The sequence below is a fragment of the Schistocerca americana genome, chromosome 6 (assembly GCF_021461395.2).
Source record: "Schistocerca americana isolate TAMUIC-IGC-003095 chromosome 6, iqSchAmer2.1, whole genome shotgun sequence".
Lineage (NCBI taxonomy): Eukaryota > Metazoa > Arthropoda > Insecta > Orthoptera > Acrididae > Schistocerca > Schistocerca americana.
Window position 1 is genome coordinate 349500745 of NC_060124.1, and position 72089 is coordinate 349572833.

Here is a 72089-nt window from a genome sequence, read left to right on the forward strand (position 1 = left end):
GTTTGTCGGTATACTGATATGATACAACTGCGTATACAGTGTGCACAACTATTGTAACAGACAGTGTTAATTTTTCTACAAATATTCATGCCTTTAAACTGATTTCCCCTATCACGGTCTCGCGAGGAAGTTGTTTTCACTATAAAACACAGAAACTACTGATTTCACGGGAAATGACGACGAGTGAATTGGAATCGGTCAACAGATACAAATATCTGGGTGTTACAGTTCGTGAGGATATGAAATGGAATGATCACACAGGCTCAGTCGTAAATAAAGCGAGCGGTAAACTTAGGTTTATTGGTAGGACACTGGGAAAATGCAGTCGAACTTACAAAACACTCATGCAACTCAACCTAAAATAATGCTCAAGTTTCTGGTGCTTATAGTCAAACAGGACTAATTGGGGACTTTGAACACAAGTTTGTTCATCCCATGAGAGAGTGTCACAGAAATAGTGAGAAACGTGATTTGGCATACAATTGAAGAAAGAATTCAACTATTGTGTGGGAGTCTATTTACAAAGTTTCACGTATCGCTACTACGCGAGAAGTCTATCAGTATACTAAAACTCCTACGTATCGTTTCCATAGTGACTTTGAAGCCAAGGTTAGACTAATTACAGCATGCCCCGAGTCATCTAAACAGCAAGAAATGCTACTACGCAGTACAGTGGCCATGCACTTTACAATGGTTTACGGAGTATGAATGCGGATTTATATCCTTTTTGTCAATACACCTTGGATTCTTAATTCGATGAGTTGCCCTTACTTGTTACCTGCAGCTACGCTCGCATGTCATTAATTTTGTGATGAGTGATGGTAAGTAAGTAATCTATTGTACATGCGGTAAAATCAGCTGCACTCAAGTGTCTGCCTGTCCGGATAAGTGTCACATGCCCCTCACCCCCCCCCCCCCCCCCCCCTCCTCTTCGACTATCCCAATGTATGGCGACGTGGCACGCATAGAGCGTTGCTGCTGAGCGGTGCTTGGGGACTAGAGATGGGCAAACTCGTTCATCCTTGGGAACTAGTTCACTGGTGATCGCTCTTTTTTGGACCCATTCATTTTCACCCGTACGCCGCTCATATGTGCATGGTATATGGTTCTTATGAAAAATTGAAAATTGATAGCATAGGTGACTGAAGATGGAAAGTGACTGAAGACGGAAAGTGCCTCTCCTCTGGAGTACAGAGTTTTATTCATTGCAGAATTCTCACACAGTTGTAGAATTAAATTTTCGTGATTATGCAAAACCTCTCGTTTAGCCAACTGTAGTGTGATGTAGCTGATCGCAGTGAAGTAATTTAAGGTGGCGTACCGAAACCCGGCCCCGAGTAAGACTGCTCGCCAATTACGCACGATTTGTTGACCGCTACGAGCAGAATAGATAAACATGTAATAATTAGGCAGTAAAGAAATAAATAAACTAATACAAACAACAACTTCGAAACAATATATGACTATTGGTGGGCCGACAATGAGCAGTCTAGTACTCGGGGCTAATTTTTCGTGCGCCACCCTGTACCACTGAAATAATATCGTAGAAGTTATCGTATTGTCTTTACAAAATGCGACACCAGACACTCGATTATGGAGCGCGGGCTTCATTCGGTTGTAAGTCTGTCTGCCTTCCATAACAATGAACATGCTGTTTTACCTTGGATCAAAAAAACACGGAAAATGGCCACTCATGTGTGACGCCCTGACTTCCTTTGCATGTGTAATAACAGAAAAACTTACCTTTTTATAAGTATGTCTTCTGCTGTTTATCGAAATAGTGAAGTAAGCTAAAATGCCCTTTTGTTACCTGAAAAGATGTATGTATTACATACCACGTAATTTTTATGTAATTTACGTAATCATAAAATACATTTTTATTACCGGCCGTGAGCGCGGAATAGAATACGAAAAGAACCAGACGTCTAGAGTTCAAAAAAGGTTTGAAACAGATCTAAAATGGGCGTCCGCAGCGAACGAAACGAACAACTCGATACTGAACTAACTATGAGCAGTCAGCAGTGGAACTGCGACGAGTGGCCACGCGAAGAAGGATGAGTCCGGCCGAGGAAGACCGAGACCGACACAGACGGGAACGGGACCGAGGCTGGGGAACGGGACCGGCCGACGTGCCGTAGCGGGAACGAGACGAACCATTTCCCGTTCCCAGGAACTACAAGTAGAAAGCCGCGACCGAAGTGAACTATGAAAGACCGTTCCTTAGAATTCGTTCCTCGCTCCTTCCGTTCATCTTGGTGAACCGTTCCTTTAGACCCGTTAGTTCGCGAACGACCCATCTCTATTGGGGACGAGCGTGGGCAGTTGTGTATATCTATGCACCGTGCTGTTTAATTAGCTATACATTATACAATGTGTACATTATGGAACAAGTTTACAATTTTTTAACGTGATTTATGTTCAGCGACGAAAAAAAATGTGTTCCATCTCCTTCTTCACACTTTTAAATTTCGACTTTTCTTGTTTTACTCTCTAAAGTAGCGTATGTTCTTCCTCAGGGCTCGAACAATCTCAATATCAAATTTAATCTAAACAGGTTCAGTGGTTTAATCGTGAAAACGTAGCAGAGTTACTTTTGCACGTTTTATATGTGGAGTGTTGAGTAAGTAATGCAACACTTTTTTTCTGAAAGCAGGTTGGTTTTACTCAGGATTCCAGCATACCATGTTGTTCCCCACTCTTTCGGCTACAAAACCCTATTTTCCAACATAATCTCCATTCAATGCGACGGCCTTATGCCACGTTACTGGGAGTACTTGTTTGACCCCGTGACCCCTCTCTACGCTCCCGCGGCCAACGTCTTTCTGCATCAGTTACCTCACCATCATCCACATACTGCGTCCCGCGGAATGCATCCTTCATTGGGCCAAACGGATGGAAGTCGGAAAATACGAGGTGAGGGCTGCAGGGTGGATGAGGAAGAACAGTCCAGTGAAGTTTTGTGATCCTCTCTCGGGTGCACAGACTTGTGAGGTCCTGTGTTGTCATGGAGAAGGAGCGTTTGGTTGTGATCCGTCGATTACCTCGAATGAGAGTGTCCGCACGTCCGAATTATGCAGGAGTCTGTAATATTATTGGGATTTCCGTCGTATGAAAGCTGTGAGTACCCTTGGAAAAGCATTCAATTATCTGTATATTAAATGATCAACTTATGAGATGAGACCTATTCTTTGAAAGACATGTGTTTTATATAATTTACGTAACTGTAAAGATGCGCATCTAGCGCGGACGCTAATACATCGATTACGCAGTCAAAGAAACATTTTAACAGAAGCTGAACTGAACGTTCCGCTTCGATCTAAATAAAAGATGACAGTAAAAACTTTTGTAGATCTTCAGATTTTATCGTACTTCTGCTTGTAATGTGAAAGCGTAAAGAAGGTCGACTTTAAACCGTAAAAGTGAGCGGTCTTGCTAGCGTGCAGACAACATTATTAATTAATAAAATTCGAGTAATTTATGTTCGATACTGTAAACCTGCGAGTTATTATTATGAAGGTGTTGAACGGTGCAAGAATTGTCTTGAAGGAAGGAGAAAAGTAATGACTAATTTGTGACAAAAACGTGAACCAAGGAGCTAGCACAGGACAGGCTGAAATCTGATCGCACCATACAGTTAGAAAAGTACTTATGTGAGTTATACTGTTTATAAATAAGCCTTAATTGCTTGTGAGAATTGTTTGAATATCCAGAATGAGATTTGGACTCTGCAGCGGAGTGTGCGCTGATAGGAAACTTCCTGGCAGATTAACTGTGTGTCGGACCGAGACTCGAACTCGAGACCTTTGCCTTTCGCGGGCAAGTCCTCTACCAACTGAGCTACCGAAACACGACTCACGCCCCGTCCTCACAGCTTTACTTCCGCCAGTACCTCGTCTCCTACCTTCCAAACTTTACAGAACCTCTCCTGCGAACCTTGCACAACTAACACTCCTGAAAGAAAGGATATTGCGGAGACATGGCTTAGCCACAGCCTGGGGGATGTTTCAAAATGAGATTTTCACTCTGCAGGGGAGTGTGCGCTGATATGAAACCTCCTGGCAGATTAAAACTGTGTTCCGGACCTAGACTCGAACTCGGGACCTTTGCACACAGTGGTACAAGACAGTTAACAACATAGTTAGCACCAATGAAAGATTGCACGCAGTCGGACTCTGTGAAACAAATTTATGTCAACAATGTCATCTAGTTGACACAGTAATTCATAGATATACTTGCAGTGGTCACATGAATAGTTGGAAGTGGATCCGGGGGGCAAATAGCTCCGATTACAAGAACATCCCCTGAGTATATATCGCTGTCATTGATACACAGGCCTGAAGCACGCTATTTCCCAGAAGCAAAAAATAACGCTGTGTACTGGTTGCTGGGAAATTTTGTTAACTACGTCCTTAACAAATTAGGATCCGATAGCATCATAGAGTTCAAGGTAAACATGCTGTGTGAGTTCCACAAAATTAGAAGGTATTCGAATCACAAGAAAAAGTTCGGTAATATGTTAAAAATTGTATTTGAAAGAATGGGCATTGGTTAATATAACAAAGAAGACTGTGTTGACAGTGATGTATTGTAATTACCTTAAGGATACTATTTAAGATTTTACAGTATATTTATGATGTGTGCTTTTTCTACTTCAGAGAGTAGTTTTTAAAATTTATAAGCTAATGTACAGAACTTATTTGACATTGAGATTGTGTATCTAATAGTGTCAAAACACAAAACATTAAAGGTGCATTGTTGGCTTATACTAGAAATTTGGAAATAGACAGTTGTTATGAAATGTCCTTATCGATTGGTTAAAACCATAAGATTCTATCTGATAAATGTAATATTCAATGGCTGGCACATTGCCCTGTTCATTTTTGCACTGTGATTTGTAAGTCTTTCGTAGTGAAAGACTGATTCTATAGATCTGATCACTTCAGATACTTAAGATTCAATTAATGTCCAGAAAGTGTAGTTCGAAGGCTAGGCAACTTTATTATATATCTCCTTTCCGCCATTCTCAAGTATTTCAGAAATTGTCTAATATGATTATTAAATTGTTTTATATTTAAAATTATCCCACCAACTTGCTGATATCCATCATAAAGAACTAATTATGCTTCTGTAAAGATTGGAGCTCATGTAATTCAAAGTGCAGATTTTACTTCTTCAGATTGAAGTTTGAATGTCTTTAAAAAAGTTTTTCTTGATGTTTAACTTAATTCTTTTTGGTAATTTAGTCAGTAACACAATCTTCTGTTATCTTTCCTTAACGTCAGCGTAATTGAAATGATCAAACCGTTTTGTTTAAATAACTTCATGTATGTATAACTTTGTATGTATTTGGAATGTGTAACATTGTTTTTTTAATACATGTTTTTATAAAAAAAAAAAGTTGGTAGAGCACTTGCCCGCGAAAGGCAAAGGTTCCGAGTTCGAGTCTCAGTCCGGCACACAGTTTTAATCTGCCAGGAAGTTTTTGTTTGAATATATTTAGTGTTTATCAGATTTCTTATTCTATTCTTTTCTTATATTTTTTTTACTTCCATATCATATTATTTTTGTAAATATCAAACAGCCTTTACTACAGCAGAGAATACTGCTGCATCCTGGTCGTAGACAGAAGGCCGCTCCTTGTCTTCTATACACCTCATAGCTGCCCCATTTATTAATGATTTCATTTGCAAATGCAATTTTTTTATTGTTCATTGTTAAAGATCCCTTAGCTGATTATAAATGTCATACTGATTACGTAAAGAAATCCGGGTTGTTCTTTTCCAAATAATAGAAGCCTTTGCGTAATCAAAAACTAGCCTCCTTCTAACAACAATCAGGAGCCGACCAGAAGACGGACGTCTTTGACCGCTTTCGTGTTTCCTGTGGCAAAGCTGTGCCAAACTGGGAACACGACATTCTAGTATGAAACACAATATATATTATCAGATTAAAATTGAAAGAATTGAAATATATTTAACTTATTTTTTTTCTTTTATCATACTAGAAGTCACAGTTGTGTGCGGCCGAACAGCAAGCTGGAGATCGGACAGGTTTGTGCGATCTTGTAGCGATGATAAGGGATCACCAGGCTTTTGTTCACTTCCAGGTCTCCATAGACATTCTGCAAGCGCCTATGAATATCCACGATGCTCTGCTTTTCAGCCGACAGAAACTTAATGACAGCTCTCTGCTTGGAACGCACCACCGTTACAGAAGTCATTTTGAGGGCTATGTATAGCGCTGCCACCTGTCGTAACTTCATGAAACTATTATGAGCTGAAGCGGGAATATTCCATGATGTTCCACAAAAATTCTGCATTTTTCAAATCGAAACTAGCCGAAAAAAAGTGTTGCATTACTTATTGAACATCCCTTGTATTATAGTATGGAAGGATGGATTAAACACGCTGAGGATTGTATAAACATTATATTCATGATGTTGAATAGTATTATGTAGAACATATCATTCAACAAAAGAATTTTCACAAAGATGATAAAAGTTCAAAAGTGAAAGAATCAACAGCATTCACAAAGAGTAAATATTTTTCCCTTATTTAATTAATAATCTCCAAATCAATAAGTATCATAAGTATCGTATACTACACACCTCGCAAAGCAGCCTATGTTCTTTCTTCACGTACGATCTATCTCTCTACCGAATTTCATCAACTGGGCTCAGCGATTTACTCGTGAAAAGGTAACAGACGAACACCCTTTCGCATTTATATAACTTTAAATTGCGATATCATTTTTTTCCGTGATCCGATTTTGATTAAATAAACTCGTATATTGCCCCAAGTTACGCTAACATCACCTGTGAAAAGTCCATGAAAATTCGGCTAGTAGTTTTAGAGATTAGCGTATTCAGGCAGACAAACAGACAGACACGACCGTTTTAGATAACACTTTAGATTAAAATATTTGTTTTTCGTGATCCAGTTTTAATGAAATAAAGCCTGTACGTTGCCCAAATCTACGCTCAACTTTCCTGTAAAAACCCGATGGAAACAGTCTAGTAGTTTTGGAGGTTAGCGTGCTCAAACAGACAGACACGACAGTTTTACAGTTTTTTAATTAGCATAGGTATAGATGGAACAGCGAAAAATCAGTACGTGTCAGTTCTGTCACACTTGTTAGCTTGCCTGACATACACGGCGAATGCTCTGATAGATCCAGGGCGAGGCGGGAAATCAGTATGCTTCGCGCTCAGGTAAATTATGTCATATCTTCACTTTTTTTAAATTACAATGTGCGCTGCAGCAAAATAGGATTAACTGAGCAAGTTAAAGCTTATCTTAGAGGTCTATAAGACAGTCCCTAAATTGTGTGTGATGCATGGGCGTACAGCACACGGCAGAAGCGAACGTTATTCTTTCTTCCTTGTTTAAAAAAAATCTCCACTCTAAACTACGTAAAGAAAAGTCGTGTACCTTTAGAACAGGAACATCTTATTGGAAACGAAAAGGATAATTGAACTTGTCGCTATGACAGATAATAACGGAATAATAAAATTAAAAACTAAAACCACAGAGTCCAATAGTGTCTCTTCTTAGGCATAGAATAAACGCGCACGTCAGCGCCCCACGCGGCAAGCGCGTGAATTTCTTTGACGCGATCAGCTGATCGCGCTGCGGAACGCGCAGTCTCCGCCGTCGCCCCAAGTCCTTTTCATAAAAGTATCGTTTTACAGCCGTCGCACGACGAGGTGGCAATTCCTCAGAGTTCTGGGAACGCTTTAGACATTAGTAAATGCCCAAGCATAAAATTGCTGGGCTTTAATACAGTAGCACCATGAAGATGAGATGCAACAAACGTCAAACTGATTTGAACAATGCTACATGCTTGGATACGCAAATGGTTAGCATTTCAGCACAACCACACAACCTAGCGAAGAGTAACGCCATCTACATTCTGTTTGTAACAAGAAATTATGTAACGGGTTTCTTATTCAGAAATCGCATCTGAATGCTGGTTGTTTGTGAAAATATCATGTTATTCTTCGTGGACGAAGAAGAAACGTCGGACATTATCATGTTGCACTTTGTCAGCGGCACGATAGTGCGGTTTATCGTCCTGTGATATTGTTGCTCGCGCTCGTGGAGTTCCACGACTGTAATGAGGATGCGGAAACGATTGGTTCATTCTCAATGCGATGCAGGACCTCAACGATCCCATACGTATAGCGCCCGATAGGGCAGACATACTGTTTGCTCTGCTGAGCTGGATCGTTCACCCACGTCACGTACCGCAAGTCATGAACTGGGCTTGATGATAGCAATATGGGTACCCACACGTGCAGTGCGAAGACGTCTGCAGAAAATACCAGAAATGGAGCGAGTACGAGTCTGATGTCGATTGTTGCATAGATTAGAAATCAAGGCGCCGGAAGCGTGAAGTCAGTGCTATTCGAGGAGGTACCCGAAAAAAGAAAACAAAAAAACGGAATAACATTGCAGTGGCCGGAACTTGCGTAGTGTGCAGACGTGTACAGCGCAACTCATTGCCAGTTCAGTGTCGCCTGTGTTGTCGACCTCACTTGTTCTGTTCACCTGCAATGATTGTTTTTGCTAGCACTATTTGTTCTTGATTCGTGTTTTAAATTTAAGTGAACAACGTGCAGCTGTGAAATTTTGTTTTCTACTCGGTAAAAATACTGCTGAAACTGTTTTAACGTTGAAAACAGTTTGCCAAGATGACGCTATGGGAAAAACACAAGTGTACGACTGTTTTGCTCGATTTAAAAATGGCGAAATGTCGATTGATGACAAACCTCGTCCTGGACGTTCATCAACTGCTCGTTTCGACGAAAATACTGAAAAAATTAGTGAGCTTGTGCTCACAGACCGTCGACAGCCGACTGATTAACTGTCAGAGATTAGTGGATTATTTTGGAGCTCGGTTCGGCGAATTTTAAGGGAAGATCTGGGAATCTAAAGGGTTGCTGCCAAGTTTGTTCCTCGGGTTCTGACTGACAATCAAAAGGAATGTCGAGTTGAAATGTGTCGTGCTTTGAAACAATAGATTGAAGCTGATCAAGATTTTCTGTCAAAGTCAGTTGGTGGTGATGAATCATGGTGCTATGGTCATGATCCAGGAACAAAGCAACTATCAAGCCAATGGAAGACGTCATCATCACTCCATCGAAAAAATGTCAAGTCAAATCAAACATCAAAAGAATGCTGATTCGCTTTTCTGATGCCAAGGGCCTAGTTCATTCAGAGTTTGTTCCCCCAGGTCAGACCGTCAATCAAGCCTTTATTTGGAAAAAGATTGCGCAACAGTGTTCGTCAAAAAAGTCCCGGTTTGTGGCAGACAGGAGACTGGTTCTTCCACCATGCCAACGCACCTGCACACACAGCCATCTGTGTTAGACAGTTGATGGCTAAAAATGGCATGGTTCCATTACCCCACGCACCTTACTCGCCTGACCTGGCTCCGTGCGATTTTTTCTTATTTCCATGCTTGAAAATGGACATGAAAGGACTCTGACTTGAAACTGAAGAAGTCAAGAGAAAAACGAAGGAGGAGCTGTGAGCCATTTCTAAAGACGGCTAGAAAACATGTTTCAAACAGTGGAACACCGGTGAGACAAAAGCACTAGTTTTAATAGAGAGTATTTTGAAGGGGATAAAGTTGTTTTGTAAGCAGTTTGAAAATATATAGCTTTTAAAAAATAATTCCGGATTTTTCGGGGCACACGTCGTACAGGCGGGGCCAAAGACATAATGCGAGTCCTGAGGCGTGCGTCGCATCACGTGGTACTACAAGTGTTACAGGCTGCAGCGACCGTCTACCACAGGGAGCGAGTTACTATTTCGCACCGATTTGTTGTTGGTCAGATTGTCCCACACCTCAACGGCGATTCGGCGTTGATCCCTCAGAGTCACGTCGTCCATAAACAGCCCTTTTCAATCTAACCCAGGCATGTTCGACAGGGTTCATATCTGGAGACCATGCTGGCACGCTAGTCGATGTCGTTATCCTGAGGGAAATCATTCACAAGATGAGCACGATGGGGGCGCGAATTGTCGTCCACGAAGACTAATGCCTCGCCAATATGCAGCTGATATGGTTACACTATCGGTCGGAGGATGGTATTCACGTATCGCACAGCCGTTACGGCGCCTTCCATGACCACCAGCGGCGTACGTCGGCCCCACATAATGCCATCTCAAAACAGCGGGGAACCTCCAGCTTGCTGCACTCGGTAGACAGTGTGTGTAAGGCGTTCAGCCTGACCGGGTCGCCTCCAAACACGTCTCCGACGATTCTCTGGTTGAAGGCATATGCGACACTCATCGGTGAAGAGAACGTGATGCCAACCCTGAGCGGTCCATTCGGCATGTTGTTGGGCCCATCTGTACCGCGCTGCATGGTGTCGTGGTGGAAAAGACGCACCTCGCCATGGACGTCAGGAGTGAAGTTGCGCATCATGCAGCCTACTGCGCACAGTTTGAGTCGTAACGCGACGTGCCGTGGCTGCACGAAAAGCATTATTCAAGATGATGGCGTTGCTGTCAGGGTTCCTCCAAGCCATAATCCGTAGGTGGTGGTCATCCACTGCAGTAGTAGCCCTTGGGCGGCCTGAGCGATGCATGTCATCGACAGTTCCTGTCTCTCTGTAATCTCCTCCATGTCTGAACAACACCGCTTTGGTTCATTCCGAGACTCCTAGACGCTCCCCTTGCTGAGAGCCCTTCCTGGCACAAAGTAACAATGTGGATGCGATCGAACTGCGGTATAGACCGTCTAGGCATGGTTGATCTATAGACAAGACGAGCCGTGTACCTCCTCCCTGTCGGACCTCTCCATTTAATAGGCGCTGCTCATGCATGGTTGTTTACGTCTTTGGGCGAGTTTAGTGACATCTCTGAACAGTCAAAAGGACTGTGTCTGTGATACAATATCCACAGTGAAAGTCTATTTTCAGGATTTCTGGGAACTGGGGCGATGCAATATTTTTTTTGACGTGTGTAAAATCTAGCTCTCGATAACACATGACGAAGTTAAGGACTTAAGGTGGCACGTTTTCATTCGCATAATGATTTCCCGCCTGGTTCTGGACGTAATCGAGCATTGGCGGTGTATGTCGGGGAAGGCATCGAGTGTGACAAGTTCGTTTTGGGGGCCTACATTTCTCGTGTTCTTCCTTCCCGCTGTAGTTCCGCGAATTTGACTAGTCTGAGAAAGGTGGCGATGCGGTTGTTTCCTACTCGTTGACTCGTTCTGTCTTACTGAAGCATACTGGAGAGCCGCGGCTTAGTACAGAAATTGGGTGCACGATCTTGCTGTTGTAAAATAGCAATGACAGGACGGAAATGACCGATTCTCGCTATAAGATGGCTTGTAACGAAGTTATTTTCTGTGAAACTGTGGAGAGTGTGAGACAAAAATTAAGTGATACAGTGTATACAACGATAGATGTGCTGCATAAAAGGAAGAGTGATATCCAGAAAAAGTTCAGTGCAGTAGCCCACACTTCCTACGAAAAACATACAAAGTTCGTCAAATGCAAACTAAACGATTGTATTTTTGTTTAGTCCACTTCCACCATGATAAAACATATGTGCTACGTCAAACGAAAGCAGGGAGCAAAGCAACTTCACTGTGATGTCCCTACGACAAAAAAATTGCGCTATTCGTGTATTCATGGACTTGGAAACTAACGGTTGTAGACTAATAGCAAGTTCGGTAGCTTATAAGTAATTTGCGTAACTGTTTGGAAGACTACTGTAAATCTATTTTAATAATTAACCATCTTCATGCTCGTGTTCTGTTTTCTTGAACTGTTGCCACAGACCCTGTAACGTGTCGAAAGTGTATGTCAACTCAATTGCTAGACATTCTCTGAATATATACTGAATATTCAAATAAATTTACAGCAGACTTCGAAACAGTTTTGTATATATACGTACAAACATGCACAGGGTGCTTAGAAACACTGTGAAAAGACTGAAAGCGTGTAGTATGAGAGGTTGTGCTGAGAAATAATTGTTAAGGTAAAGTTCTATACGTTAAATCATTTCAGAATGACTTAGTATTGAAGTTAGTCTGTCAGGTCGTCGCAGGCGCAAGTTCAAGCCAGTTGCTAGAGGCATGGATGGAAGAACGTGCTCAGCGAAATTTGAGCGTACTACATTTTCTAAACATACTTTTCGGTAGTGCGAAGAATAACATGCCTCTGTCGGCTGATAGCCGCTTCGTGTTTGTGGCTCCGTGCGCGCTGCAGTGCGCATGCACGGATCTGTGGCCACTTGCTTTTGATTGATTGGCGCTTGGAGAACTGACAACAGCGCCTCCGTTCACTAGAACCGTGCACCATCGCTCCCGAAAAGCTTACAGAATAACGTGGGGGCTCTCCTTCGGAAACAAGGCCACTACGTGGGTTCGTCTACCAATTCGATTGGCAGAGTGGGCGATAGAAACAGAATAGGGCCACTGGGAAGAGGTCCCACTCGTCCAATGTTTCAGAGAAGCACAGTGTTGTTACTCCAGGCGTAATGGTGCTGGAAGCGATCGGATATGACTTCAGGTCATAGGTGGCAGTGATTAATAGAACTGTGATAGTATTAGGGTATCATTTTTCAACAGGACTTTGCTAATCCACACGTGGCACGTTGCTCTATGAACCATCTGCATGATATTGAGGGGCTCCTTGGCCAACAAGATCACCGAATATGTCCCCAATAGAACCTGTGTGACAAAGTTGGATGTCTAATATGCTTCACTGCCAATATCCAGGATTATAAAGGACCGGTTACAACAGCTGTGGTCCAGCTTACCTCAGGAGAGAATACTGCTACTTTACGCCACTCTTCCCAAGGGAACCAGTGCACACATTCAGGCCAGAGCAGTTGCAATGTCATACTGGTAAATCGGTAAATGGGCTTATAGTACAAAGTTCTTTGTAAATTACTCGATCATGTAATAATTAGAAAAAGATCAGGTATCCTAAAAAGATCAGGTACCCTATCTATCCACGAAGTTTGATTTCGTTTCCTCCTCCTCTCCTGCGTGATTCATATTTTTGGCGAGCAGTGTATTTTCGACATAGCGTAGCGAGGAGAAAAGTAGCCGACCATTAATACATGCATATTCTAAAAACGTCCTGACTTAAATCCCAAATCTGTGTGGGATGTCTCACGTAGTGAGACCATTTGGCATTGTTGGTGGTGAAACGTCCGTTGGATGGGAATGTTTACATCGGAAACTCTATTGGTATTATTTGAGAGGAGTTAGCTAAAGTCTGGCTCCAGCTTCACCCACTCTCCTCTCCCGTTGTCACAAACAACATAAAAATAACACTAAAACTGAAACTGCTCTCGCCAAAATCACGTACACTGTACAGATATACTTTAGTCACAACACAAACCCTTCACGAAGAAAATGTACCAACGTCCACAACAAAAAAATACTCTTTGCACTTAAAGGGTCTGAAGCTACTGTTGCGGACCTGCCTGTAAAATAATGCCACGTGACCATTTTCTTTCTTAAACTGTATCCAAACTGATGTTTCTCGCCGGCCGCGGTGGTCTAGCGGTTCTAGGCGCGACTGCTACGGTCGCAGGTTCGAATCCTGCCTCGGCCATGGATGTGTGTGATGTCCTTAGGTTAGTTAGGTTTAAGTAGTTCTAAGTTCTAGGGGACTGATGACCACAGCTGTTAAGTCCCATAGTGCTCAGAGCAATTTTGATGTTTCTCCCTGCCGTGACACTCTGCTACATGTTAGTTAAAAATTAAGTAAATCAGTAATCAGTAATCAGTTTATTTGTATCGTCAAGAATGTTCAGAAAGAATTGACATTTGGGGCGCTAAGAGATTACAAAGGGTTTTTTCTGCTATGACATTAAATGGGGTGTTTTTTGCTGTTGACAAAGTTCTTCTTGTTCCAAATACTGCCACGAAGTCATTAAGTGCAGTGACAAGGCTAAGGACAACTCAATTAGGCGGCGTCTGCCCATCTGGCTCAGGCTGCTTACTTCAAGGATCGGTACTCTTTCCCTTGCTGCACTCTCTGTACACAGTGGATTTGCCTTCGTAACCATGCATCCTGCTCACGACCAGGTGCTATACAGGATGAAAACGTATACGATCAAATAGAATAGGAAATACCGTAGAACGTGTAGACACAGTGAAACCTCTGAGAGAATATTACACACTCAAAATGACCACCTCCTCCCGCCTTTCATCGTCGACAAGGACTTAGTACAGAGCGACATACCAACGGTATTGTTTGTAATGGAATAGCATCACAAGCTTGCTCAATTTGTTTTATTAGATCATTTGAGAATTTGCAGCGTACACTGTCTCCTTATCAGTAACTAGAGACAGAAATATAAAGGGGTTAAATATGATGACTGAGCTGGATCTTCACTCTATCCATGTCGAAGGAAACGTGCAACTGAAAATTTCCAAACTTCAAGTTGACAGTGAGGAGGCGCACCATCCTGCTGAAAGTATAATCTTCACTGTCGTGAAGACATGGAGTTATATGCACAACATTTCTATGTTATAGTCATCTGTAATAATATCTTCAAAGTACGGCCCAATTAATTCTCTAGACGACACACCAAGCCAAACTTATACTCCTGGTAGATTAGCATGCTTGCCTGGACTTTTTTAGCCCTGTACACGTAGTTGTGGGGGTTAAATCTTTCGTCGCACCAAAGAACTACGTCTTGGAAACGTTCATCGCCTTCACACATGTTTGAAGGACCGCTCACAAAATTCAGTTCTCTGTCGGAATCATTCCTATCGAAATGTTAGGCGCCTATCTCTAAGTAAGCAAAATTCTATGCACACTCATTTTTCTGATTAGTTTTATGCGTTTCATGAAAGCATTGTCTCACAATGTTTTTCGGGGATTGTGTGTGTGCCCGAATCACTGTATGAAATACTTTCGTTGTCTGTTGAACGTCTCTTTCTTCACCTACATCCCATCTTTGCATTAGGCCCCGTTCGATCGACTTCAAACTTGTCTCGGATTTTTGCAATGTTAAAACGGTTCAAATGGCTCTGAGCACTATGGGACTTGACATCTGAGGTCATCAGTCTCCTCGACTTAGAACTACTTAAACCTAACTAACCTAATGACATCACACACATCCATGCCCGAGGAAGGATTCAAACCTGTGACCGTAGCAGCAGCGCGAGTCCGGACTGAAGTGCCTAGAACCGCTCGGTCACAACAGCCGGCTTGCAGTGTTAAACATGAATGTGGTGGGATTTCAAATTCCGTTCTCGGACGTCATCAAACCGCGTTCACGTTCTCTGTTTGCAGTAATACTTTACCCACATTTCCTTTCTTCAAAGATATTCCCATGTTTATTTCCAGTCCTGCAACAAACGGAAGCGTTATTAAGTTTTTCGCAGTGTTTTGAGTTATTAGCCACATCTGTTTTAATTAAAGATACTTAATTTGAGGACATCTTGTACGAGAGCTATTTAGTTTTCACCCTCCGACCAGTCGCAAAATTAAAACCACAATGAAAATTCGGCGAAGTTACGTGCAGATGTGTTCTACAGTATCTCTAGTATGCCTGTCGCACTTTTCAGTTCCGAGCGCACAGTTAGCACATAGAAATGCCTAGAAAACAGTGCCTTTCGCCAAATGTGAAGTCCGTTGAGTGGTTTCGCCTGATTTCATGGAGCCCACATAGTGCAACTGTCATACCTTTTCTGCTTCACGCTAATTCTTGGCCGCACAGTTCAGGGACAACAAAGACGCTCCTACAGTGTTTTCGATAAATGTCTGCTGAGTCAGCATACACCACGGGCTTGGCTCTCCCTGAATATGAAGTGCTGGTTATGAGGACAGCATTTCGGCACAGACAACGAACTCTAGACCAGCGTAGGGAATGGGCAGAAATCAGATTTGAGCTTTCTAGCTACATTCAGTGAAACTTTTCCTAAATATGGAATCGTGCACCATTTATTGTGATGGGTAAAACAGAGAGTACACATGTTGTTCCTGCTGAATGTAGCTTGAAAGCTCAAATCCAGGAACTTAAAAATATCATTTTATGTGCATGACCCTGTTGGACAATTTTTGTCCGAGATAAAGAGCGCACTCCAAGCCTTGGAAATGAGTGGAATATATAAAACTACTTGTAGTTGTGGCCATTTCTATACAGATCAGTCTCATAGGGAAATATGCTCCCGCTTGAAGGAACACCACAGAAGCTGTAAGCTTAGAAAAGGAGACTCTACTTTTACAGACCACCTGTTTAAACAAGGGCATAGTTACGAGGTGCAGTATACGTATTACATCACATCCTTAACAGAAGGAAGATGAAATATTTTGAAATAATGGAAATTAATGAACATATATCCATCTGCCCAAGCTTAGTACTAAATGACCAGACACAGTTCCCTTGCTCGCCACTTCGAACTGCAAATACCACTCATAATCCCATACAAGCCGTGTTGTCAGTTACCCCTCTTACTCACATGCCCCGTTTTCCTTTATTTCAGTTGCTATAATTTCTTTTGTCGTGATAAAAATACTTTGTATAATTACAGCTGCTTCACTTACCTGCATAATCTGACCAGTATATGCTATCCATTTATAATTTAGGACCTATTAAAGACAAGGTTATTTTGTATAGTCACATCTTTGGAACATGTCACTTAAGTTTGCTGTTGAATTTATTTTCTTCTAGGAACAATTGCTGTAATTTGCTTATAGTTCAGTACTTAAAGTATCACATATTTTCTCTTACTTAAATAATCGTACGTAGCATTTACAACTAAAAACATTCCTTTCGTTTTATTCCTAACTCTAGCATTCAAATTCTTCATCTCTGGAATGTAGATACTCTGTACATGCACTAGTTTAAAACCTTTGCTCCTACGGAGTTTCACTGCACTACATATTTGTCTTTGTATATGACGATAGCATAACAGCCGAAAAGCGGTGTGTGAAATTAATTACAACTGTTGTAGAATATTTCACCAGTGTTTTGTGTATTCATAATGTATTTCAGTCAACAGTGTCAACCACAAAAGCTGTAAACGGAGGTTTGATTTTCTTCAAAATATCTTCTAAAATAACTCTTGCTGTTAGTATTGCTTCGTGTGTTTCTTAATTTCTCCAGAACCCGAACTGATTCGTGTATGCCTGTGTAAGGCCGCTTGGTACATTCTGGGAATTTTGCAGCAACTGGATAACTTCTCGTCAGCTTTGTGATTTCTTTTGCAGTTGTCCGACCATCAGGCAACTTTACGTTTCTTTATCATGTATAGTCGATCTCTAGGATGGTGTGTGATTAGGTGATCTCACAAAACGAATAAAATTTACTAGTTTATGAGTATCGTTCACTCCGGGCTCTCAGCTGCTCTTGTCTGTTTCCTGTTTTTTTTTTTTTTCTGTCAGAATCTCCACTATACTTGAATTTTCACCTGACTAGAAGAGAGGGGTTTTTGTGTATCTCAGTCCTGGGAACAGCGAACACCTGTCGCACTGGAGCTATCAAACTTTCAAGGAATCAATGAGCGCGAACTCCTCGGCGCCTGTGAGCTTCTCCCAGGTAGGCCCCGCGCAGGTAGTGTTGCTCGCCGAAACTTGGTATTGGGCACTGCAGGCTTCAAAGCATCTTTAACACCGAAAACTGAATGCAGCAAAAGACAAATTTTGGTCATGTCATAACTACACAGCGGCTAAATTTGTCATCTTCTGCACTAACCTTTCAGGCATTTGCTCCCGTTTTCCGTCACTTTTGTCTCGTTATCGTTTACACATTACTTGTCATAAAAAAAGGTTCTGGGTTCGTCAGCGTGTATCAAACTCAAAAATTAGCCGGCGATAATGTGCAGCCACTTCCACCTAAGCACGATGGATTATAAAGACAGACAGTTTAGTTGATTGGAGAACTATTTGTCACTCTACCCACCCCCCACGAGCAAGGGGGCCAGCAAATCAATTGGAACTCACTACTGAATTCCTCGAACCACTCAATCAGCCGGACGCGGTGGCCGAGCGGTTCTAGGCGTTTCAGTCCCGAACCACGCGGCTGCTACGGTCGCAGGTTCGATTCCTGCCTCGGGCATGGATGTGTGTGATGTCCTAGGTTAGTTAAGTTTCAATAGTTCTAAGTTTAGGGGACTGATAACCTCAGCTGTTAAGTCACATAGTGCTCAGAGCCATTTGAACCATTTGAACCACTCCATCACGCTCTTGGCCTTGTGACATGGCGCATTATCTTGTTGAAAAATGCCACTGCCGTCGGGAAACATGACCGTCAAGAAGAAGTGTAAGTGGTCTCCTTGACCGTCATGGTGCCCCCGTGAATGTTTCTCTGAGCATAATTGACGCACCGTCAGCTTGTCTCCATTCTGCAGTACAGGTGTCAATGAGTTGTTACCCTGGAAAATGACGGATTCGGAATTCATCAGACCATGCAGCACTCTACCATTACACCAACGTCCAGTGCTGAAGGTCACGTGCCTATTTCAGTGGTAGTTGCCGATGTCGTGGTGTTAACATTGCCACACGCATGGGTCATATGTTGCGGAGGCCCATTGTTAGGTGGACTGTGTGTTCAGAGACAACTGCACGCTGCCCGGCAATAAAGTCTATTGTTAGTTCCGCCACAGTTCACCGCCTGTTTACCATCCTGTCCAGCCTATGACGTCCGACATCTGTAATGAGGGGTTTCCGCCAACTCCGCGACGTCAGGACGTGGCTTCACCTTGGTTTCTCCATGTGTTGAAGACACTCAGCGTAGCACTCCTCGAATACCGGAGAAGTCGTGAAGTTTCCAAAATGCTTGTGTCAAGCCTCCGGGCCATCACATAGTTGGGGCCTTCTACTAACTACCAAACTCACCCTCAGATGTTATCGAAAACTCGCTTATACATATGTTTCCCAATGGTACTGTCATTATTGGAGGAGACGTTAATCGTCCAACAATCAACTGGGATAATTACAGTTTTGTACATGTTGACCGTAACCAGACGATCCTCAGCCATATACTTCACAGTGGGTTGCACAGTGTGTATGTAGATGCATTGGGTATTTCTGGGAGACTGACAGCTACTGTGACATGAGTTTGAGAGACACTGTAACGCAAGTTAAGTTTGCAACAACCTATTACACTATAATTGCGTAGGCTTCCGCGGCTAGAGTCAGTCGACATAAAAGTTTTCTGGGTGTGGAACCGCGTCATAATGTAAGAGTATAAAACTGCTGCTCATGGAGATAAACTAACGTTTCGGCCACCGTTGCAACGGCCTTCTTCTGGGTCTGCTGGTGCGTTCTAGCTATGCAGTAACCTTTATATTTTGTTGTTACTGTTCACTGCGCATTCCATTACGTCATAATTTTAAAAAGATAGTTCGCGGAAGCCTACGCAATTATATTATCAACCTGTATCGGCAGGAAACACACAGCAACATCCGCAAACTGGAAACGTTCAGGAAGAAGAAGGGAAACTTCTCAACGATCTTATCTATTTGAAGAGGTTTCGTGATCATGACATTGTACATAAATTTCTTCAGTTTAAATTTAACATCGACACTCACAAAGCAAGATGCATCTAGAGGCGAGCCAGTAAATCTCTTCTGAAGGAGCGTTTTCAGCAGGTGGGAAGAGAACTTGACTTCAACAACAAACAGTTGCAGCAAATACATCTTCTGCTGTCATCTACGTTATCGTCTACCCACTGGAATAACGTAGACAGAATCACTCACCTGCAAGCTTATGCAACTAGTAAAACCGCCGCCATTCGCCAGAAGAAGAAATTTGAGCAGCTAGCAAAGACGACACGGAACACTAAGCCTTGACTGGATACATCTCGAACAGTGGTGAACCTTTCATCTCATCCCATCAGCAACTCAGACACAGAAGCACTAGCTAAAGGACTAAATTTTGCCGCCAGGAACTCGACGCACTTTATAGAACGCCTAAAGGGACAAACAATTTTATCTGCGGACATCATGGTCAGCTTTGACGTGAAGTCACTATTTACGAACGTACCAGTAGATGAAACTATCCACATCCTTCAGGAGCATGTCCCTCCAGACATATGCGACCTGGTTGAGCTGTGCCTGACTTCAACGAACTTCAAATGGCAAGGAAAATACTACGAGCAGACAGACGGCGTAGCAATGGGGTCTCCCCCATCTCCGCTGGCAGCCGACGTATTCATGGAAGCCTTTGAAGCAACGGCCCTTGGTTCAGCTCCTTTCGCCCACGTTGCTGGTTCAGATATGTGAACGACACTTTCGCTATATGGCCTCTTGGTGAAACGGAGCTACACAAGTTTCACGAATATTTGAACAATATGCACGGGAAGATACAGTTGACGCTGGAAGTAGAAAAGAATGGTGCTATCCCATTTCTAGACGTCGAAGTGTACAGGAGAACGGAGGGACACAGAGTATATCGTAAGCCTACACATACAGACAGGTATCTGCACGCCCAATCCTACCACCACCCAGCGCAGAAGAACTCTGTCATCCCCTCTTTGGCAATCCGTGCGCAGCGCCTAAGTGATGCTCAAAACATAACACCTGGGACTAAAAGACCACGCACAACGTTTCTAGGCAGTGGCTACAGCCATAAGTCGATCCACACAGCCTTGTCGACGAACACAAGTAAGAAAGATGAGCGAGGAATAGATAAACTGCAGCCAACAGTGCGCTTACCTTATGTGAAACATGCTACTGATCGAATAGGCAAACACCTTCGCTGGGTTGGCGTGCAGCCTGTCTTCAATAGTGATCGCAGGATCCAGGACTTGCTATGCTCCACTAAGGACAAGGTGGATGCATTACACACTGCAGGCGTGTACATGGTGCAATGGAGGCCAATAGCAACGTGCATTCGAGAACACGAGCGCTACATTCGTCTAGGGCAACACAACAAATCTGCAGTGACAGAACATCAACAAGACTGCGGGAAAGAAATAAAATTCAGCGAAGCCTGTGTGTTGGTCAAGCAGCCGGTTATGACGAAACGCAAAATCAGAGATGCTATGGGAATACTTAAAAACTCTGATAACATGAATAGGGAGGATGGACTCAGGCTTGCCCAACGCCGGCTGCCAGCAATCAGAGCCCAACAGACCGCACTGACAACACGAGGCGCGAGCACTACCGGCGAGTAACTGCCGCCCCGCGGCCGACGTCCAGCAGTTGGTAAACAGCAGCAAAGTTCTCATTCGACGGTGACCACCAGTCATGGCACATAACACAACAGCCAATAGACAACACAGGTTACGTTCTCCCTCCACCGCAACAACCGACTAAAATAAAGTTTCCTCTCATTCTTCCTTCAGTGACCAATGAAACGAACTACCTTTTTAAAATTTTGACGTAATGGCATGCGCAGCGAACAGTAACAACAAAATATAAGGGACACTGCATAGCTAGAACGCACCAGTAGACCCAGAAGAAGGCTGCTGCAACCGTGGCCGAAACGTTGGTTTTTCTCCAGCAGCAGTAGTTTTATGCATTAGGACGCGGTACCACACCCAGACAACTTTTATGTCAATCCATTACACAATGAAACTATTAGATTTAATAAAGTCATGATTCACTGTCAAGAGGTACTGATAAAAATTCCTTTATTAGACAAACAGTTTCGGTCCACACACCATCGTCAGGTATTACCGAATATTTAAAACAACTTACATGGCGATATAAAATCAAACTTCAAATAATATAAAATATATCTTTTTAAAATGATTGGAAAGTCTTACATAATGTTACTGGAAAACCTAGTACATCTTCTTAAAACTGTTTATTACACGACGATTTCAAGAGTAAGCCATACATTATGAGTCATGCATTATTCGAAGTTTTTAATAAATGCGGAACATAATTTTTACTATAACTTGTGATCTATGGGCGCTATGAAAATGTATGAGGTGCCATTTAAAAGCAGAGAAGCAGAACTACAAGCTGGTCTTTAATTTAGCCAATTAAAAGATCAGATTAAACATTACCAGTAAATATACCAGTACCACAAGACAATTAATGAAATATTGTGTGAAATGTTTATTTTAGATATGTGATTTACTTTAAATAGTATTGGGCTGATTTTTCCGGGAAGATGCTAATTAAAAACCTAATGATGAATTATTTGTTGCACAAAAAACTGAAGTCATCCCTGGAAATCGGAGTAAAAATTACTCTACATATGTAAGAAACGTACCTGGCGTAGTTCTTAGATCGGTTACTGCTGCTACATTGCAGGTTATCAAGACTTAAGTGAGTCTGAACGTGGTGTTATTCTGCGCGCGAACGATGGGTCACAGCTTCTCCGACGTACCGATAAAGTGGGACTTTCCCGTACGAACATTTCACGAGATACCGCGAATATCAGGAATCTGGTAAAACATCAAATCTCCGGCATCGCTGCAGACAGAAAAAGATCCTACAAGAACGGGACCAACGACGACTGAAGATAATCGTCCAACGTTACAGAAGTGCACCTCTTCTGCAAATTGCTGCAGATTTCAGTGCTGGGCCACCAACAAGAGTCAGCGTGCGAACCTTTCAATGAAACATGGGCTTTTGGAGCCCAAGGCCTAATTGTGTATCCTTGATGACTGCACGACACAAAGCTTTACGCCTCGACTGCATCCATCAACACCGACTTTGGACTGTTGATGACTGGAAATATGATAATTGGAGAGAAGAGTCTCGTTGCAAATTGTATCGAGGTGATGGACATGTAGGGGTATGGAGACGACTATATGAATCCATGGATCTTGCATGTCAGTGGGGGACTGTTGAAGCTGGTGGGGGCTCTGTAATTGTGGGCGACGTGTGCAGTTGAAGTGGGACTCCAAATGCATCTACATACGACTCTGACAGGTCACACCTACGAAAACATCGTGTTTGATCACCTGCATCCATTTGTGTCCATTGTACATTCCGACGTTCTTGGGAAATTCCATGAGGACAGTGCGACACCCCACACCTCCAGAATTGCTACAGAGTGGCTCCAGGAACACTCCTCTGAGTTTAAACACTCCCCAGACATTATCATTATTGAGCATACCTGGGATGCCCAGCTACGTGCTGTTCAGAAGAGATCTCCACACCCTCGTACTCTTACGTATGTATGGACAGCCTTGCAGGATTCATGGTGTCAGTTCCCTCCAGCATTACTTCCGACATTAATCGAGTCCATGCCACGTCGCGTTACGGCACTTCTGCATTCTTGCGGGAGCCCTACACGATATTAGGAAGTTGTACCAGTTTCTTTGGCTCTTCAGTGTATATCGATGTATATTGTAACTGTGGAAGTTAGTGAACGGAAGATGATAACTTAACTTACAACTTTTATCTGTAATGGTCACAGCAGACTGACAGCTTGTGGGATTTCGGTTCATTGGCTATTACCAGAAATTTAAACATAGCTACTGCGCTTTTCACTGTAATAAACTTCGAAGTCGTGAAGAAGGGGCAGCGTCGCAGTGTGTACAGAATAGCACAGGAAATGCCCCTCGCAAACTTCTCCTTCGAATTTGTCATACCTTGAGGCCGAAAGATAGTCACGCAGTATAACGCCAAGACAAATAATCCCTCGTTAAAGCGTTCGCCACACTGATGCGATCTTTCTGGCGGACGGTATTTGGCCAGGGCAGCAGTGTTGCAGCATTCGTTAGAATCCACACTAAAGCGATGTGTGCCGCATTGCTACAATCTCTGCCTGGACGATGCCAAACTGCCAACGGCCTTCTGCTTTCGAGTGCGAATTGTTTTTTCTTTCTAATTGTTGACGATATTGGATGTTCTTGTGTATTTGCGACCGAACAGCGTTGGCAGAGGTGAAAGAACCGATAAATGGAAAAATGAGGCAGTCTGTGACTGAACCCCAGATCTTTAAAGTAATAGTCCAGTATTTAAGTCACCGAACCATCCGTTAAACCTACACTATAGTGTGTCACTAGCGGGTGAGCTGTTTCCTACTATAGAACTCATGTAAGTCACTGGAATGAAACTGGAAGGTTCTCAGTTACGAAGTAAGAGAAGACTGCAATAGCTTCCAAAATTCCAGTGGGAATTTCACTTGCAGATAGAACGAGCTGCTTTTGTACTTCGCCTGCTAGAATGGCTACAGCCGTGTAGGGTCACCTGCAGAGGCGTCTATCACTTTGTGCACAATCAAGCTGCCGTAGCGGGACTTGCCAAGTACTTTTGTCGCTCTGTGTTTTCTGAGTAATTCCTTTAAGTGAGCGTGACGAATAGATCCGTCCATGCCCTACTCGTCCTCAGTGGTTTCGGCGGATACATCAGTCCGCAGCGTTCTGTGGCTCTTAGCTAGTGGGAATGATGGGTGTCAGGATGGTAGGTGTTTTAATACTTCGATATAATGCTTCCTCTACTAGATGATACCCTTCTTCAGTCAATAAAATGTATTGTCGAAAAATTATTACGTTCTCATTGTTTACAATTGTAAGCACACAAATTACGACACTCGTTATCTTAAAAATAAAATGGCTTCTCTGATTTGGAGCTTGCTCATGAATTGGTCAGAAAGGGTTATCATATTAACGCGGCATCTGATACACTATTCCAGATTTGGCTGACAAACTAACGAGAAAGAACGCTATAGTTATTGCCACAATCGTACAGTCATACGCACGCACACACACACACACACACACACACACACACACACACACACACACACACACACACACTGTCTCTCTCTCTCTTCTTCACTCTGTTCACTAACACATATAACACTTACACTCCTCACACATACACAACATTTTAATTTTTCGCTAGGACAACATCTTCAAAGAAAGCTGATGTCCCAGAAATAAAGTAATATGATTCCAGTCCCCTGGTTCCGGCTAAGGTGTTCGGTAAGTTTCCCTTGGTTGTAAGTCGTATGCCGGAACTGGTAAGCCCGTCCTATATATCCCTAATTGGGATCTGCAATATGTCCCACTATAAGCTTCCCTGATAACTGACTGAATAGAACCACGACTCTTAATGGACCGGATCTCGAAAAGACCTTTCCACTCCTAGGAGTGGAGAATGAAGGGAGTAATAATAAATAAACATAATCACAATGCGATGAAATACACTGCGATACAAAACCAACGAATTAGCCCCAAGTGAAAGGGTGATTTTATTTCCGCCCTTTGTCACCCCGTTAGCGGTTTTCGTGTCGATTCCGAGCGTCTGAAATGTTTTCCTTAGCCACCACAAGAAAACCGCTTGATTTCAACGCTGATGTCAATCGATGAGGCGTCGAAAGGAGGGGTGAAATGTGAGTAATAGGTTTGTGACGACCTTCCCATTGTGAGATATGTCCACGATGGCTTTGGGATAAATTGTGGTGACATTTGGTGCTAATGTGACATGAAATTAGGTGCTGGTGTGACATCGCTAACCAGACTTACAACAAGGTCGCTGATGTTCCAGTTGTGGCCTTCTATTTTGCGTGTGTCGAACCTTGTTGTTTTGAAGCATCGCCGAGCCTGATGGTGACGTCACAGGGTGTCACGCTTTTGCACCATTCCAGAGGAAGGTTGTAGGCGTCTTTGAACCAAATTTCAAACTTATGCGCTGGAATGGGTGACAATTACGAGGTTTCGGAAAAGTGATGCTTTAATTTTGTTGCACAGTGTTGAAAGGAGATCCGTGGCTTTATGAAACAAGAAAAACTGAAGAATGGTGAATACGTAACCGCGTACAGACACAAACGGATGCTGATGAAATAAAAGGAGAAATGAGACATCGTGATGGTCAATTTGATGGTCAGTACATTCCACGAAAATACACTTCAGGAAGTGTTATGGATTACAATAAGCCAGGGCATAATACATTAACAAATTATAATGACGCCCACACGAGCAATATACAGGGTGGTCCACTGATCGTGACCGTGCCAAATATCTCACGAAATAAGCGTCAAACGAAAAAACTACAAAGAACGAAACTTGTCTAGCTTGAAGGTGGAAACCAGATGGCGCTATGGTTGGCCCGCTAGATGGCGCTGTCATAGGTCAAACGGATATCAACTGCGCTTTTTTAAATAGGAGCCTCCATTTTTTATTACATATTCGTGTAGTACGTAAAGAAATATGAATGTTTTAGTTGGTCCACTTTTTTCGCTTTGTGGTAGATGGCGCTGTAATAGTCACAAACATATGGCTCACAATTTTAGACGAACAGTTGGTAATAGGTAGGTTTTTTCTAATTAAAATACAGAACGTAGGTGCGTTTGAACATTTTATTTCGGTTGTTCCAATGTGATACATGTATCTTCGTGAACTTATCATTTCTGAGAACGCATGCTGTAAATGCAATGCAATAAATGCTCAAAATGATGTCCGTCAATCGCAATGCATTTGGCAATACATGTAACGACATTCCTATCAACAGCGAGTAGTTCGCTTTCCGTAATGTTCGCATATGCATTGGCAATGTGCTGACGCATGTCGTCAGGCGTTGTCAGTGGATCACGATAGCAAATATCCTTCAACTTTCCCCACAGAAAGAAATCCAGGGACGCCAGAGCCGGTGAACGTGCGGGCCAGGGTATGGTGCTTCGACGACCAATCCACCTATCATGAAATATGCTATTCAATACCGGTTCAACCGCACGCGAGCTATGTGCCGGACATCCATTATGTTGGAAGTACATCGCCATTCTGTCATGCAGTGAAACATCTTGTAGTAACATCGGTAGAACCTTACGTACGAAATCAGCATACATTGCACCACTTGGATTGGCATCGATAAAATGGGGGCCAATTATCCTTCCTCCCATAATGCCGCATCATACATTATCCCGCCAAGGTCTCTGATGTTCCAGTTGTCGCAGCCATCGTGGATTTTCCATTGCCCAATAGTGCATATTATGTCGGATTACGTTATCGCTGTTGGTGAATGAGGCTTCGTCGCTAATTAGAACGCGTGCAAAAACTCTTGTCATCGTCCCGTTATTTCCCTTGTGCCCAGTGGCAGAACTTTACACGACGTTTAAAGTCGTCGCCATGCAATTCCTGTCTCATAGAAATATGGTACGGGTGCAATCGATGTTGATGTAGTATTCTCAACACAGACGTTTTTGAGATTCCCGATTCTCGCGCAATTTGTCTGCTACTGATGTGCAGATTAGGCGCCACAGTAGCTAAAACATCTACTTGGGCATCATCATTTGTTGCAAGTCGTGGTTGACGTTTCACATGTGGCTGAACACTTCCTGTTTCCTTAAATAACGTAACTATCTGGCGAACGGTCCGGACACTTCGATGATGTCGTCTAGGATACCGAGCAGCATACAAAGCACACTCCCGTTGGGCATTTTGATCACAATAGCCATACATCAACATGATATCGACGTTTCCCGCAGTTGGTAAACGGTCCATTTTAACACGGGTAATGTATCATGAAGCAAATACTGTCCGCACTGGCGGAATGTTATTTTTTTTTCTTTATTGTTATTTCAATACCTTACACAAAAGGTAGACCGGCAGCGGCAATATTACGCCGCTCTTCGGCCATAGATAGAACAAATAGACACAAGTAAGACGCAGAAAAACAAAACATAATGGTGGACAAAAAACAGTAAACACTTGAGTAAAAAACACGGAGCCGTTCACAGGCGGAGCATAATAAAAAAACAACGTTCAGCACTTGTACACGGACACTGATGACTGAAACGACACACGTGAACGATGGAGCGTGGGCAGTGAAAACACTAAAGCATTAACACGACGGCACACACACAGAACTGGTGGCGATGATCCCTGGCGCGCGAATGTACACTTGACGTGTGCGAGTCCAGGGACTTGCCAAAAGGGGAAAAGGTGGGGGAGGAGGGAGAGGGGAGTGTGGAGATGCTAGTGGAAGTGGAGATGAGAGGGGGAGGAAAGAAGGTACGGGGGTAGGGGAAGCTCAGGGGGAGGAGGGAGGGAGGAAGAGAGGAGGGAGAGAGGGTGCCCTTAGGAAACACAGGGTGGGGAGAGGGAGGATCAGAGTTGATAGGAGGGGTAGATGGAGGAGATGATGGCATCATCAGGGAGGGGAAGTCGGTGGAAGCCACCTTGGGAGAGGGTATGGAGAGTGGAGAGATGGAGAGCAGGTGGGACGTGGGAATACATTGTAAGACGTCGAGGTCTCCTGACCTTCATTGCTTATGTATTCCGCCCTCACAATCGTATTCCGCACATCAAGACGCTTCATTCGAACCCAAACTCGATAAGAGAGAGTCAATGTTGTATGAATTTATGTAAACGATATGCAAATAACAAGTAAGCACACCGTGGTTGAAATACTCAAGGCTGGCATACACACACACATTCAAGACATGACGGTCACAAAAGCTTTTAGTTCGGGAGAGGTAAACACCGCACACCAGGATTCCGGTCCCTTCAGAGGTTTTTACAGGGAGGTATCTACGTCGGCCGGCGGCCGCCCGTGGAGCAGACAGAATGTGCCCGAGTGAAAGGGGGAACAACCTCGTGTTCGGCTTAAAAGCAAATTCCGCTACATTGTGTGGGAGTGCCCAACGTATGCATATCCTTGCGATTAAGCGTTGTTCACTGTGTTGGCTGCCACACTTATTATGCAGTGTGAATGGACAGAGTTATAGTTAAACGCCTGTGAGCGAATTTTTGAGTGGCATCGAGGTGGACTGGTTATTTGACCGGTGTACCACGCCAATAGTTAGACTAGGGGCGAATAGGAGTCCTTGACTTCATCAAGGTGTAGGGAGAGTTTGATTGGCGAAGGTCAATCCAGATAGAACGAGAGTTATCTTATTTGTCAGCAGCGAGCGGCGCAGACAGCAGTCATCGCAGCTTACGGTATTGTGCACTACAGCTCTTGAGAGCCCCATATTTCCTCCACAACAGTACACTTCACTGCATTTCACACATGACAGCCTCGACCGTACCTAGCAACATTGTAACGAATAATTATTCAAGTTGAGTAGGTGTGGCTCTCTGCCATTCTGTCAAGTCAATAACAATCTTAAACTTTGTATGGAAATTTCATTAGCGAATCCTATCCTTGAGAGGTAACTTCACATTGCGAAAAGAACCCGAAAATAAATTGTTAAGTTCATAACTAAAATTGCTAGTGTGATTTCTCAGAATTTTTGCAAAATAAATAATAATTTTCGTTAGTTTCATGTTTTTCTTACACTAACTAGCACTACTCCAGTACCCAAGTATCCCACCAGCTACATAAGAAATTTTATGAATTTTTGTGTCATTTCCTTACAGCGGACGACTCCAGAAGATATTTATTGCTGAAAGTTTTTCAGGAATTTCTCTTTAGAACGTTAGGATCGTCTGTCTGACTTCTGTAGTAGTGTGGGAGTGGAAATTGCATCTTGCAGGACCCACAGGGTAAAGGGTACGTCTCAGATTAATCCATTGCGCAGAATGACAGAATAGCACCCACACATGCTCACAACATGTGGGGCAGCAGACGGGGGTGGGAGAGGATGGGAGAGACAAGAGGGTGAGAGGGATCAAGTTTACAGGAGGTGTAGAGGATCCATATCCGTTTGAGGAAAAGGAGGAGGTGGGGGAACGGAATAAGATCATACAGGATCTGCATGGGAGAGGGGAGACAGATGCGATAGGCGAGGCAGATAGCATGGCGATTTAGGATTTGAAGGGATTTGTAAAAGGTAGGAGGGGCTGACGTCCAGGCAGGGTGGGTGTAGCAGAGGATATGGCAAATGAGGGATTTATAGCTGTGGAGGATGGTGGAGGGATCCAGACCCCATGTTCAGTCAGAAAGGAGCTTGAGGAGACAGAGTCGGGAGCGTTCCTTGGCTTGGATTGTCCGGAGATGGGGGGGGTCCATGAGAGGTGACGATCAAGGGTGACGCCAAGGTACTTGAGAGTGGGGGGTGAGGGCGGTAGGACAGCCATAAATGGTGATATAGAAATCGAGGAGATGGAAGGAAGGGGTGGTTTTTTCTACAACGATCGCCTGGGTCTTAGAAGAATTGACCTTGAGCAACCACTGGTTGCACAAAGTTATGAAGCGGTCAAGATGGGATTGGAGAAGGTGTTGGGAGCGTTGCAGGGTGGGGGCAAGGGCTAGGAAGGTGGTGTCATCGGTGTACTGGAGAAGGTGGATGGGGTGTGAAGACGGTGGTATGTCCACCGTATACAGAAGGTAGAGAAGACGGGAGAGGACAGAACCTTGGGGCACACCGGCAGAGGGGTAGAAGGTGTAGGAATCTGTGCTATGGATGGTGACATAGGAAGGATGTTGGGAAAGAAAGGACCCAATCAGATGGACGTAAGTGGTAGGAAGGGCAAAGGTTTGGAGTTTGAAGAGGAGACTGCAATGCCATACATGGTCGTAAGGACACTCAAGGTCGAGGGAGAGGAAGATGGTGGATCGACGGGAGTTGAGCTGTTTGGAGAGGAGATGAGTGAGGTGAAGGAGAAGGTCATCAGCTGAGAAGGATGGTCGAAAGCCACATTGGGTAGTGGGAAGGAGGCAGTGCTGGCGAAGATGCAGATGGATGCATCAGGTGAGGATGGATTCCAGGACCTTGCTGAAGTCCAAGGTAAGGCTGATGGGATGGTAGGAGGAGACAGTGGATGGCAGTTTGTCGGGTTTAAGTAACATCAGGACATGGGAGGTTTTCCACAGGTCAGGGTAGTAGCCGGTGGACAAGACCACATTATATAGCCTGGACAGGGTGGAGAGAAAGGAGGTGGGAGCTTCACGGAGGTGGCAATAGGTAACACAACCGTGACCGGGAGTGGTGTTGCTTTTCGTGCGGAGTGTTGTGATGATATTCTGAGTAGTGATGGGGACATTGAGTTCGTTGTGTGTAATGTTGTCCCAGTACTGGAAGCCAGGGGTGAGGGGAGGGACAGAGGTGTCAGTTCGCTTGTGGACATCAGGGACGAGGGAGTAATCGAGCTGGGGGTCGTCAGGAAGTGTAAAGATATCAGAGAGGTAGGAGGCAAAGTTACTGGCCTTACTAAGATTGTCAGGAAAGGGTTGGTCATCATGAAGGAGAGGGTAGTAGGGGGGCGGGTTTAGATCCGGTAAGGTGGTGGAAGGCTGACCAGTACTTGGACGAGTTGATAGGAAGTGTAGCATTAAGACAGATGCTGTCTGTCGCAGCGTTTCTTATCTGTGAGCAAGTTTTTGATGTGTCGTTGTAGTTGCAGGTGGCATCGTAGTGTGTCCAGGTCACGTGTGTGAAGGAAGGCACAGTAGAGACAGCGGGATTCACTGAGGAGGAGGACGGCTTGTGTGAGTAAAGTGGGATGGTGCGGGTGGATGGTGACGGAAGGGACATGGCCCTCCACAGTCTCAGACAAGGTCTGCTGGAGAAAGGAGGCGGCATGGGTAACATTATCGGGGTGGTGATAGGTGAGGGGGTGGCTATCGACCTGGGTAGAGAGGGCATCCCGGTAGGCATTCCAGTTGACACGGGAATAATCACGGACATATTTTGGGGGAGGGCCAATGCAAGGATCGGGATGGGGCCGACGACTGTCTGAAACTGTGAGGAGGACAAGGAGATGGTCATTACCAATGGGGTCCAGGACATCCACCGCTATGTGGCCAAGGAGGTTAGGGGAGGAGAGGACAACATCTAGAGTGGTATCGGATTCAGGGTGGGTGTGCTGGGGAATGGGAACGAGGTCGCCTTGGAGGGAGGAGAGGAACCGATGCCACCGCCATAACTGGGTGGCGGAACGACTATGTATGTTGAGGTCGACAGTGATCAGATAGGAGGAGAAGGTACAGTTGATGTGGGTTGGGTTCTTTGGGGAAGGAGACCAGACAGCGAGGTCATCGGTCTCATCGGATTAGGGAAGGATGGGGAAGGAAGTCGGCCATGCCCTTTCAAAGGAACCATCCCGGCATTTGCCTGGAGCGATTTAGGGAAATCACGGAAAACCTAAATCAGGATGGCCGGATGCGGGATTGAACTGTCGTCCTCCCGATTGCGAGTCCATTGTCTAACCACTGTGCCATCTCACTCGGTGGTCAATGTGGGAAAGGAAGTCAAAAGGAATAGGGGGATTAGGGCGGACATAGATGGTGGCGCAGATAATGGTAAGGCCGGGGAAGAAGAGACTAAGGATCAGGTGTTCTGTGGGGTCGGGAAGGAGGGATGTGGCGGTGGTGGCCGATGGTTACCCCGCCTTGCGCTATCAGGAGGGGATTGTCGGAGTGATGGAGGAGGTAGGGTGATGTGTGTATGGTATACTGGGGCTGAAGAAAGGTTTCATTGAGAAGGAAGGCATCCACGCGGTGGGTTTGAGGGTGTGCAGGAGGAGGTTCTTATTGGCAGGAAGGGAATTGATGTTATTAAAGAAGATACAGTGCTGTCGCGCCATGACAGGGATTTAGACAAGGGTGTCAAGATGGGAGAAGGTGAAGTGGGCTTGCTTATGGGAATAGGTGGCATAGGTGTTGAGGTGGAGGACAGATTGGGTAGTGATGGATATCTGTTGGAGGGTGTGGGGGCACTGGAATGGTTGAACATTCTGGAGGACGATGGTGACAAACCTGATGATGTCCTCAGCTGTGGGGGGGGGGGGATGAAGGAAATTGCCAGGAGGGCTTTTGGGCATCCAGAGGGCGGATGGGGATGGTGAGATCAGGAGTGGGGGGGGGGTTGGGCCTTGCACTTTTGGGAGTAGGTAGGATGCAGGAGGTTTCAGGTGTTGCTGGAAGGAGGTTGGGACACTGCCGGAGGAAGTGGACCCATTTACAGTGCGGACAGACTGGGGCCTCGTGGCACTCGGATGTTGGGTGTGCGTTATGATGCAGAGAACACCCGCGTAAGGCGGGTGGGGGCGGTGGGGTTGAAAATCTGGTGTACTGCGCGTATTTCTAAGTACAGTTGCGCCTTAAGCTCTGCCAACACTTCTCCCTCGTGATCGTCGGACTAAGCCAAGTGATCACGGAGGTAAGGGTCAGCGGGCGATGCGGGGTTTGGGGTTGGTGGGAGGGGGACGGGGAAGGAGCAGGGGTGAGGGAAGCATTGGGGCCAAAGCGGGTAATGGGGATTCTGGACAGGATGTCTGTGTGAAGGGTGGGGCTGGGGGAGGTGTTTAGATCAGAGTCTCGGTGGGGAGTGAGGCGGGAGATGGGGGCTCCGGGAATGTGCCGGCGGAAGAGCATGGCGAGGTTCTGGGCTTCGAGGAGTGTGGGATCTGGACGGGATAGGAGGTATTTGTAGGAGGAGGGGAGGAGGAAGAGGAGGTGGTAGAAGGGACAGGTGGGGAGACATCCATAGCATCCACGAGGGTGTGAGGAGGAAGAGGCTGAGATTTTTTGGGAGCAGAGGAGGCGAGAGTGCCACTGGGATGCTTAACCATGATGGAAGGGTGAGAAGGGGCGTGGGGGACAGGAGCAACAGGAAGATGGCGGGAGGTGCAGGTCCCAGTGTGGGCGCCAGAGCTGGTGTGCGCGATGATGACGGTGATGGCGATGACGATGGTGATGGCGTCGGAGACAGCGATAGTTGTGCGTGGGCCGTGACCCTCCAGGCCACCACCCTTGTGGGGGCCGTAGGAACGGTGGCAACAGGGTGAGGGAGGAGAGGGAAGGGATCAGAGGAGGAGGCTAAGGGGGAAGGAGCCAGAGATGGGGCGACGATGAGCGGAGGAGAGGGGAGGGTGAGAAGTGGGGGGACGGAATGGTGGGGGAGGCTATTGGGCAAACCACGTAATCGTGGTGGCGGCGACGAACGGTGAGGTAAAGATGATAGCGGTGGTGGTGGCGGCAGTGGTGGTGGGCGTAGTCATGATTAGAAGGGAATAAGAAAAGGACAGGATTGGACAAAACGAAAGAAGGAAAGGAACTCACGAAGACGAAGATGGATGAAGACGCTGACTGGGGCCGAAGCCCCACTCCGCTGCTGCCGGCGGGAGGGCGTCTGCAGGGGCTGCTGCTGCTGCTGCTGCTGCTGCTGCTGCTGGTTGCTGGCTGCTGGCTGGATAGCGGGCTGGTTGGCTGGCTGGCTGGTCCTGGAGCACCTAACACTTCGATAAATGCTTAGGCACTCATCGAAGGGCGGCACTCTTTCGAGGTACTGCCGGAGATGGCGGAATGTTACGTGATGCCACGTACTTATACGTTTGTGACGTTGCGAAAAAAGTGGTCCAACTAGAACATTCATATTTCCTTACGTACTACACGAATATGTAATAAAATATTGGGGTTCCTATTTAAGAAAAACGCAGTTGATATCCGTTTGACCTATGGCAGCGCCATCTAGCGGGCCAACCATAGCGCCATCTGGTTTGCCCCTTCAAGCTAGACGAGTTTCGTTCTTTGTAGTTTTTTAGTTCGATGCTTATTTCGTGATATATTTGGCCCGGTCACGATCAATGGACCACCCTGTATATATATAATCGTCGCTTTGTAATTTTATGTAAAATTACGAAGCGATGGTGATTCGCCATCGTGAGAAGCTCTGTACATCGGTTCGTTGACGCATTCACACAGTCCAGTGTTCGTAAATACAAAGTTCGACCTTTACCTTTTGGTTTCTTGTCTTTCCTTGATTGGTTTATTATGTCGCTACCATTTTCAACAGTTACGCTCGTGTTAGCCGTTATGGAGACGAATCGGACGTCAATACTGTTAAGTCTTCTTGGATTAGAATTGACTTGGTGTATTATTAGGTGATAAATAAATCCACAAACATTTGTATGTTCTTTACTGTATATCTGCGTGTGGATTACATAAAATGCTGCTTTGTTTGCTCCTGCACATAAAGAGAATTATACAGCTCATACTTTTCAGAACAAAACAAGAGACCATCTCCAAGAAGAGACAGAAAAACAATCGGGATCGTAAAACTCCACTTTTTCTTTATATGAACGATTCTCTGGCAACTTCAGTGGTTGTACTGTGTTTGTTATTTAAGTCGCAGTTATGTTTCTCCAATAAGTACGTATTTCCTTTTACAGTATTTTAGAATGATCTCATTTTCTTAAGAAATATTTTTATGGCCTACTAAGTTACATCTGCCCCCTCTCCGCACCCACCCATCTGCTGGAGGGGCATACGTTACTTCTTGCTTATGACAGCAGGCAATAAAATTTTACAGACTGAATATACGCATTTGAAAATTACAGGTTTTTAACCATAACTAATGTACTTAGATGGCCCAGGGAAGTGCCTTATATTATGGGGCCAGAGGACGGGAAAGTGTGTGGAAGATTTATGGTGTTTTTTTTTCTCACGATAGCCGCATGTTTGCCCAATTAAAAACTAAACTAATTTTCTATACAAATAATATTAGACGAAGAACTGCTTACAGTGAAAAAAAATTTAACACTAAGTACTGATTAATTTCATTATATTTTTTTTGGCTTATACGAAGCGATATTTTTATTATTCAGTGTTTTTTGTTATATATGACGAGATGGACCTATTTAAGTTTTGGTCGGTTCATGTCACTTAAACACTTCAGCTACAGTATTTTGAGTCGTATTGTTCCCAAGGTGGATTTTCACGTCGTTGCACTGTTTGAGGCGGCCGTTGGGACTTCCAGTCTAGCGTGAGTGAATGCGCGTGGCAGTACCGACAAGCCGAACATCATATTTCGCCTTCTGTCTATTAAGTCGCAAGTCCAGGATACTCGTGGCAGAGTGAAAACCGAAGATGACTCAAGATATAATGTTTGTAGCGAAGAAATCTGTTTGGTAAGTACGTCAAACGTTTAGAATTCGCTTTGAAATAGTTTGTCTTATAGTACTGACCGTCATCCTTTTGATGCGCTCATTCTCACTTGCCTCTTTTCATACCCCTTCAGAATTTCACACTATTACACAAATTAAATTTCTTGATAGTTGTTCGTAAACATTTGTTATTATCATGGCATTTTCCTGTTTTTTTTTTTTGCGAGTTTTATTGTGCTTAGATCGTGTCCTTGTCTTCTTATCGGTCACAGGTAAATTTAACCTTTGTACAGATGTTGACATTGTTTTTGATACTTTCATGTATATACACACTGATTTACTTTACACGGTCAGATTGCAATAAGATCTGGTGGTGCATTAAATGCTTCAAAAATTTCTTTTATTTGCATTGGGCATAACAGCTAACTGCTCGACTAATACTAAAATACGTTACTTGATTCCTCGAAGAGATGGGTTAATTGTGTTTTCTTTTTTTCTTTTTAGGGAAATGAATGTCCTGATTCTAGCTAAACTCATGGTGGTGCTTAAGTAATAACCAATAGAACATAGTGAACGATTCAACAACGTCTGCAGACGAATTAACTACGAAATCTACTTCTGAAATGTCGTTCAGTAGTACAAGGATAAGACAAAATCAACATGAAATAGATGCATGATTACTACTAGAAAAAGACCTGGCTTAAGTACTTTGGAAACGTGCCTTTGTAGACGAACTTGAACTTTCCGTACTGAGTTGTAGTTTAACATTTACCTAATTAGTATTCATACTATGTGCAATTTTATATACATCTGGCTCCATTAGGTGGCTCAAATGGCTCTGAGTACTATGGAACGTAACATCTGAGGTCATCAGTCCCATAGACTTAGAACTACTTTAACTAACCTAGGGACATCACACACATCCATGTCCGAGGCAGGATTCGAACCTGTGACATAGTGACTGTATGTTCCTCTCTGTGAGCGTCATCCTGTTTCTTGGATAGCGACGTAAATGTTTGCCTTCTTTTATTTATTCTTCATCAATGATTTTTCTTACTAGGAATATTTACCTCGCTAATTCTTCTTTGTATCAGGAGTACTTATGCAATGATTGCAAATAGTCCAATACAGACCATTTTACTTAACATCTGAGTTGTAAAAATACTTAAAAATGTAATTTTGCGTAAACTTTTTACCATATACTAATGGTTACACATGTCAAATTTTTGTGAAATGTTTATGACTACATCATACGCTTGTAGTGCTCTGATGCTATATATGACGGTTGGTTGGTTTGTGGGTATGAAGGGACCAGACTACAAGGGTTATCGGTCCCTGAGGCTATAGATACTGCGATAAGGAGTAGCTCAGTAGGCAGTTCAGTTGAAGAGAATTGGACGTCTCTAAAAAGAGCAATCGCAGAAGTTGGAAAGAAAAACATAGGTACAAAGAAGGTAACTGCGAAGAAACCGTGGGTAACAGAAGAAATTGTACAGGTAATCGACCAAAGAAGCAAGTAATAAATGTTCCGGGAAATTCAGGGATACAGAAATACAACTCACTTAGGAATTAAATTCAATTGAAGTGTATTGGACATCACTAAAAACGGCAATCACAGAAGTTGGAAGGAACCGTGGGTAACAAGAAATGCTTCAGTTGATCGACGAAAGAAGGAAGTACAAAAATGTTCCGAGAAATTTAAGAATACAGAAGTACAAGTCACTTGGGAAGTGCAAGGAAACTAAGGTGAAATGACAGCTACGAAGAAATCAATAAAGAAATTATTATTGGAAGGTTGACTCAGCATATAAAAAAGTCAAAACAGTCTTTGGTGAAATTAAAAGCAACGATGGTAACATTAAGAGCACAGTGGGAATTCCGCTGTTAAACGCAGAGGAGAGAGCGGATAGGTAGAAAGAGTACATTGAAGGTCTCTATGAGGGGGAAGACTTGTCTTATGAAGTGACAGAAGAAGAAACTGGAGACGATACAGAAGAGATGGGGACTGGTATTAGAATCAGAGTTTAGAAGAGCTTTGGAAGACTTGAGGTCGAGTAAGGCCATCAGGATAGATAACATTCCATCAGAATTTCCAAAATCGTTGAGGTAAGTGGTGATCTCCGGGCGGGGACTACTCAAGAGGATGTCGTTATCAGGAGAAAGAAAACTGGCGTTCTACGGATCGGAGCGTGGAATGTCAGATCCCTTAATCGGGCAGGTAGGTTAGAAAATTTAAAAAGGGAAATGGATAGGTTGAAGTTAGATATAGTGGGAATTAGTGAAGTTCGGTGGCAGGAGGAACAAGACTTCTGGTCAGGTGACTACAGGGTTATAAACACAAAATCAAATAGGGGTAATGCAGGAGTGGGTTTAATAATGAATAGGAAAATAGGAATGCGGGTAAGCTACTACAAACAGCATAGTGAACGCATTATTGTGGCCAAGATAGATACGAAGCCCACACCTACTACAGTAGTACAAGTTTATATGCCAACTAGCTCTGCAGATGACGAAGAAATTGAAGAAATGTATGATGAAATAAAAGAAATTATTCAGATTGTGAAGGGAGACGAAAATTTAATAGTCATGGGTGACTGGAATTCGAGTGTAGGAAAAGGGAGAGAAGGAAACATAGTAGGTGAATATGGATTGGGGGACAGAAATGAAAGAGGAAGCCGCCTGGTAGAATTTTGCACAGAGCACAACATAATCATAACTAACACTTGGTTTAAGAATCATGAAAGAAGGTTGTATACATGGAAGAACCCTGGAGATACTAAAAGGTATCAGATAGATTATATAATGGTAAGACAGAGATTTAGGAACCAGGTTTTAAATTGTAAGACATTTCCAGGGGCAGATGTGGACTCTGACCACAATCTATTGGTTATGACCTGTAGATTAAAACTGAAGAAACTGCAAAAAGGTGGGAATTTAAGGAGATGGGACCTGGATAAACTAAAAGAACCAGAGGTTGTACAGAGATTCAGGGAGAGCATAAGGGAGCAATTGACAGGAATGGGGGAAATAAATACAGTAGAAGAAGAATGGGTAGCTTTGAGGGATGAAGTAGTGAAGGCAGCAGAGGATCAAGTAGGTAAAAAGAGGAGGGCTAGTAGAAATCCTTGGGTAACAGAAGAAATATTGAATTTAATTGATGAAAGGAGAAAATATAAAAATGCAGTAAGTGAAACAGGCAAAAAGGAATACAAACGTCTCAAAAATGAGATCGACAGGAAGTGCAAAATGGCTAAGCAGGGATGGCTAGAGGACAAATGTAAGGATGTAGAGGCCTATCTCACTAGGGGTAAGATAGATACCGCCTACAGGAAAATTAAAGAGACCTTTGGAGATAAGAGAACGACTTGTATGAATATCAAGAGTTCAGATGGAAACCCAGTTCTAAGCAAAGAAGGGAAAGCAGAAAGGTGGAAGGAGTATATAGAGGGTCTATACAAGGGCGATGTACTTGAGGACAATATTATGGAAATGGAAGGTGATGTAGATGAAGATGAAATGGGAGATATGATACTGCGTGAAGAGTTTGACAGAGCACTGAAAGACCTGAGTCGAAACAAGGCCCCCGGAGTAGACAATATTCCATTGGAACTACTGACGGCCGTGGGAGAGCCAGTCCTGACAAAACTCTACCATCTGGTGAGCAAGATGTATGATACAGGCGAAATACCCTCAGACTTCAAGAAGAATATAATAATTCCAATCCCAAAGAAAGCAGGTGTTGACAGATGTGAAAATTACCGAACTATCAGCTTAATAAGTCACAGCTGCAAAATACTAACACGAATTCTTTACAGACGAATGGAAAAACTAGTAGAAGCCAACCTCGGGGAAGATCAGTTTGGATTCCGTAGAAACACTGGAACACGTGAAGCAATACTGACCTTACGACTTATCTTAGAAGAAAGGTTAAGGAAAGGCAAACCTACGTTTCTAGCATTTGTAGACTTAGAGAAAGCTTTTGACAATGTTGACTGGAATACTCTCTTTCAAATTCTAAAGGTGGCAGGGGTAAAATACAGGGATCGAAAGGCTATTTACAATTTGTACAGAAACCAGATGGCAGTTATAAGGGTCGAGGGACATGAAAGGGAAGCAGTGGTTGGGAAGGGAGTAAGACAGGGTTGTAGCCTCTCCCCGATGTTGTTCAATGTGTATATTGAGCAAGCAGTAAAGGAAACAAAAGAAAAATTCGGAGTAGGTATTAAAATTCATGGAGAAGAAATAAAAACTTTGAGGTTCGCCGATGACATTGTAATTCTGTCAGAGACAGCAAAGGACTTGGAAGAGCAGTTGAATGGAATGGACAGTGTCTTGAAAGGAGGATATAAGATGAACATCAACAAAAGCAAAACAAGGGTAATGGAATGTAGTCTAATTAAGTCGGGTGATGCTGAGGGAATTAGATTAGGAAATGAGGCACTTAAAGTAGTAAAGGAGTTTTGCTATTTGGGGAGCAAAATAACTGATGATGGTCGAAGTAGAGAGGATATAAAATGTAGGCTGGCAATGGCAAGGAAAGCGTTTCTGAAGAAGAGAAATTTGTTAACATCCAGTATTGATTTAAGTGTCAGGAAGTCATTTCTGAAAGTATTCGTATGGAGTGTAGCCATGTATGGAAGTGAAACATGGACGATAAATAGTTTGGACAAGAAGAGAATAGAAGCTTTTGAAATGTGGTGCTACAGAAGAATGCTGAAGATTAGATGGGTAGATCACATAACTAATGAGGAAGTATTGAATAGGATTGGGGAGAAGAGAAGTTTGTGGCACAACTTGACCAGAAGAAGGGATCGGTTGGTGGGACATGTTCTGAGGCATCAAGGGATCACCAATTTAGTATTGGAGGGCAGCGTGGAGGGTAAAAATCGTAAAGGGAGACCAAGAGATGAATACACTAAGCAGATTCAGAAGGATGTAGGTTGCAGTAGGTACTGGGAGATGAAAAAGCTTGCACAGGATAGAGTAGCATGGAGAGCTGCATCAAACCAGTCTCAGGACTGAAGACCACAACAACAACAACAACAAGTGGTGACAAAACAACCATTCACATTGGTGCGTAGAACGTATGAGTAAGACGATGCAGGATGTAACTTTCGAAAAAAAAACAAACAAAAAACAATACCCATACATTTCCGGAGATTGCAAGAGCCAACAAGTGCAGTAACTATCGCACAATCGTCTTAACAGCTCATGCATCCAAGTTGCTGACAAGGATGATATACAGAAGAATGGAAAAGAAAATTAAGGATGCGTTAGATGACGATCAGTTTGGCTTTAGGAAAGGATAAGGCACCAGAGAGGCAGTTCTGATGTTGCGGTTAATAATGGAAACAATACTAAAGATGAGTCAAGACACGTTTATAGGATTTATCGACCTAGAAAAAGCGTCCGACGAATGGTGCAAGATGTTCGAAATTCTGAGAAAAATGGGGGTAAGCTATAGGAAAAGTTGGGTAATATACAATACGTACAAGAACGAAAAGGGAACAATCAGAGTGAAAGACGGAGAACGAAGTGCTCGGATTGAAAAGTGTATAAGACAGGGGCGTAATCTTTCGCTCCCACTGTTGAATCTATGTTTCGAAGAAGCAACGACGGAAAAGAAAGAAAGGTTCAAGAGTGGAATTAAAATTCAAGATGTATCGATATCAGTGATAAGATTCACTGATGACATTGCTATTCTCAGTGAATGTGAAGAAGAATTACAAGATTTGATTACTGGTATGAACAGTCTAATGAGTACAGAATATGGTTTGAGAGTAAGCAGAAATGAGAACAGCGAGAAACTTCACATCAGGGTTGATGATCAAGACGTAGACGAAGTTAAGAAATTCTGCTAGTTAGGCAGCAAAATAACCCAAGACGGACAGAGACGGGAGGACACAAAAAGCAGGCAAGCTCTGGCGAAAAGAGCATTTCTGCCCAAGAGAAGTCTAGTGGTATCAAACATGGATCTGTCAGATGTCAGATTCAAACTAGCGGATTTGACGTCTGCTCCACCGCTAGCAAGCGCAATGAGTTCTTTTATATTTTTGCGTGTGTGCATCTACAGCGCAAATCGTAATAGATACAGTGAAGGACGATATGTAAATATTGAAGAGAAGAGAAACATGATTCTGTCAGTATGCAGATACGTTTTGTGATTAATATATGTGAGAAGTTAAAGCACTGAGATGAGTTTTGTAACTGAAAATCAGCAGATCTTTAATAGTGCTTATAATATTCATGGTATAAGAGATCAAGCACTTAAATTGTAGCTCTTATTGATGCACATAGATTGAACTGCTCACTCGTTTTACACAATACTTAATTGATGTAATCGACGTTTCATAGGAATTCGGACTCGACAACAGAACAACAGAAATAATTAAACAAACTTTAACAAACACAGCATCATAGTTTCATGGGGAACTGTCAGAACCTTTTGAAATAAATTGAGGAGTAAGACATAAATTCAGGAGTAAGACAGGGATATGGTTTATCACCTCTAATCTTTAACTGCTTGTTGGAAAAGGCAGTGAGATTCCGGAGGAAAGCAATCTGTACTAAGGGTGTTCAACTGGGAAGATATCCAAACAAAATCACCATTGATTTTCTAGCTTATGCAGGTAACATGGTATTAATTAGTGCTTCACATGTTAGTGCCAAAGAACAAGTCGCAGAACCACAGAAAAAAGCAGTCAAAATAAGACTAAAAATATCATTTGAAAAGACATATTTCACAACAAATATCAATGATGCCCCTTCAGATCTTAAAATACATAATGACACAATATCTAAACCAAACTGTTTTAAATACCTAGGAGAATGGATAATGAGCAACACAAAAGAAAATATTAGGCACATAAAATAGTGTACATGAAATGGAAAGCGCAGTCCAAATGACAAAAAAACATATATAACAAAAAGTTAGTACTGGAATACAAAAGTGAGAGACTGTCAAACAGTGGTAAGGCCTGAAACACTGCAGCCAAAACAAACTTAGAAGATTTGCCGATCTTGAAAAATTGGAAAAAGTTGAAAGAAGAATTTTAAGGAAAATACTGGAACCCAGAAGTACCGATAATAGAAATTTTGAATGCAAATTAAGATCAAACAGAGAGCTCTATTTGAAAATGGAAAAGTTAACTGATGTAATGATGAAAAGAAGACTACAGTTTTATGGTCTCAAGCAGACCTTCGACTTACTAAACAGCTACAAATTCAAGCCCACATGGTTCACCAAAATTGACAAAGAAATGCAACACACAGGAGTAAGAGTGGACACGATAGATAACAGAATACTTTGTAGAGAAGCAGCACAAAAGGCAGGATTTCAGGGAAGAAATAAGTGTACAAAAGGAAGAAAATGAACCCAGGAAGAAAAGAAACGACACTATCGAAGAATGAAGGAAGTATGGGCGCAACGAAAAGAAGCAAAACCAAAGTTGATTTATCGTACTATCCAAAAGGGTTGTTCGAAAAAATAAGTAATAATTGAGAAAATCAATGTAAAATCTGCTAAAAGACACCTACACAATTAGCAAGGCATTATGCATTGGCGGATATATATATATATATATATATATATACCACGACCAACATTTAGTTCATAAGATTTATATTTTTTAATGTGTTTTAATTAACTGTTTTAAATTTGCTTAATTTTGTTAGTAATTTAAAAACTGTTATATCTATTATTATTCTACTTTAAAGGAACGAGGAGGAAAAATCTAATAAGAAAGTTCTACAATACTTATATTTATTGCAACAATTGAAGGCATAGAGATTACGAACTGATTTTTAGCGCTGCATTAGAGCTTTGTAATTGTTTAAATTTTCGGCGAACTGCTGCACATAAAATTAAATGTAAGGTGTGAAACCCACTGCTGCCGAATCATTATGCTGTTTCGCTTGGTCCCTGTAGAAACAATTCGAGACTTGGCGTTTACAACAGTATGAAAGGCTTAAGATGGTCCATCAGCATGTCCATTACCGTGATCTAGAAGCTTTCTGTATTTATAAGCATCTGAGTATGTATGAGAGGCGATATGAAATGGGACGTTAGTGTAAAATCAGTGGTGGGGAAGACTGTTGTGTACAACTTGATACACCGCACTAAGGGGAGGTGGGCTATGGAGTGGTGTGACAATTGTCGTTGTAGGAAATCTGGACAGGAACAGAAATGCTCGAACAGTCCATGGGTGTACTGCAGGTCCATAGTTACCAACGGGCACAATATTTCGGCGATCAGACATGTCGCCATCGTCAGGTGCGCTGACGAACTGAGCTCCTGAGGGCGGGCGGCCGTCCTAAATCCCCTCCCCCCGCGAGGCGTTCTCTTGGCGGTCCGCGCCCGCGGCCGCGCGTCGACGGTCGCTGAGAGACTGGCGTCGGCGTCCCTCAGGAGCTCAGTTCGTCAGCGCACCTGACGATGGCGACATGTCTGATCGATGAAATATTGTGCCCTTTGGACACTATGGACCGGCAGCACACCCGTGGACTGTTCGAGCAAGAAATACGCCGGGAGAAGTTGAAGAATCACAGGAACAGAAATGATTAGCAAGTAAGTTAACACAACAAACAGAAGATATTTCTACAAGCAAACGGAGACTCAGTATAAATAAACAGCAAGAATTAGAGTCCAGCTCATAGAATAGCAACTGAGATGAGACTCGCTGTCCTAAGCACGAATGAAAGTGTGGTAGTATAGTGGCTCCAAGCTCGAGTGGGGCTGAGCGGCTGCCGTAGGCCGTCCAGTATCGCGGTAGCGCAGGGCGCTTGTAGTCCACAGCTGCTGGAGGTGTGGCACAGTGCACGTGCTTGACTAGTCCACTGGGTCCCATATAACCGCTATCGGCTTTGGACGAAAACTTACAATTCCTTTACCAACTGTAGAACACCAATGGGGTGGTATGGATATGTGATACCACAAAGACAGACAAAAGACTCAGACTTTCTGAAAGGGATCTGAAAAAAGTGTGGTGCATCTACACTATGTGATCAAAACCAGCATTGAAATCACTTTTAAATCACCACATAGTGTCCATTTGTGGTCTGAATAGCAAAGTTTACTCAAAACCAGTTCTATTAAGTGAACCGAATGTCCAACTGGTACAGAAGCATACTTATTGCCATTGTGTAGAAGTAATGCTTTGAGGCTTATTTTTGAAGAATCAATAAAAAGTCTCCACTCATCAGGAGCATATTCTATTTTGAAACGTGCCATAAGTCCAGGAACATCACTGCAAAACACCAGGTCACCTTCTTGAGAGAAGAAAGATACAAACTCCTTTTCCTTCGATCGATACCAAGAAAAGGATATACCTGGAGCCAACATATGTTTATCTTTCAGTCTAGATCCTGAAACCTCTGCAGATTTTTTAGAAAGGCCTAAGTCTCTAACTAAATCCTTCAGTTCAGATAGTGAGAGTGGAAAGGGATCAGTTGTACCAGGGTCGTAGCAATCTCTGTTTTCTTCACTATCACCTTGGTGAGCCAATGGCTCGTGATCACCTACATCATCCAAAGAGGATATTGGTACTTCGGATCCATGAGGAACAGGGCGAATGGCTGATTGAATGTTAGGGTAAGAAATATCCTTTTTGTTTTTCAAATTGAAACCTCGTACGTTGCAAGAACAAAAACAGCAGTCATCACTATGATTTTTGGGCTCGCTCCAAACCACTGGTATTCCAAAACGTAAGGACCGCTTTTTACATTGAAACCATTGCCTCAGTTCTTCAACACACACTGAACAGACTTTGTGTGGGGTCCACGGCTTATCTGGATCACCTAACTTTATACCAAAATGGGTGAAATATACTTTGTCAAGAAAATCGGAAATGTTTCTTTGTTGCTTTTTAACAGTATAGTTACCACAAATGCAGCAGGAGCAATCTGGCGAGTTTATAAATCCTCTGGTAGACACTGCCGATTGTCCATAAAACAACTTCACAACACAAGAAAACAGTCACTACTTTAAAGCACCAGTAACAGCAACAGGTGAACAGCAGAGATTGAAGAGGTACTGCGAACTGAAGGACAATACCAGAAGCTCACTGCTTGGTGATGGCGAGGAAGGGGCAGCGCGACAGACAGGCACTGGCATGAAAATACTGCTGGTTTCTCATAATTACTCTTTATTTTACGTATATCTAGCATAAAAACGGCTAAATAACAGTTTATAGAGATCCTAAAAACCAAAATTCAAACTCACTAGAGAGCTGAAATATCGAAAAAAAGCTAAAACTAGACAAGCAGTTTGTGAAATAACTGTACGTGATGGAATTTTTTCACTATTTTTCCCGAAATCAGCGTTGAAAACACTATAAAAACCACTAAATAAATTTGAAACAATTTTTATGTCGCAGACCTGTGCTGTCGATATGAACACATTCAGCGTCATCTGGCGAGGACTGACCGCTTGTCAGACACATGCACGGTGCATTTAGTATCAGTTATCCTGCTGTCTGTGTGTAGAATGGGGAAGGCATGTGATCTGTCTGAGTTTGACCGAGGCCAGATTGTTACGGCCCGGAGGCTCGGACGAACATTTGGGAAATTGCAAAAATTGACGGGTGTTCGAGCAGTGCTGTGGTTGAATGTCTTCAACACGGTGGGCAGCCATCTCTCATTACAGATGTCGGATGTCTTAGGCTGGGCAGACTGGTAAAACAAGACAGGCGAACTATGGCAGCGCTAACACAAGACTTTAATGCTGGGCAGAATACCAGTGTGTCTGAACACACAGTGCACGAAGAGTCCTAACGATGTGCCTCCGCAGCCGACGATCCATGCATGTGCCAATGTTAACACCACGACATCGGCAACTACGACTTAAATGGGCATATGATCATCGCCACTGAACATTGGTGCAGTGGCAGAGCGTCGCGTGATCTGATGAATCCCGATACCTTCATCATGTCGATGTGAGGGAGCGAATCCGTCGTATTCCAGAGGAACAGCTCCTTCACACATGTACTGTGGGATGGAGACAGGCTGGCGGCGACTTTGCTATGCTCTGGGGAACGTTCACGTGGGCCTCCATGAGTCCAGTGCAGCTCGTGCAAAGCACCATGACGGTCGTACACTGGCTGCTGACTACGCATACTCCTTCATGATGAACACGTTTCTCAGCATTTTTCAACAAGATAATGCTCCATGTCACAAGGCCAGGAGCGTGATGGATTGGTTCGTGGCAGTTGCCATTCCAAGAGAGATAGTGCTTGGTTTCAGAATAGTCTTCCGTGTTTACTAAAACAGAAGTGAAATTTGAATACACATTGTCGAACAGACGTGAGAGAGGGCGTTAAATTCTGCTACCTACGGATTATGGCTCGGAGGAACCCTGACAGCAACGCCACCATGTTGAATAATGCTTTTCGTGCAGCCACAGGACGTCGCGTTACGACTCACTGTGCGCAATAGGCTGTATGATGCGCAACTTCACTCCTAATGTCCATGGCGAGATCCATCTTTGCAATCACGATACCATCCAGCGCGGCACAGATGGGCCCAACTACATGCCGAATTGACCGCTCACAATTGGCACCACGTTCTCTTCACCGATGAGTGTCGCATATGCCTTCAACCAGACAATCGTCAGAGACGTGTTTGGAGGCAACCCGGTCAAGCTGAACGCCTTAGACACACTGTACAGCGAATGCAGCAAGGTGGAGGTTCCCTGATGTTTTGGGGTGGCATTATGTGGGGCCGACGTACACCACTGGTTGTCATGGAAGGCGCCGTAACGGCTGTACGATACGTGAATGCCATCCTCCGACCGATAGTGCAACCATATCGGCAGCAAATTGGCGGGGCATTCGTCTTCGTCGACGACAATTCGCGCCCCCATCGTGCACATCTTGTGAATGACTTTCTTCAGGATAACGACATCGTTCGATTAGAGCGGCCAGCATGTTCTCCAGACATGAACGCTATCGAACATGCGTGGGATAGACTGAAAAGGGCTGTTTATGGACGACGTGGCGCACTAACCTCTTTGATGGATCTACGCTGAATCGCCACTGAGGAGTGGGACAACGTGGACCAACAGTGTCTTGATTAATTTTTGCATAGTATGCCACGTCGAAAACAGGCATAAATCAATGCAAGAGGACGTACTGTTGTGTATTAGAGGTACGGGTGTGTACGGCAGTCTGGACCACTACCTCTGAAGGTCTGGTGGTACAACATACAAAGTGTGGTCTTCACGAGCAATAAAAAGGGCGGAAATGTTGATATCTCTTCCAATTTTCTGTACACGTTCCGGAACTCTCGGAATCGAGGTGATTGAAAACTTTTTTTATGTATGTACATTCTTTTGAATTTCTTCACAAAAGTGATACAGTTCACAATCCTGACAAATTCATTTTGTGATAGACCATCACTCGCATTCCGTTTGACTAGGGATACTGAGTCAACATTTCCACTTTCACGAAAGAAATCGTAGTCTGCAAATGGCAAGACGAAAAAGAAATTTTCAAACTTTTCTGTATTATTGCAAACATCTCTTGAATCTGCCGTGGCAAATGTTAGGAGAGGAAGACGATTTCTATTATTTTCTGCATTATGTTCATTCAGCTGTCCAACATTTGCAAAAGGTAATAAAAAGAAATCACATTCTGTGTAGTTTCTTCCTGTCTACAAAAGTTTCAAATCCGTGTTGTGACAATTTTCTTTTCCTCACGGAACATTGAAGCCAACTTGCTGATTTCAGCTTTTATTTCATTTTTGATCTCATCTTTAAGAGTGGACATTTTAGAACCAAGAGCGGATATTTCAATTTTTGTTATCTTTCACAATAATTGTCATGTTCGGAGTGCACTAAGATCGTCCTTCTTGGACCAGCTAAACTGAATATTGCTATATTTCTCGTTGTTACTGTATAGTACTGTATGACGGTATTAACTAACCAAGCTAGCAAAGTAATATACTGCAGATATGCTAAGAAAAGCGTAAGGTCGCAGCCCGCTTCAAGCAGCAAACCACAATAATGAATTTTCTCTTACCTTGAATCTTTTCATTCTGGTTCCGGATTGGTTTCTGTATATATGTTCTTGTTTACTCTCTTTCATTCACTTTCAGTTTACATTTGGTTTATATATGCTTGCAATGATACTCCGACCGATCGCTCGACCATGAAAAAAGACAAACAATTAGTGCAATGAAAACAGTTACAGTACAAATGTATACAATACGCATTATTTAATTTTCGTGGGCGCGGTGTTCAGTGTGAGTTGGATTCCTCCTTCGCCAACTGAAATGTTTCAAAATTTTACCGGAATGAAATTCGTAAGCGCCCCAGTTTGGTGTTAGGAGCGACGGAACAGAGGATGTGGACCGACTGAAGTTTAGAAAACGTAAATTGCATATAGCAGTTTGATAACAGCTCTTTACTTACGAATGATTTGAAAAACTCGGACTTCTTCGCTGAATGACATTAGGCTCTGCTCGTATAGCAAGTAAAAAACCACTCATTACAAATTGGTAATAAAACCACACCAATGGCGGATCAATGCCACATCGACGTACTGCGTCTTCCCTACGTGAGATGCTGAAAAATAGAACTCTTAATACAATAAATTCTGAAATGGACATATGATCTGGTGAGTGAATAAAGAAGCAGACCATTAATAACTTACAATAAGTTCGTATATTATGAATCATTTACCACTATAACCAGTCTGCTCCTAGCTGCTCTCAAAAAAAAATTTGAAGGCTGCGCCTTCTTTTATTACACAGATAACGCAAATGTGAACATAGAATCTTTGGCCGTAAATCTTAGCACAAAATTCTATGGAAAAAAATTCTTTTTTGAAAGGGGTATGACAGTAACCACATTTTTATGAGACCCGCTGTAACATATGCGCTAGAGTTTTGCTGATTGAATAATGTAACTTAGTCAAAGGATTATGAGATAATGATTCTTTTCTGTTACCGACCGAACGTCGTGTTCTGGATACTGATGAAGCCATTGCTTGATATTTCAGCAGCAGAGACCACGGGCAGCTGCATTCGACTCAACGTAATATTAAGTCCGTAATTTTCCCTTTGAGAAAGATCAACTGGGAATAAAAATTGACGTAGGCGAACCGATTCACGCGATTGAAATGAGATATCGATTTTCTTTTTCGGAATATCGGACTTGCAAATTGCAGATTACCCTCGAAGCACTGGCGATGACGTGTTCACAAAGGAGAAGGAGCAAGATTTGCAGCGCTTCAGCCCGTGTAATCAGCACGCATTCACCATTCGGCAAGGTTACTTATTGGAAAGCGGGCTGGGAGGCAACGACCCAACGTCGACTGCAGGAAGGAAACCGTAATGAGTTGGCTGTATGGCTGCAGTGGATTGGCATCTACAAGTATCTGCCATCTATCGTCTTGGTCAGATGCAAAGATCATTCGAGACTGACCGAAATTTCTGTCTTGAAGTCGAAAAGAAAATAGATTGTACTTACACTGCTATATTGTTTTGTTCACAAAGTGCCGTCTGACTAATTAAAATGTGGGGAACGATAATGTGGGGAAAGTGGAGAATACATCCGTCACGATCATTTGCTTGCATCTCTATTGCAGCGAGCTGTAGAGGAATTACCGGTTTAAGTGTGATATGCATCTTCAGGTTGCAATATTTTCGTTAGGGGCACATCGCCGAAACCTCTCGAATTTGAAACGTGAGGTTCGCTTATTGGGAGACAACGGTTCCAGCGAAACAATGTGACACATGTTAACTAATATTTCACAATTTTAGATGAAATCAGTCGGTCGACACCTATTGCGTCGTGACTACTCACTGACTGTATGACTGAACACTTGAAAGCATGGGCGTCTATGCTGGGCGGGGGAGGGGGCGGGGAGAGACCAGGGAGCCGTGTCCGACCCCCCCCCCCCCCCACCAAAATTTTTTTTAAACGCAATATCAGTTTTTTGAGTCTTAGTTGACAAGAAATGACACCGTTGAACGAATATACCCGAGCTTAACTAATTACACATACTGAAAAATCTTGTGCAGTAACGGTTTTCAGGATTTATTAATGTGCCAGTAACTCAAATCCATTTGTATTATTCACTAAAAAGACGATCTTCCAAGTTTTAATGAATTATGTTGTAACGACTACGAGCGATGAAGGAGAAGCGTAGATAAGAACGAATCTGCTTCATTTTGCTGTAAGCCTGTAGGAGTAGCCTGGAAACTTCGCCCGAAAAGGCCATGAAGGCCCAACGGTACCGACCGGCCGCCTTGTCATCCTCAGCTCATAGGCGTCACTGGATGCGGATATAGAGAAGCATGTGGTCAGCACACCGCTATCCCAGCCGTATGTCAGTTTCCGAGACCGGAGCCGCTACTTCTCAGTCAAGTAGCTCCCCAGTTTGCCTCACAAGGGCTGAGTGCACCCCGCTTGCCAACAGCGCTCGGCAGACCGGATAGTCATGGTCACCCATCCAAGTGCTAGCCCATGCCGACAGCGCTTAACTTCGGTGATCTGACGGGAACCGGTGTTACCACTGCGGCAAGACCGTTGGCAGTAGCCTGTAGGCAGTCGGCTAATAGTCGAGTGCCACGCGACAATCTCTTATAGTCCGCTGTTAGTATAATAATAATGTTATAGTCAGTGCATGTGTCAAGAGGAATTGCTACGAAGAGAATTTAAGGCAATGTATCAATACTGTCTTTGGATTAAAATTGTTCTGGGTATTATGGCGCGTCATTGATAAAAACTAACAACAATAATAAACTAAAACCGACGTTTCGGCCGAATTGCAACGGTCTTCAGGGCCTGAGGAAGGCCGTTGCAAATCGGCCGAAACGTCGGTTTTAGTTTATTATTGTTGTTAGTTTTTAGCAATGACGCAGCATAATACCCAGAAGAATTTTAATCAGTATGACACCGGCGGCGGAAGCCTACGTTCTTATAATACTGTCTTTCTTTAAAAGGCAAAGGAATGATGATAAGTAAATATTTATTACAAAATATATTCCAAAATCAAACAATGGAATGTAACAATATTATGAAAAGGGTAGTTACTACTCACTATATAACGGAGATACTGAGTAGCAGATAGGCACAAAGAAAAGACTGTCGGAAAGAGAGCTTTCAGCCAAGGCGTTCGTCGTAAACACACACACACACACACACACACACACACACACAAACACACAAACACACAAACGCAGTTCACACACACAAGAGCACAGTCTGTGGTCATATGTGTGTGAGTTGTATTTGCATGAGCCTGTGTGCATATGCTGTCTATTTTCGACAAAGGCCTTGTTGGCTGAAAGCTCTCTTTCCAACAGTCTTTTCTTTGTCCCTATCTACGACTCAGTATCTCTGCTCTATGGTGAGTAGCGACTTTTCGTTCATAAAATGTATTCTAATTTACTCAACTTTACCCCTACAGTGTAGTTTATAGGAGTTTATCAACTTTTTTAAACTGATCTAAATATAGGATACAGCCTATTATGTTCGATACATATTATTTTTCTTCCCATTTAGACCCCATTGTGATCAATACCCCCTGTGTTGAGTCGTCCCTGCTCCCCCCCCCCCCCCCTCCGATCCATTCGCTGTCAATAGCACTCCCTCATATGGAAGTGATGCCTTTTCAGATCTCTCATTGGCTAGAATTTGCCAACGAAGACTGTAGAATAGCCTGACACAGATGGTGAGGAGCATCAGAATCTGCCTATGGAAGTGGAAGAACATGTGGAAATACCTGCAAGGGTTAGTGGAGCTGTCACCGAAGAGGAAAGGAATGGAATGGAGAATGTCGTAGTAAACACTAAAAGTAAATCAATCGACGAGGATACTGTCAGTCTCACTGACAACACACAGGATGAGGAACTGCGGAATGCGGCGATAGAAGTGGAAGAGAATGGCGAGATGGTGGCAAATGTTAGTGAAAACAAAGAACTATTGGAAAACAATAAAAATAGCAGTTCTGGAACCGCAGAAACCAAAAGCTACGACGAATTCTGGACCGGTGAAGATACCATCTTGCAAAAAAACCGTGAGAAATGGACGCATTAAGAAATTCTTTCTTCCACTGCGGCACTCCTTAGTCTTTGTTTCAAAAGTGCAAAACAGCAAAAATATATTGTTCACAGGGTCAAGGCAATCAGCGAAGCAGCCAAGGAACTAGACGCAAACTCCTACCTCGTATATTAAAAAAAAAGAGGAAAAGAGGGACAGTGAAATTCGTCCCAATCTCTGTGTTGCATCTCACAGAATTCCCCGAGCTGGAAATAACAGCTGGGGAGCAAATCGTATCCCAGGAAGATGAGCTACTGGAACCTGTAGATGAAAGCCAACTTCGAAAGTGCAGTAGGAAGTAATGATAATCTGATGCAGGATGACAGAAACACTCCAGAAATTCGTGTAGCAGACACAGAAGCTAATCTGATCTTGATACGTGTAAGTGTAGGCTTTCACGACCGTTGTCACTCTCAATAAAATTTTTCAGGGTATGTGACCTCTTTGTCAGAAAGTAAAATTCCTCAAGTTTCGGCCACGGTTGCAAATTGCCTTTCTTGAGATGTTGTATCAGTTTAACACAACGCCATTTGCAACAGTGGCCAACATGTTGGAGAATTTTACGTATGGACAATGCGGTTACATATCCTGAAGAAATTTATTGGCAGCGCTCTTGATACTAACTGGAAGTGGAACGTGCAATTCACACCCTAACTGACAGTTCCCTTCATATATGAATGTTGATGGAGTTGTTGCGATACTGATACTCAATCTCTTAGGTAGTGTCATTTCGTCCAAATGGGAAGCTTTAGGTAAATTCTTAAAACCAAATGATGTCGATGTATCATTCCTGTAGGACACGTCCCTTACACCCGCAAGAAGCCTCTACAATGATGTTGGAGAAAACGGACTTGTCCTGTCTTAACAAAGAGAGGTCTGGAAATGAGTCAGCTCATTTCATCCAGACAGCCTTGTCATAAAGGAGTCATCAGTGATATTATTCTTACAAAGGCTTATGTCCAATCCGGATCGAACAACGAAGGGCATAGAAAACCTTTCTTCGGGAAACTCTCCCTTATTATTTAAGAAACTCTCATAATGGACTGATAGGCCTACTTGGAGGTCACTTTAATTGTATACTAGAGTCCTGTCCTCGAACGATGGCGGTTCGCGCAGCTCGAGGCACGGACGGAGGTTGCATTGTTGCCGGTTCCGAGCGACGGTTGTGGTAAGCGCATACACGTGTTCAAAGCTCGAAGAAAGAGTGTATATTGCAAATTATGTCTCTCGCTTGCTTGTGCAGAATTTTTCGCTTACCACCACCTTCAGCAGAGACAGCTCGCAACACATTAAATAAAAATTCACTAAATAACTCACTACGACCAAGTTTAATGATCGCATTGGTTACGACATTCACAGCAGAGCGCTGAGAGCACTATTGAATGCTCATTGGCTGTCGGCGAATGCGTGACGTAGATGCTTAGAAAAAAGCCTGTGCTTGACCACCACCGTTCGTGACTCCAGCTATAAGAGCCATGAATACCAAGGCTAGGATTCCAACCTGTAAGCGCCTACGAGATGTAACAACTGTCAGTGCAAAAGATGTAGTCGAAAAGTTTAACATCCAGACGATCCCACTGGACATGTTTTATATTTAGAAAAACATCAACGTAGTCTGATATGAAGTCATTCCACCCAGTTTGATTGATCGCCACGCAGTTCTGTTTAAAGTCGAAGGATTCTCGAGATCAATCCCATGTGCTAACCACTAGCGTCCTTGATGACAAAAACGTTGAAGAAAACTTTACGGCTGAATGCTTCAACTGAGGAAGAAACGTTTTTATAGAAATCAACTCGAATGGTGCGAGTAGACAGACCAGGATTATCAGATGTTTAAAAATACTTCGTATCAAATACACAGAGAAAGGCAAGATACCATCAAATTTTAGGGCTGTTACAGCAAGCTGTGGCTACAGACCTAAGGCTGGAGATAGTTGGTGCCAGGAAGCTGAAACTCCAGGGCGCCACACGTGGAGGAGGCAGCCAATGGGACAGGGGCGCTTTCGCAGCTGGTGGTGACGGGCTCGGGCGAAGGGTGGAGGGGCAGGCTGTGGCAATGGGAGCCACGCCCATGAATTGGTAGCTTCTGGTGGCGAGAGGCATTCATGCCAAAGAGGGGATTCGAAGCCAAACCTCTGAGGGAGCGGCTTCTGAAACTGTGGCACGGCGCTTCGACTACCTGCCGGCCGCCCCTGTTGAACAAGGGGAGGGAGGAGGACTAACTTCTTCCTCGCCACTGTGGCAGCCCCGTCGTGTTTACGCCGGAGAAACAGAGAGGCGGAAGCAGTCTGGCATACACGCCAGTATTCTTATGAGTGAGCGCTGCCAGTCTGTTACGCGCCGTGCGTTTACTCACAACTAATTTTGCAGAAGACGAAATCTAATTTGGAAATTCGAATGCAATGTTCGATACTGCGGTTACATGTTAAGCCTGAAGCAATTTTGCTAAGCCCTTCAATGGCAGTTTCCGAGTCTTTTATTCTTCCCGCATATGGAAAAAAATTGTTGGACATTACTGCACTCAAACATGTCCAAGACCTACAATGGCTAGAAGTATTCCGAATGGGTAAATACGCTGCGAGTAATTACAAGGGATAAAGACATTGGTAATAAGCCTGGCATAAGTTGGCTTTAGACGTATTTTTGAAAATTTTTGCTATCCATTTCTGAGTGATAGTCTGACGTTTTGGTTTTTGAGCCATGAAACACCTGTCTCCGACTGCATGAACAACAATTAAACTCTGACCAGCACTTTTGTTTCGCAATACTACTCGCACACTATCACTTTGCCAACATTTATTTACTGTATAATGCGTGTGAATCCATGTTTCATCTTAGTAAACTACTGGTCGCTTTGATTCTGATGAAAACCTGAGAAAGTATGGTCTTTTAGCAACAATGCCCTCTCGTCCACACAAAACAAAACGTTAATTTTGACACCTTCTAAAACGAAAATCCATAGACAGAACATTGCTTCTAAGGGTTTCCTTGCTAGCTTTGAAGCTCATTTCTGTTTTACATAAGTTGTGCATTTTCGCAAAGTTCGTATTTCTTTCTATTGTTCGTAATGCCATAGAAATTGCTGCCTGATAATACATTTATCCATATCATCGGTCACATATTTATTGTGAGCTTCTTGCTTCTTCTTCTTGGGCGCTAGTTTAACCATAGCCTCGCTGAACCCCGTCACGTGACCTAGTTCTTGGCACTACCGCTTCACCACTTCGCCTTTCCAGGCAATACGTATTGTTGCATTCTCTACAGCGAAAACTACAGAATTCCTTTCGGTAGTTGGCGGAGGGAGTCAAGATTGGTCAGAAGCACTTTCATTGCGTTTCGTAAGAACAGAAGAATTGGTGTGACCGAATTTCTTGCAACTTGGGATGTAATAGGTAAGTGCTTTTCATATAACGTACAATTAGTATTGCGCATGCACGTTACTCATGAGTTAGAATTTTTCTCCTTCAAGATTGTGGAATAGGAAAATTTGTTTTTCTTATGATCTGTTACTTCAAAAATTGGCAATTCGGCAAATAAGCACGCGTCGTCCCAATAGCTAGAATGAAAATAAAGCGAAGAAAAGTGAAGTGATACGGCGATGAGCAACTTCTTACTCCTTGTTGCATAATCAGACACGAAAGAAATTACATGGAAATTACCACAGATGTCGAGTGTCAATTCTTTGAAATGAACAACCGCAGTGCAGTGAGTTAATATATTTCGACTAGCATTAGTACCCGTCGATGCCCGGGTGTGTATTTATTGCATAATTATGTTACTCCATCTCCTTATTCTTCCTCTCTCCAATGTCTTCCGCCCCACTCTTTGACCGTTTCACCTGCGTCTGTAGTGAAATTCGGCCTAAAATTCAATTTCACGCGGCTCAATTCTTATGAGTTCATCTCCTGAACAGTGTATACTACAGTAATATAATTTTCCGTTTACGTGCAGTTGAACATCAGGAAATTGTCTGTGAAGTGTGATGCAAATAAAGTTAGTATACCGACATCAACAGTTAATTTCATGTAATCGTTCTTTACAGGCTGGATCGAAACATGTCCGACGGTAGAAAAAGGCTGTCTGGCAGTGAATATAGGAAAAGACGGGCGCTGAAGGAAGATGACTATAAGAAACAAAAGGATACACTACAACGATATTTCAAGCCAAAGAGAGAACGACCTAGCAGTGGCGAGGGTGGAAAAATAGATCCTGAAAGTAAAGAAACTAGTGGAGCTACTGCAGCTACATCTTTATCTTCAGGTCATGACAAGAAATTTGACCAACACAGTACTGCGACCACCGTATACAGTAGCAATGCTGACGGTAGACCACCCGCAACATGTTCAACAGACCTCGCCTTGACTCAAGACCTGCTTTGTGACGAAAGCTCAGAGATTGAAACCCAGGCAAAACTGAAATTAGGCGACCCGATTCGGAAAATACCGGAGAAACATCAGCCGAGGTACTCACCACCGGAGAAGGGATTGAAGGCGAGCCTAAAGTGGAAGACACAATTGACTCAGATCCCAGAAGATGGCCGGAAATTATTACCGACTGGATTCGAACGACTTTCGTCATGGGAGGTCCTCCCGAGCGCATTAAGGAAGCTGAAGAACGTCCTAAAAACGCGGACAACCGGCGTTTCAGCCCTGTGCGCTACAGCTATTCTTTGAAGAATTTAGAAGAAGCAGATAGACATTGGTTGGTGTACACAAAGAGCAAGGATGATGTGTTCTGCTTTTGTTGCAAACTTTTTTCCTCATCTACAGTAAAAATTGCAAAGAACGGTCTAAGCGACTGGCAGCATCTTGCTTAGTATCTCGAAACTCACGGGAAGTCTAACGAACATTTGAATTCACATAAAAAGTGGATCGTGTTTTCCGAGGGACTGAAAAAGTCACGAACTATCGACGCCCATCATCAAAGGCTTCTGAATACTGGAAGCGAACATTGGGAAAATGTTCTTGAGCGCTTAATAGCAATAATTCATTTCCTGGGTCGGCAATGTCTGCCTTTTAGAGGAAGTACAGATACAGTCTTTCAGCCTGACAACGGAAACTTCTTGACACTCGAATTATTCGGAAAATTCGACACATGCACAGAACAAAGCAAGGCGAGAACAAGGATCATCATTATCTTGGAAAAGAAACACAGAATGAACTAATTCATCTTATTGGATCATCTTTAACCAACAACATTTTATTAATGATGAAATCTGCAAAGTATTACAGTATAATTCTGGACTGCACACCAGATATTTCAAAAATTGAGCAGATGACAGTTGTGGTACGTTTCGTCCAGGAGACAAGACTCGACGGGGTATCCGATGTCCGAAATCGGGAGCATTTCATAGGATTTCTTCCAGTGCCCGATTCTTCAAGCTCCACCTTAACGCAGGTCTTACTCAAGTTAAAGCAAGATAAAAAATCCTATTGTGTAATATGAGAGGGCAAGGATACGGCAATGGAGCAAACATGAAAGTAAAGAAATGTGGTCTCCAGAAAAGAATTTCAGATATGAACAAGAGAGCATTTTATGTACCATGTAGCAGTCACTCATGGAATCTTGTTGTAAACGATGCCGCCATGTCTTCTAAATATGCTGTTTCCGTGTTTCCGACAGTGAAAAGCTTGTATGGCGTCTTCTCGTCCTCTGTTCGACGTTGGGATGTCCTGAAGAAGTACCTGCCTAACCTGTCGCTGAAGCCACTGAGCGACACTAGGTGGGAAAGTCGTATCGATGCACATACTCCCCTGAGGTTTCAAATTGGATGCGTATATGATATACTGGTTCAAATATCAGAAGAATTCGATGGCATGACCGCTCAGGAAGAACGTCACTTGCGAATCAAATAAAAAAATTACACCTTTCTCCCTTCTCTGGTAATCTGGTACGACGTTCTGCTTCACATCAGTGTAGTCAGTAAGACTCTCCAGACCATTGACATAAATGTTTCAGAGGCCGTGGAAATGCTTGAAAAAACGAAAGCATATTTTGAGACCTACAGAACAGAAGAAAAGTTTGTGCCTTTCTTGATGGTTTCCAAAGAATTGGCTACAGAATTACCACGGATAAGTGTTTCCTCGCGACGAAGTAAGAAGCCAATGACCCAACAAAAGTTACAAGACTGAATTCTACTATTATCTTTTAGATATAGTAACCACATCTTTGGATGAGAGATTCAATCAACTGAAATCTCATTGTGATTATTTTCATTTTCGCTACGACATCGGCGAGCTGAAGAATGCACCTCCTGACAGCCTGGACACGAAGTGTAGAAACCTCGCAGCGATTTTGCAAGATCATGAGTCAAGCAACATTGATGCACTGGAGATGAGGGAACAACTAAAAGTGCTTTCAACATTGCTGAAACCTGGAATAGGTCCAAAAGAGACTCTGAAGTTTATAAGAAGACATAATTTTTGCCCTAATGTTAATACTGCTCTGAGAATTCTCTTAACACTCCCAGTGACAGTTGCGAGTGGAAAGAGAAGTTTCTCAAAACTGAAGTTGATAGAGACATACCTCCGATCAACGATGAGCCAAACTCGTTTGAATGATCTTGCAACGATATCGATAGAGCACGAGCTTACAGAGGACTTAAATTACACAGATCGTGTGAAAGAGTTTGCACAAGCAAAAGCCAGGGAGGTTCGATTTGTCTAGTATTTTTTTAAATTTTTATATTATGATCAGTGTCTTGGTTATTTACTGTGTTGTTTCTTATTTTGTTCAAAATTAAAAATTTATTGCAAATATTATTGTTCAATCCAAATTATCGTTAAATTGTAAATATATTTTGTTTTCCGTTGAATACATTATCTGTTTACAACCATTGAAAAATGTTTATTAACGTTAACTGTAAGTTAATGCCGCGCGGGATTAGCCGAGCGGTCTCAGGCGCTGCAGTCGTGGACTGTGCGGCTGGTCCTGGAGGAGGTTCGAGTCCTCCCTCGGGCATGGGTGTGTGTGTTTGTCCTTAGGATAATTTAGGTTAAGTAGTGTGTAAGCTTAGGGTCTGATGACCTTAGCAGTTATGTCCCATAAGATTTCACACACATTTGAACATTTTTGTAAATTCACAAGGCTTATTGAAGTTAGCTAGATTTCTTCAATCAGTTTTGACTCTATTTTTGAGCTGGTGCCCAGCGACTGTTTTGTACAAGTCTGTAGAGAATGTCACCAATCAGTCGCAATTTTTGTTTTTACACTCCTGGAAATGGAAAAAAGAACACATTGACACCGGTGTGTCAGACCCACCATACTTGCTCCGGACACTGCGAGAGGGCTGTACAAGCAATGATCACACGCACGGCACAGCGGACACACCAGGAACCGCGGTGTTGGCCGTCGAATTGCGCTAGCTGCGCAGCATTTGTGCACCGCCGCCGTCAGTGTCAGCCAGTTTGCCGTGGCATACGGAGCTCCATCGCAGTCTTTAACACTGGTAGCATGCCGCGACAGCGTGGACGTGAACCGTATGTGCAGTTGACGGACTTTGAGCGAGGGCGTATAGTGGGCATGCGGGAGGCCGGGTGGACGTACCGCCGAATCGCTCAACACGTGGGGCGTGAGGTCTCCACAGTACATCGATGTTGTCGCCAGTGGTCGGCGGAGGGTGCACGTGCCCGTCGACCTGGGACCGGACCGCAGCGACGCACGGATGCACGCCAAGACCGTAGGACCCTACGCAGTGCCGTAGGGGACCGCACCGCCATTTCCCAGCAAATTAGGGACACTGTTGCTCCTGGGGTATCGGCGAGGACCATTCGCAACCGTCTCCATGAAGCTGGGCTACGGTCCCGCACACCGTTAGGCCGTCTTCCGCTCATGCCCCAACATCGTGCAGCCCGCCTCCAGTGGTGTCGCGACAGGCGTGAATGGAGGGACGAATGGAGACGTGTCGTCTTCAGCGATGAGAGTCGCTTCTGCCTTGGTGCCAATGATGGTCGTATGCGTGTTTGGCGCCGTGCAGGTGAGCGCCACAATCAGGACTGCATACGACCGAGGCACACAGGGCCAACACCCGGCATCATGGTGTGGGGAGCGATCTCCTACACTGGCCGTACACCACTGGTGATCGTCGAGGGGACACTGAATAGTGCACGGTACATCCAAACCGTCATCGAACCCATCGTTCTACCATTCCTAGACCGGCAAGGGAACTTGCTGTTCCAACAGGACAATGCACGTCCGCATGTATCCCGTGCCACCGAACGTGCTCTAGAAGGAGTAAGTCAACTACCCTGGCCAGCAAGATCTCCGGATCTGTCCCCCATTGAGCATGTTTGGGACTGGATGAAGCGTCGTCTCACGCGGTCTGCACGTCCAGCACGAACGCTGGTCCAACTGAGGCGCCAGGTGGAAATGGCATGGCAAGCCGTTCCACAGGACTACATCCAGCATCTCTACGACCGTCTCCATGGGAGAATAGCAGCCTGCATTGCTGCGAAAGGTGGATATACACTGTACTAGTGCCGACATTGTGCATGCTCTGTTGCCTGTGTCTATGTGCCTGTGGTTCTGTCAGTGTGATCATGTGATGTATCTGACCCCAGGAATGTGTCAATAAAGTTTCCCCTTCCTGGGACAATGAATTCACGGTGTTCTTATTTCAATTTCCAGGAGTGTATTTTCCAGATCTACATAGATTTCGGGAGCTATTATCAATGCTTTGAGTTATGTTTACATCTATACCGTCATGCTGAACCCAACTGTCAACATGACGGTTTACATGTAAGCACATATTAAAAGCTTTGAGACTGGCCACTCAGTGGCCGAAACCTAGGCAGACCTGAAAAGTAAAAACAAAAATTGCCATTGATTGCTGAAATTTCCTATAGATTTGTTTAAATAAAATTCCAAAAACGTTTTGTTAAAAAAAGAAGAAAAAAACGAGGGAAAAGGGGGGGGAGGGCGGCAATTTAGCAGCTGGCACTGGGCGGCACTTGGGCGTGCGCCGGCCCTGGGCCCCACCATGAAACCCAGCGCGAAGCTGCCAGCTGCCAGATGAACCTGACTGCAGCAGGTGTGCCACAGGCTGCAGAAGGTGGGGGAGCATGTGTGGCTGCCAACCGCGCTCTGCTTCCCCTTAGGCGTGAAGTGACAGGTGCTCAGAAAACGGAAAAACCACAACGACCTAGTCATTCCCTTCGCCATTTGACTCAGGTTGGAATAGCGGAGCCATAACATGATGAATGGCACGACGGGAACAAAAGAATTGAAAGGTGTGAGAAATGAAATGGGGCTCATTGTCGGAAACTAAGGTACTAGGCAATCCCTCAATAGATAAAAATCTTCAAAACCATGCGAACCATGCTTCCCGCCTATGTTGATGCTGAGAGAATGGTTCAAATGGCTCTGAACACTATGCGACTTAACTTCTGAGGTCCTCAGCCGCCTAGAACTTAGAACTAATTAAACCTAACTAACCTAAGGACATCACAAACATCCATGCCCAAGGCAGGATTCGAAATTGCGACCATAGCGGTCCCTCGGTTCCAGACTGTAGCGCCTAGAACCGAACGGCCACTCCGGCTGGCATCCTGAGAGAGGATGGGTCATTCTCTCACTATCTTTCCTGTTCAAGGCTACTTTTTATGCTGTTTTTACACCCAGGCATCATTTTTGTGACATGATAGGAAGTTATAACATGAGCAGACAATGAAGCCAGCATGTATGTTGTTAATGCATGGGGGAACTTTATGGTGGCTCTCCTCCAAATACACTACTGGCCATTAAAATTGCTACACCAAGAACGAATGCAGATGATAAACGGGTATTCATTGGACAAATATATTATACAAGAACTGACATGTTATTACATTTTCACGCTATTTGGGTGCATAGATCCTGAGAAATCAGTACCCACAACAACCACGTCATGGACGTAATAACGGCCTTGATACGCCTGGGCATTGAGTCATACTGAGCTTGGATGGTGTGTACAGGTACAGTTGCCCATGCAGCTTCAACACAATACCACAGTTCATCAAGAGTAGTGACTGGCGTATTGTGACGAGCCAGTTGCCCGGCCACCACTGACCAGAGGTTTTCAATTGGTGAGAGATCTGGAGAATGTGCTGGCCAGGGCAGCAGTCGAACATTTTATGTATCCAGAAAGGCCCGTACAGGACCTGCAACATGCGGTCGTGTACTATCTTGCTGAAATGTAGGGTTTCACAGGGATCGAATGAAGCGTAGAGCCACGGGTCGTAACACATCTGAAATGTAACATCCACTATTCAAAGTGCCGTCAATTTGATCAAGGGGTGACCGAGACGTGTAACCAATGGCACCTCATACCATCACGCCGGGTGAAACGCCAGTATGGCGATGACGAATACACCCTTCCGATGTGCGTTCACCGCGATGTCGCCAAACACGGATGCGACCATCGTGATGCTGTAAACAGAACCTGGATTCATCCCAAAAAATGACGTTTCGCTATTCGTGCACCCAGGATCGTCGTTGAGTACACCATCGCAGGCGCTCGAGTGTCTGTGTTGCAGCGTCAAGGGTAACCGCAGCCATGATCTCCGAGCTGATAGTCCATGCTGCTTCAAACGTCGAACTGTTCGTGCAGATGGTTGCTGTCTTCCAAACGTCCCCATCTGTTGACTCAGGGATCGAGACGTGGCTGCACGATCCGTTACAGGCATGCAGATAAGATGCCTGTCATCTCGACTGCTAGTGATGCGAGGCCGTTGGGATCCAGCACGGCGTTCCGTATTACCCTCCTGAACCCACCGATTCCATATTCTGCTAACAGTCCTTGGATCTTGACCAACGCGAGCAGCAATGTCGCGATACGATAAACTGCAATCGCGATAGGCTACAATCCGCCCTTTACCAAAGTCGGAAACGTGATTTTACGCATTTCTCCTCCTTACACGAGGTATCACAGCAAAGTTTCACCAGGCAACGCCGGTCAACTGCTGTATGTGTATGAGAAATCGGTTGGAAACTTTCCTCATGTCAGCACGTTTTAGGTGTCGCCACTTGCTCCAACCTTGTGTGAATGCTCTGAAAAGCTAATCATTTGCATATCACAGCATCTTTTTCCTGTCGGTTAAATTTCGCGCCTGTAGCACGTCATCTATGTAGTGCAGCAATTTTAATGGCCAGTAGTGTAATACACTCCTGCAAATGGAAAAAAGAACACATTGACACCAGTATGTCAGACCCACCATACTTGCTCCGGACACTGCGAGAGGGCTGTACAAGCAATGATCACACGCACGGCACAGCGGACACACCAGGAACCGCGGTGTTGGCCGTCGAATGGCGCTAGCTGCGCAGCATTTGTGCACCGCCGCCGTCAGTGTCAGCCAGTTTGCCGTGGCATACGGAGCTCCATCGCAGTCTTTAACACTGGTAGCATGCCGCGACAGCGTGGATGTGAACCGTATGTGCAGCTGACGGACTTTGAGCGAGGGCGTATAGTGGGCATGCGGGAGGCCGGGTGGACGTACCGCCGAATTGCTCAACACGTGGGGCGTGAGGTCTCCACAGTACATCGATGTTGTCGCCAGTGGTCGGCGGAAAGTGCACATGCCCGTCGACCTGGGACCGGACCGCAGCGACGCACGGATGCACGCCAAGACCGTAGGATCCTACGCAGTGCCGTAGGGGACCGCACTGCCATTTCCCAGCAAATTAGGGACACTATTGCTCCTGGGGTATCGGCGAGGACCATTCGCAACAGTCTCCATGAAGCTGGGCTACGGTCCCGCACACCGTTAGGCCGTCTTCCGCTCACGCCCCAACATCGTGCAGCCCGCCTCCAGTGGTGTCGCGACAGGCGTGAATGGAGGGACGAATGGAGACGTGTCGTCTTCAGCGATGAGAGTCGCTTCTGCCTTGGTGCCAATGATGGTCGTATGCGTGTTTGGCGCCGTGCAGGTGAGCGCCACAATCAGGACTGCATACGACCGAGGCACACAGGGCCAACACCCGGCATCATGGTGTGGGGAGCGATCTCCTACACTGGCCGTACACCACTGGTGATCGTCGAGGAGACACTGAATAGTGCACGGTACATCCAAACCGTCATCGAACCCATCGTTCTACCATTCCTAGACCGGCAAGGGAACTTGCTGTTCCAACAGGACAATGCACGTCCGCATGTATCCAGTGCCACCCAACGTGCTCTAGAATGTGTAAGTCAACTACCCTGGCCAGCAAGATCTCCGGATCCGTCCCCCATTGAGCACGTTTGGGACTGGATGAAGCGTCGTCTCACGCGGTCTGCACGTCCAGCACGAACGCTGGTCCAACTGAGGCGCCAGGTGGAAATGGCATGGCAAGCCGTTCCACAGGACTACATCCAGCATCTCTACGATCGTCTCCATGGGAGAATAGCAGCCTGCATTGCTGCGAAAGGTGGATATACACTGTACTAGTGCCGACATTGTGCATGCTCTGTTGCCTGTGTCTATGTGCCTGTGGTTCTGTCAGTGTGATCATGTGATGTATCTGACCCCAGGAATGTGTCAATAAAGTTTCCCCTTCCTGGACAATGAATTCACGGTGTTCTTATTTCAATTTCCAGGAGTGTATTTTCTGCAGTTGAGAACAAGTAGGCAATTTGGTCATTTAGCAGAAAATCTTGATTTGGACCATGGCGCTTGGAGACTATGTGCATCGGTTAGCGAAAGGAACGTCTCTGAGCACTTATGGGTAACAGAACGCTGTTCTGTTCAGAACTGTGTACAGAAGATGCTTTCAGCTGAAGAGATGAAAAATGCCTACACGGATGTACCTGTTAGGCGCCATGGCAGGGGCAGGGAGGCAAGAGAAGCGTAGATCACCCAATCAAGGCATTTCGACAGTGTCGTAAACGCCCTTTGTGAACAGGAATGGCAGCCATAAAAATATGCGCGTTTCAATGTATACTGTTGACTAGGTGCTGTCGAGGGAGCCGTTAGGTTGTGTCGTCCCTTTGCCTGTCAGTTTTTGGGAAGCCTCAGGCCTTCAAAAGAATTTTAGAATGGAACACAACATATATGGCTGCTTTGAAATGATCTATGTCGGGAGAGAAAAGCACTTATTGTAACTTAGCTGAGGTCCCTGGTCGGACGTGATGTAATGTTCAACCCATCCAAATAATGATCTCTATGATAAATGGGTTGTTCACTTTAGGCCTAAACGGAAACTCAAAACACGCTGCCTAAAGTGAGAGAAAACAGATCGAGAGCACAATGTGTTTTCCTCTCTGTGCAGGAATTTATAAGTCAGGGATTGGCCGCTTCTCCAGAAGAAAAATGTTAAATCTGATTAAGATTGGCTGATGGGTAGAGAAGACGACTTAGAGTGGAGACATGGTGCTTGTGGAGTCTTGTGACTGGCACGAATCTCTTTGGGGGCAGTTGCTTGAGTGGTTTTGGGCCGTTTACCGAGGTATCATGGAAAGGGAGGAGTGGAGAAACTTCGTCTTTTGATTCGAACACCAGTCTGCAGAGGATTCTGGTCATGACTCTTGAAAAATTGAAACAGAAAAATTGAACCAGAGGGTTAACAAAGACGTTAATTATGATGGCGCTGTAAGGCGCAGACAAACGAAAACATTTTCTCATTCAATTTGTTGTACAGTTTTTTCTTTTAGACAGACACAGTCTAACTCCCTCGTATGTAGAAGGACGATGAGGATATGCGATTTTAGAGATGAAGTATTGCAATCTCGATATATTATATGTGTGAGTGAATAATGTAATGTTAAAGAACCGTATCAAGCCTTTTATTTATTGAAGTTAGTTAATTGGAAAATTACAAGAAGAGGATTTTCGTGATTACGACACGCGCCGGTGTCTCCGGAGTCCACCGCCGCGTGCAGCTTCAACAAAAGTGTAAGGAAAAAAAAAAAAAAAAAATAAATAAATAAATAAATATATATATATATATATATATATATATATATATATATATATACACCTCGAAAATGACTTCGAACATTGTGCATAATTCATATGATGTGAATTTGAAGTTAATGTGTGCAATGCATGCAACAGGAAAAGGAAAAAAGGCTGCTTAAAGGTTTTGTAGTTTGATGAACCCTCCTCCACCTCCCTGTAGGTTCAGCAAGTACATAAAAATACTTTTAGATGCCTTGACGGTTGTGTCTAAAGCATCTATGAAACGTGCAGTAGAAGAAACTGTAAATACTAGTGGAACCAGGGACATTGCTGTTGCACTTGATGGGACATGGCAACGTCAAGGACATCGTTCCTTGAATGGTGCTATAAGTGCAACTTCTCTGGAGAATGGAAAAGTTGTTGATATTGAGTGATTATCTAAGTACTGTCACACCTGCCATGGTAATACTGAAGGACATATTGAACATAAGTGTTCTAAGAATTATAATGGTTACAGTGGAGGTATGGAGTGTTGTGGAGCTATAAAAATATTTCAGAGGTCGGTGCCCGTTTATAACGTTAGATATACAAAGTACCTAGGCGATGGGGACTCTAAAACTTTCAATAAAATTAATGAGTTTAATGTTTATGATGATAGCTTGGTAACAAAACTGGAGTGTTGTGGACATGTGCAGAAGTGGGTGGGTGCTAGATTGAGGAAGAAACGATGAGAAGAAAGGAAGGTTGCTATCTGATGGAAAATCTGTCTCGCCGAGGCAGATTGACAGAACCTGAAATAGACCTCCTTCAAAGTTATTATGCACTGGCTATCAGATGAACTGCACCTCTGAATGACGTTACAGCTAAGAGAAGCTGTATGGGCCACCTATTCACGGACTTTGCCCTAAAGGAGCAGATTCTTGGTGTGGTTACCAAAAAGCAAAAGAAAGTGGTCAAATATAACATCATAACCAATTTCTTCCTGAGCCTGTTATGAATGAAATAAAACCAATTTTAGAGATCTGACTGACCATGTTATGCTTAGTAAATGTCTTCATGGGGGCACTCAGAATACAAATGAAAGTTTCAAATATTGTACGAGGGTATTTCGGAAAGTAAAGATACACCACATGCCAGAGGAACACAAGAGTTTTGGCGAGCAAGTTGGTAACACTGGTGTTAACCTTGAAACCTTAGCTTTCTCCTCGCGGTCGTTCGGCTGTTGAACGTTGCTTCTGGTTGGAGTAGGTCGTGTTTAAAACGGCTGCGCCGATTCAGAATCCCGCCAAATGCGAAGTGCGCTCCGTCATACGTTTTCTTCATGCTAAAGGTCACCGACCAGCCGATATTCACAAAGAAATTGTTTCTGTTTATGGAAACATTATGAATCGACAAAATGTAACGAAATGGTGTCGTCATTTCGCTGAACGTAGGACCGATGTTCATGACGAACAAAGAACAGGTCAGCCATCTGTGATCTCTGATGTCCTTATTCGGAGTATGGAGGAAGCAATTCGTGCGAATAGACGTCTCACATTGAAAGAATTGCAACAGATCATACCGGACGTGTCAATGACAACTCTTTATGATGTTGTGACGGTCAAGATCGGTACAGGAAATTGTGTGTGCGCTGGGTTCCAAAACTGTTACCGGAAGAACACAAAAAGAAAAGGATGGGCTTTGCACTCAACTTCCTCAGACGCTATGCTGAAGCAGGTGATGAGTTCCTTGATCACATTGTGACAGGCGACGAGACGTGGGTTTATCACTATACACCTGAATCCAAGCAACAATCAATGCAATGGCGCACATTAGAATTCACCAAAAGCCAAGAAATGCAAAACGTAGATTTCAGCGAAGAAAATCATGGCTTCTGCTTTTTGGAACAGACAAGGCATTCTTCTGTTGGAATTTATGCCACCTGGAACGCCAATTAATGCTGCTGCATATTGCCAGCCTTTGAAACGTCTTCGAAGGGCAATTCAAAACAAACACAGGGGAATGCTGACAAGTGGAGTCCGCTTGCTTCATGACAACGCTCGGCCTCACACAGCAGTCGTAACCAAAGCACTACTCAAACAATTCAAATGGGATGTATTGGACCATCCGCCATACAGCCCGGATCTTGCGCTCACCGACTTCCATGTCTTCCGTTACCTGAAGTCACATCTTGGTGGAAAATCATTCCGCGACGATGAAGAGATCAAAAATGAAGTTGAAATGTGGTTCCGACAACGGGCGGCAACCGTCTATGACTGTGGGATTCAAAAGCTTGTGCACTGACTTAACAAATGTTTGGATAACGGGGCTGATTATGTCGAAAAATAGCAAATAATACAGTTAATAAGATGTAACTGATGTTTTCTAAATAAATGTTCTATTTAGGACAGTGAGCCATTGTATCTTTACTTTTCGAAATGCCCTGGTATTTGGGAAAGATTACCCATTGTGGTGTGCGTACTGTAAGACCTTCGGTACACACACCATCAGATTATTTGACTCGTCGCTCTAACGAAGTAGGCGAGCGTCAGGAATATGTCTCATGAATCTTATTGTGGCGTGTTTATCTTCTGCCGTTAGGTCAGACGATAGAAATGCCACTTGCACGCTTATAGTAGCAGATTAGCAGATTGACGGTGACCGAAATTGACAATCTGAAGTTCCTTTGGTCTTGGTACGTTAATCTTATTCTCAAATATCTCTGATACTTGACAAAGTGTCTATACATTTATCTTAATGGCTATGTACAGGAATATGATAATCTTATTAGGTGCAGACTGAAACTTGACTATAGACTGGCACAGACTAATGCAGACTGGTACAGACTAATGCAGACAAATGCAGACTGACTAATCGGAGGTCTGTACACTCGTTATAATACCTCGCACGTTCAGGTATCACTGCGCGAGGGTGATCCGCGAGGAGAAAAGGTTCTACGTTAGCAGCAATCTCATTGGCTGCGTTACATATTAATACGTGGATCGGCGGAAGCGCATAAAATGTGGCTCTAATATGGAAGATCAATTGCTTCCTTGTGGCAGATAACAGGTGCATGAAGTTGAAAGATTCTCTCTTCAAGGTACCATAGAAGCAAGAAGTGCGAAAGGAATGCCAAGAGGACGTTCTGAGGCACAGTTTAATTGGACATCTTCATTTACAATTTCCGGCAAGTTGTATTTTTCAGAAATCAGGTAGAAATATTTCCGAAAGTTTATAAAGCATTGCTCAATTTTTTTTCTGTAATTTTCAATAGTCCATACTTATGTAGTAGACCTAAGCTTTATTGCAGGATCAACTAGGTTATAGAGAAAATAACATTTTTACTAGGAAAAAAATTATAAAAAGAATGTAAGATGTGATACATTTTTATCCTTGTAATATATATATATATATATATATATATATATATATATAATAGGTGGAATTAAATAGATCTATACCTGAGCCATCATGTCATGCATATCTGGTAAAAATTTGGTCTCCTTCAAATGTATAACATTGGATTAAATGGTACCTCAATCTGAGGAAGCATTGTGAAAGAAAATTGCATCCATTTCTTTGTATGCTTTTTTAATAACTCTAAGCAGGTTCAAAAATATTCAAAATACTTCTAATTTGTTTAGAAAGTGTTCTGCATTACCTGATATCAACAAAAAATCTGTAAAACATATACGTCATAAACAGTGCCTGAAAGAAATAGGTGTTGAGTTTTACATAATATTGAGCCGGAACAGTACCCTATAACCTTAACTCGATAAACAACTTGAGAGAAGTCACAAGCATTGGAGTCACACAGTTTACGCCCATGTCCATATCCTGAGCTTCCCCGAACGACAGACGAAGGTGACGTGGCCTTTTGTTTTGGCAAGCATTACAGGTAATCCAGCGCTCAGAGCGCGGCGAACGGTCCTGCTGGACAAAACAGAAAGGAGAAGACAAGAAGAGAGAACGCTGACGCTTGAGCTGTGGTGGTCGTGGCTGCGTGCGCCAGCCTTGATCAACTCGGCGCTGGGCACGCATGTTTACCGCCACCACTGCCGCTTCCTCGTGCAAGTTATCTGTCGTCCTAGTCGGCACATCTTATGATACTATAGCCACATCGCCCCACGCTTCAATTTGGTCAACCGTAGCCCTAGAAACTTCAAATATTGTGTTATTTGCAAAACTTCTGCCAGTGGTGGGTTTTCACAGATTAAAGCCTTCTGCCGCACTTCCTCGTCTGGAGCTAAACAGATAAGTGCGCCGCGCACAATTAGTAACAAACTGAAGTTCCATTGTCCAGGCCCTGTATGGCTGGTTTGGTTTCTTGCAACATCGGCAAATCCAACTCGCGCCGCTATGACACGCGTTCGTTTGCGATGGTAGTTGGACAGTAAACTGCACATGTTCTCGTAAAGGGAAAAGGTGACACAGAATTAATATACCTTAGGTGGAATCCACGAGAGGATTAAGGCTTTTGACAAATTCGTGTCTGTCACACCAAAAGCCAAAAACTGCTTTCTGAGACTGTTTTTGTGAGCTTTCCAATCCTCGGCTGAATCATCATACGGAGGAAAAATGAGTGGATAGACTGATGGCAAGGTACTCAGTCTACTAATGGAAGCCGACAAAGTGGTCACTGCCGAAGTAAGCTGCTCAATCAGGGCCGGTACCACCGCGTCCATAATGACTACACCTGATGAAACCGCACATAAAGACTGCACGTGCGGGAACTGTTTCAAACTCGTCGGCAATCGCGTGCTAACCAAGTAATACTCGAAACCCATCCAAGTAACACAAATATGGCTTTATTCACGAAACTGAATAATAACGGAAATAAGCCTCTGGTGACTCCAGAGGTAACAAGACAAAAGAATGCAACCTAAGCGATATACAGAACAACTCATGTGAACGGTATGAACTAAAAGTACATATTGAGAGTGTGATCGCTGATCCGCGCGTATATAGGCGCGAGTCGCCGATAGACGGCGTGCCCTGTGCACACTCCCTACAGACGACGTCTAGGTGTCTGATAAGAGTTTGCGGTTCATTTCAAATACACACGCGCGGCGATACTGCACTCGGCGCACTCATACTCGTACGCACTAGTAGCAGGGTACAGCGCGTATAATCTTACCGCTAAATGCATAAGTGATATCAAGGGTCCAAGTGAACGGTTCCCTGACAGCAGGACTTCCAGAGCAAAGGTTTGTCAAACAAGAGTGCCCGTTTCCATGGTTTTATTTATAACCAGCTAATAAATCTGGAATTGCCTGGCTATTCATCTTACAAATTTTCTGTTAGAAGCGAAAACAAAAAAGAGCCGTGTTTGTAGTATAACATCGAAGCATTTCATTTCCATGTATTCGTGAAGAAACCTTTGAAACTATGAAACAGTCCTACAATGAAATATGCGTAATGTACAGATGTGTAAGTACGGTATTCAGATTAAGAAACACAGTATTACTGTAAGCTGAGCGTTGCTGCCTCACGTACCTGTAACACGACTTTGTGCACGCCACTATAGCAACTCTTCTTAGCTCTATTCATGGCTGTTGTTTTCGCCTACAGCCGTTAGCGCTTCGCAGTTGAAAGCTGCCAAAAGCG